Source organism: Pinus tabuliformis, chromosome 8 (assembly GCF_031772625.1).
Source record: "Pinus tabuliformis cultivar Carrire ecotype Pingquan chromosome 8, CPIR1, whole genome shotgun sequence".
Lineage (NCBI taxonomy): Eukaryota > Viridiplantae > Streptophyta > Pinopsida > Pinales > Pinaceae > Pinus > Pinus tabuliformis.
The window spans coordinates 616,431,367-616,503,455 of record NC_142294.1 but is presented as its reverse complement, the minus strand read 5'-3'; positions in this window follow the sequence as shown (position 1 = coordinate 616,503,455).

The following is a 72,089-nucleotide window of genomic DNA, read 5'->3' as shown; positions in this document are numbered from 1 at the left end:
AAGAAGTCCCGAGCCAGCTTGAAGGCTTGAAAGTCCTCGTAACTCCTAGGGGTAGTAAAGTTGGGTCACCTGAGGAAGGAGAGTCTTCATTGGTTGTACATCCTGATTACCAAACTCTAGTAACAGGCTATAATCCTGAAGCTATTTCGGTTTCCGAACTTGCTGGTAGCTTTTCATCTACTAGTGATATAGGTGAAGAACCTGAGATATCTGAACCTGTTACTCCAACATCGGGGTTTGTCTCTCCAACTTCTAGTGCTCCTAATTCACCTAGGGTAGAAAGAGTAATCACCAAAAATCTTCCTTCTGGTTTGATAGCTATTGAAGAGCTTGCTCCGGAAGAAGAAGTAAGCATCCCTATCCCTGAAAATCAACCTGTTATTAATCTAAGGGAGCATGAATCAATTTTTTACAGTCCACCTAGAAGTACTACTTGGTATCTTTCTTTGACTAATTATTTGGAAAACCCAGCGTTAAGTTTTTCACCACCTCGTGCTCCTTATCATCCTAGAGGTTTTTATACTCCCGTAAATATGTCAGGTCAGTCGTCCATGTTTACTCAATCGCCTGAATCTTTTTTGTACGGCGGTCCTTTTGTTTCCTCTGGGTATCAGTCACTTTCTGGTACTTTTTCGGGAGCATCTCCTCAACCCATTGAACAAGGGTTATTCACTGGAAGCAATGGTGCAAAGCCATTGAGCGTAGAAGACATTCTTATGATGTCAGGTTCTATTCCCAATTCTCAACCTCAAGGTGGCCAGTTACTGCCTGGGGGGCAGCCTCAATTAACGCTTGGGGGCCAACCTCAAGGTACACAATTTGCATCTGGGGGGCAACCTCAAGGACAGTACGTACCTACGGTACAATACGTTCCTCAAGGTCAACCCCAGACTCAATATGTACCCCAAGGTCAACCCCAGTATCAATTTATACCTCAAGGTCAACCCCAGTATCAGTACGTGCCTCAGGGGTATCTAACCCAAGGTCAGTACTCGCACCAAGGTTTCCAACCACCCCAAGGTCAATCTTATGTTCAAGGAACGGGAAATGTACCTTTCAATTATCAATCCTACCCTCAACCTGGTTATGGTCCTCAATATTCTCAAGCTGTTATGGGTCAGTACCCCGAAATGAACATAGTGTGGGATCCATCGCAAACTCAGCAGGTGTTGTAGCCAAATGTACAGTTGTCATCTCAAACTGGACAACCCTTACTTTCTGGTTCACCCTAGCAACCAGTCTAGTCCAATATTCAAACTTCTGTACCTTCGGTAGTTTCTCGATCTGGGCCTACTACGCCTCGTACTCCATCTCAAATGACTGCTGCAACTGCCGCAACATCTGTTCAATCTACCCCACCTACTTTTGGAGTATCGACAGCCCCGGTTTCTACTGTTCCTGTATCTACTCCTCAGACATCTTTACCACCGTCTCGATCCACGATTCAAACTATGGTTCAGATGCCTATAGGACAACTTGGTTTAAGTACGGTTGTCACAAGTCAACCAAAATTCACCTATCAACCGTACCAGGGATAGTACCAATTCGGTCCTGCTGTCCAACAGCCAGTTTATCAGTATCAACCGTATCCTGGGTACACTTATCAACAACCTCAACAACCCTAGTACGATCCACTTAATCCTAGTTTTCCGGGAGGATACAATATCCGGGATGCGATTCCTATTTCTAGTTATCTTGGATATCCTCTTCCTGGGGCTGGTCTCATGACCCAGAGTTTTAGGGATCCTAATCAGCAGTGACCATTTATCGTAACTTTGGACTTACTTGATTTGTCGCGCCTAATGAACGATCCGATTAATTATCTTCCGTTTTGGCCGCCAATGTTGAATAAGTTGCCCAGTGACATTCCCAAGTTCGAAGGTAAATCTGGAGAGGACCCGTCGAGCCATGTGATGACTTACCACCTCTGGTGTGCGTCTAACTCCATCACAGATGATTCGATCCGTCTTAGACTTTTTCAGTGCACTCTAATTGGTCTCGCAGCCAAGTGGTACATTGAGTTACTGCGAGGAACTTTTTATAATTTTAGTCAGTTATCTACCTCGTTTTTAACTCATTTCCAGTTGCCAGTCTGATATGACAATGGCACGAAATTGTTAACTTCGCTAAAATAATCGACATCCACATATATTTCAGATCATATTCATGAGTGGAGACGTCGACGACGTTTAGTGAAGGTATTTATTCCGGATCAAATCTTGGCTGAGTGGTTTGTAAATTCTTTGTTGCCAAGGATCACTGAAGATGTTGCTAAAGCCGGAGTTGTTACTGAGGAGCAAGTGATTGCCCAAGCACAGTACCTTGACTTGGTATATACTCAGTCAGGTACGTTACACGAAAAGATCCCCGATCTTCCCAAGTCAAATCAAATCACTGCAGCTCCTTCGGGATCTCATGCCGCTGACGGTATGATTGGTACGGTTAACACTAAAAGTAAGAAGAAGTCTTCCAAGAATTCTTCTCCTATCATAACCTTGCCTGATTACCCGACAGGAGATTCTTCTACAGAGGTTTCCACCGATATTCACGTTGTAGAGTCATCTACGGCTAAATCAAAATCCGGTGGGAAGAAGAAAGGAAAGAAGAAGAATAAAACGGACAAAAGTTCAAAGGAGAAACCTGAAAAGGCATAATCCAATGATGAAAAGCGCAAACCTCATTATCCATGTCTCATTTGTGACGAAGAACATTTTACAAGAGACTGCCCTCATCGAGCAGAGGTTGCGAAGATCATCAAAGGTTCCCAAACTCCTGCTGTCTTGAAGGATCCATTTCCAAGTCAAGACAGTAAGATGATAGGTTCTTCCTCGAGTGCCAATGAAGAACTCATATTGATGATGTCCCATGTAAGGATTGCGACTCGATCACAAGATTATGGTAGTAAAAGTCTTGTTGATGGCAAAGAAGCAAAATCTTCTCATTCTAATCCATCAACCTCAGCTCCCGGTTCCGATCCACTACAGATCGAGAAACCTAATCCAGACTTAGTAATCAAACAGCCCGCCAAGGGTATACTTCAAAAGTCAGCTTTCAATCCACATGCAAGAGCGGCTCAGAATTATAACATTGTTGAGGATTTAGCTGTTTCACCCTCAGCAATGTCGGCTTTGGAAGTGCTGCAATCATGCCCAGCATATCGTAAATTACTTTTGTCGGCTATAGGAGCTATTGGTGTTCAGGACCCGAACCTAATAATCTTTGATCTATAAAATAGTACACCGCGTTTGCCTCATCAAATGGCTTTCTAGATCCCAGTGATAGTAAAAAATAGGCCTATTCATCGGACTGTAATAGATGAGGGAGCCTCAACGTGTATTATGTCGATACAGTGTTGGAGATCGCTTGGTTCTCCTTCACTAAATCAATCCCCAACAATTCTTAAGGCCTTTGATGGCCGTGGGTTTCATCCTTTTGGCATTCTACAGGATTTACCTATAGGGGTTGAAGGAAAACCCGTTAGTTTAGATGTGGAGGTGGTTGATGCCCCTCTAGACCACAACCTTCTCTTGGGTCGAAGTTGGTCTTACGCTATGACAACGGTCATTTCATCAGTCTTTAGAGTCATAAAGTTTCCACATAATGGAAAGATCGTAACAATAGACCAGCTGGCTTACTTTTCATCCGACCCAGCCTCTTCGGAGAGTATTCAGCATGTCGGTAAAACGACTATCCTATATAAGGATGTTGGAGTAGGATTAGTTAAAGATGCCGGTTTACTGGGAAATTTTCCTTTTCCTCCAATCAATGCATCATCTTCATTTGCAACCATTCATATGATTACATCAGACACTATTTTTTATGATGATCCTTGGATCGTTCCTCCTGAATCTAAAATAGAGTCATTTGGTAATTCCATGCCTTTGAGTCCATATGAAATTGCCTATGAAGCTGTGCAGTCTTTTGCCGACCCGTGTTCAACCGAAAATGACTTAATGAATGTGGTCCGTGAGGAATCACTTTTCACATCAACCTCGGATTTAACTTCGTTTTCTGAATTTGTTCACTCTGATGAGCAAATTCGTGAAATCCTATGTGTAGATGATTTACCATGGGAAGATCTCCATCACAGATCTTCGTTTTTACCTGAGGATGATCGTTTTGAAAATGATTTCTCATCAATCTTTATGACTGAATATGTCAAGGAACCTTAGAATCCAATGAAACATCCTGATTCAGAGTTAAATTTGGGAAACATCTCTCGAACTATTCCCATTGACATTTCGGTTAAACCCGAAATTGTTGAGAACATTCATATAGGTGCCTCGTGTACAGATGACGAAATTCAATTATATAATGCCCTATTTCAAGAATTCCGCGACGTGTTTGCCTGGTCCTATGAGAAAATGCCAGGAATTGATCCTGCGATTATTGTTCATGAGATCAAGACTTACCCGGACGCTAAACCCGTCCGCCAACGTTTGCGTCAGATTCACCCACGAAAAGCTGTTGCAATTAAAGCAGAAGTTGAAAAACTGTTGAAAACAGGTTTCATTTATCCGATCCCGTTAACGGATTGGGTATCGAATATTGTTCCGGTTAACAAAAAACAGGGGACAATAAGAATATTCATCGATTATAGGGACATTAATCGAGCCTGTCCAAAGGACAGCTACCCAACTCCCTATATCGATCAAATCATTGATGATTGTGCTGGCAGCGAAATATTTTCCTTTATGGACGGTTTTTCCGGATACAATCAAATCAATATTCTACTTGCCGATCAACCAAAAACGGCTTTCATTTGTCCATGGGGGACATTTGCTTATTGCAAATTACCTTTTTGGCTTAAGAATGCCGAAGCAACTTTCCAAAGGGCGATGTCTTATGCGTTTCATGACATCAAACACATTGTACAACCCTATCTCGATGACTTTCCTGCTCATTCATTACATTGAGCTGATCACCTCGTCCATTTACGAGCAATATTTATGAGGTGTAGGCATTATCGTATTCGGTTGAACCCACACAAATGTGTCTTATGTATAGAAACGGGTCGATTGCTGGCATTTGTAGTTTCGAAAGCCGGCATTCGCGTTGATCCCTCGAAGGTCGAAGCTATTATCAATTTGCCTCCTCCTTCAAGTCTTCGCCAACTCCAAAGTTTGCAAGGGAAAGCAAACTTTTTACGACAATTCATTCCTAACTACGCTGAGGTTACAAAGGGTTTTACACGGTTGTTGAAACAGAACACTCAATTCTCTTGGGATGAGATAGCTCAGAAATCTTTTGATGCACTCAAACACGCGTTGACCCATGCACCGTTGTTGCATCCTCCCAACTACAACCAGGATTACTTTTTGTATCTCGCCGCCTCCCATTCCACTATTGGAATGATCTTAGTTCAGGAAGATGAATTTGGAACGGAACATGTGATATATTACCTTAGTCACACGTTAAATCCAACTGAGCTAAAATACTCACATGTGGAGAAGTTGGCATTGGTAGCCGTTCAAGCTGTCCAACGTTTTTGTCACTACATTTTACTACGTAAAACTACGATAATTTCGGATTGCAACCCTATGATCTACATTTTGACCAAAAAATTGCTAGGGGGCAAGTACTCTAAATGGATCGTTATCCTGCAGGAGTTCGACTTGGAGTTTGAGAAATCTAAGTCTAAGAAATCTTTAGTTTTTGCAGAGTTAATGTGTGACTTCCCGCGTGCTGACACAGAAACTGTGGCAGAGGAGCCCATTGCGGACGAATCTTTGTTTCTAATCAGCACTTTAGATCCGTGGTATGGGGATATCTTCGTCTATCTCCAGACCCAATCCTTTCGACCAGAAATTTCAAGGTCAGAACATCGAAAAATTCGCTTCCAGTCCCAACAATTCAAAATTATTGGAGATACTCTTTATCGTCGAGGGGCGGACTCTATTTTTCGACGTTGCTTAACTCACGAAGAAGCTGAAAGGGTTCTAAATGACTGTCACTCTGGAGCATGTGGCGGTCATATGTCTGGGTATGCCACAACCCAAAAGATATTGCGTGCTGGCTATTTCTGGCCGTCCTTGTTTAAAGATTGTATTACGGCGGTCCAAAAATGCCACAACTGCCAGATTTTTGATCGTAAGATGTGCGCTCCACCTGCTCCTCTCCACCCTATAATTGTTGTTGGTCCTTTTGCCAAATGGGGTATCGATTTTATTACATGTAACCTTCACTCGGCTGGGGGGCATGCGTATATCATCCTTGTGGTAGATTATTTTACTAAGTGGGCCGAGGTGATGCCTACATTCGAGGCAGACGGTAAGGCAACTACAATTTTCGTGTTCAATCATATAATTGCTAGGTTTAGTGTCCCACAAGCAATAATCACTGATCATGGGCATCATTTTTGAAACGTTATGATGACCGAACTTACAGGCCAGCTTGGTTTACGTCACGATAGTTCAACTCCTTATTATCCACAAGCAAATGGTCTGGTTGAGTCCATCAACAAAGTTTTAGTTATCATGATCCGACGAATCATTGGGATTCATCGGTCAAATTGGCACAACATGCTATTTTCAGCGCTTTGGGCGTACCGAACTTCAGTAAAAACATCAACAGGGTTCACTCCTTTCCAACTAGTCTATGGTTTGGAAGCTATGTTACCCATTGAGTGCGAAATATCGTCACTGAAAATGGCCATCGAGTTACTTCCAGCTACATCCGAAGAGGAAAAGCGTTTGTTATACTTGGCTCAATTAGATGAGAATTGACGTGATGTTGCATTGGCGATCGAGACTCATGCAAAACGTATGAAAGCTCAGTATGATTGGAATGTGACCCCTCGAAATTTTTCAGAAGGAGACCTAGTGTTATTGTATGATCAAGCTAATGACAAATTAGGCGCTGGGAAATTCATTCCTATGTGGCATGGTCCCTATATTTTTAAGCGAAAGCTAGCAAAAGGGGCCTATGAATTGGTAGACTTTGATGGGGACTCTTTGGGTAAACCCAGAAATGGCCTTTACTTGAAGAGGTACTATGCTTAAAAGAATGGTGTATGGAGATTTTTAGTTAGGATAGTTTTTCTTTCTAGCTGGTGTGTTTTAGTTCACAAAGTGTGCTTAGTTTAGAGAGTGTTTTTCCATCATTATTCCTGCTTATCTTGGTTTTACTCTTGATATTGCAGATGTCGATGCCTCTCCAAACATACATTGGATTTGTTGATGCTGCTTGTCGTAATACAGGGAACATCTCTTCCACAGCTTGGGTTATCTATTCGCCCTCTGACGAGTTAGTTTCTATGCATGGGGTAAGCCTCGGTCAAACAACAAACAACATTGCAGAGTATAGTGCAGTGATTGAGTTATTATCTGAATCTATTTCATTTGGGATTTGGAGTTTGATAGTGAGGTTGGATTCTGAACTCGTTGTATTATAGCTTAATAGAGTGTATGCCATTAGAAATCCAGTGTTATTAAGATTATTTTTGAGAGTGCGTCTCTTGGAACGTGAGTTTGATTACATTGAATATCAGCATATTCCAAGGTCTTTAAATACATTAGCAGATGCAATTGCTTCTCGAATGTTAAATAGACATTTGCAATAATCATACATGTAAATTTAAAACCATTCCATAACATGATTTACAAGATAAACCGGTAATAGTGATATATATATATATATATATATATATAGGAGTGTGTCAAAAAATACATCATCTTCGATCATAGGTTGAAAAACACCTTATGATCGGCAAAAATGATAAGTACAAAAAACAAAAATGTCACATGTGCCCACAAAAGGCGATCATCCTATCACTAGTGATGATCTCTATAAGAAACCACTGCCCGGGCCACCTTGCAAAGGAACCTCCTAAAAGGTCCCGGGACTCCAATCACATAGCACTGAAGTCGACGAGGGATGTCGTCTATAGTGGTCTCAGGAATATCCCCTGTCAAGCGCTCAAGATGACCCTCCAACTCGGCCAAAACCTCTGCTGATTCGTCCTGTGGGGCTGGCGCGGGTGTAACTGGTTGCCTCCTCTCGAAAGGTCGGAGAGTGGCAGGTCGCTGTGGACCCACATCTGCATTTGAAATTTTTACTATCAGTTTTGGGACGATGAAAAAATATAAAAAGATTAAAATAGGAAAAGTTGAAAAGGATTTTACCTGACTCGTCCCACTGCTCTCCTGGTGGAAGAGCCATGTCTGGGTCACCACGGAAATCTATCCCAGCGTACGGGAAATCCTGAATGGAAAAGAACTTGCTTTCCAACCATTGGAAGTACTCAGGTTTGAACCGAGCAACTTCTGTCCTCTCGTCCGGGTGACGGGCCATGACTTCGACCCATCGCATCAGTTTGGGCTCTCAAGGAAGCCCACCTCCAACAATAAGGTGCTGTGGGATCAGTATAGGAACCCTCTCCAGGCCAAAACTCACGACCAAAGCCCCATAACCAAAGGTCTTTAGTCGTCCGCTCTTGGCCCTTGTCAGTTGGCCTTTCACATTGGCTAGCATAACATTGTACTAGTTGAAGATGGTGCCTCGAAAGCAATCAACTGCCATACGCATCTGGGATCCGGTGGCAACATGTAATGCGGTAGCTCCACAAAGTCTGGTGATGATAAATGCAATCACCATGAGCTCAGGACGGGATATGGTCTTTATGTCTATCCCTTTGTCTTTAGCCTGGCTGTTGCAGTACTCTAACCGGAGGCTATCGACAGACTGGCCACCTGGCCTAGTCCCGAATAGAGTCAAGTCTTCACCTCTCTTAGGCAAACCAGTCAAGAAATAAATGTCCTCCGACTCGATTTCGAGCCGGTGCCCGCCAATGAAGAAACACTGGTCCTGTATGCTCCATCTATCAACCAGCCACTGTAAGAAATCCACCTGAGCCCTCATGCCAGGAATGGTCCAGAATTTGTACAGTCCACATACCCTCAAAGCATCAAGTGAAGGCTGATGATTCCATGCGGCAGTATCCACGTCCTCATGCTCTCGTTCACGCCAATCTAGCATGATATACTCTCTGCATCAAGTATAAAGATTAATTAAATTTCTAGAAAACTTTTTGATTGGTCCATTTTTGAGAAATTTTGGGTTCAAAACCCTTGCGGCGGGGTACGCACCCTCCGAGTTAGACACAGTGCGTGGGTACCTTCTTTGTCTACATGGAAGGTGCAGACCCCGAGCTTTTTCCCAATGGAGAAAAATTCGGGGTCCGTGGGTCTACAATGGTAAACCTGCGGACCCCCGCGCGCAGGTTTTGCACCTAAAAACCCTCCCAAAAAATGAAATGAAGGACTAAATCAAAAAACTAAACGGTTAAAAATGAAGAGTAGGATGATGTGGATTACCTGGAGAAGACGGCGCTCGATTCCGATGGTTGGATTTTCCACAATCTTCACGGGAAGCTTTCTAAGCAAAATCACTATTTTCTCACCCAAACTCGAATGGTAAAAATGAATTGACAAAGGCCCTTTTTATAAGTTTTTTGAGTAAATAAATCGCAAATTTGTTTATGTTTCACTTTGAAAAGATATTTTGCAATGCTTTTATTCATTTCAAACAGGTATGAGTTATGTTTGTGTTTCTGTGCAGAATAAAGGATTATTCAGGTGAAATCTATCATTTTCAACGAAAAAACAAGTAGAGTCATCTTTAAGCCCTTTTTTGACTCCTAAAATATGAAAAGATTGCTGAGCGTTTCTTTTACACTCGTTAAAACGGAATTAAAAGACGGTCCACTTACAACTCTTTTCCGACCGTAAAAACATGAAAAGGTTGCCGGATTTTTGTTGTTTCGAATTCGATATTGGTTATAAAACGACGTGTCATTGATCACTTTTTTACTTTTTCGGATCAGTGACACTAATAACGAAAAGTACTCCTTGGTCGTAAAAGATCAAGCGGTTCTCTCAAGTATTATTTTATACTTTTTCGGACTTGGGAGACACAAATTTACGGAAAAGATCAACCCTGGAGTCTTCTTAAGTTTTTTCAGACTCGCTAAAATTGAAAAATGTCGAGTTTCTCCTATACTGGACTCATTAAAATTTCACAGTAAAGGACCTGTTCAATTACAAATAGGAATGAACCACTCCTTCTTAGGGTTCGAATCTAAACTAAGTTGGACTCATCCGAAGGATGAGCTTATAATCAAGCAAATGTTATCCTCCTTAAGCTTGTCAAAAATAAAGAGGTACTTGCCAGAAATGGTGGGGGAAAAGAGAGGAAAATGAGTATGTTTGTCATACCTTGTAACCACTCTTGAGCACGACACTTTTATTCACCTGGGTTGGGAAATCCTTTGCCTAATAGTTGATCAAACCACATTGAAAGTCTTCAGCCAGTTTCTGGGTATTAACTTTGGGTCAATTGTCACCAAGCCATCTGTCGTGTCATTATGTGTTCAAGAGGTCACTGCTAATAAGCCATTCATCTGCAAAATATCTGTCATCCATCTTGACCATCCCTGAGTCAGTCCTTGCAACTAAATTTCTTCAACTTGATCTATGATTTCGTGTTGTGAGATTGCCTACGACGGATCGCTTTCTATCGACATCAGCTCATTATCTAGAAAGATGATCTAGAAATCGTCAGTACCTTGAGATCTGCATGCCTCAAAGGCAGGTTTCTTGCCTTTGATGACAGTTTACATCATTGTCTTTCGATCGAAGGATTCCGTGATATGTTCGACATCAACACATTTACTCACATCTCATGGATTATACTAGGTACTTTGAGAGCCATTGACATCACTGGTGGTTTCTCTCACACTTGTTAACAGTTTACATCATTGACTGCTAATCAAGTGGTTTCTACCATGTTCGACATCAACACATTTATTCGCATGGATAGAATCGTACTATTTCGGGAAGTAGAAATGAAGACCCTAGATCTAGTTTCCACCATCGAGGCTGCGAGGAATTTTGTATTCATTATGTTGTGGAATATTCATAAACAGATGGATGTGTCCATACTGTGTTCACACGAGTCTATACTTATGATGTTACAAGATCATTCCTATATCAGAGCAGTAGATAGTTTTCTAGTTAGTTTTGATCTGAGTATGGGAATGCCTACCTCAGCGATGATATGATCTCATATATATATCTTGCATTGAATGTTTTTACAGGTTCCGACCGGGCTCTCCACAAGATGATCCTTGAAATGATAAAGTACTTCACTCTTCCTATATGATAAATGAAATCCTCATCTACTACAGACTTCGCACTTTAGGGGGCAATCTGTTACACAAAAATATCATCGACATGATTATTTGCAGTCAGTATGGGTCTATCATCACTTCTACTGTCCTCCTAAGCAAGTCTAAGATCTCAGCTCTTCAAATCAAGCTTTAGAAGTGGGAGAAAGACATTAAATATCAATGTAACTTTGGTTTTGCACTTTCTCTCATGGTCACCCTCGGTCCCGCACCTTTTGTGTACAAAAGTTGCGTACCTACCCGCTCTGTTCCTAACGGTGTAGGTGCGGACCCCTGTAAAAGTCAAAAGGCGCAAGTTTTATCTTAAAAAACTCACTTTGGGTTAATTCTAGAGTTTTCTAGAAGGGATTTTGACGTGGATTGTTCGCTCTGAGGTGGTTCATGCATCCCAAAAGAGAAGGAGCTAATCCCTTGACTAAAGGAGCTATCCCTTTGAAGGAGGGCTTTATCCCTTTGAAGGAGGACCTAGTAACTTCCCTCCATTGCACTATAAATACAGGCATTGGGGTGAGGACTAGAGAGGTTAGAAGCTGAACATTTTGAGGGTAAATGCTGGTGAAATTAAGACTCTTTGGTTGAGCTTGAGAGGAGAGATCACATACCTCTTGGTTCTATTGGAGAGTGAGTGAAATTTGTCAAAGTAGAGAAGACATCTTGTTGGACCCTGGGAGGAGCTTGTACAGCATCAAGGCAAAGGTTGTAAGGTTCTTCTTCTTTTGAATTAATACAATCAAACTCATTTTTCTCAACAAGTATCTTATGTTATTTGTTTCATGGACTCCTTGACTTTCATGTTAAATATGTTTTATGCAATTGGTTTTTCAGGTGCTATTTAATTTGTTTGCCTTGTTTGTGTTTGCAGATTCGCGAAAAGGAGCTCATTTGGATCAAAGGAGCGAGGGCATCCACAAGCTTGCGTTGGACCAAAGGTAGGCCCTAAAAACACTTGTTTGCTATTGTTTATTGAAGCATATTTAGAGAAAGATAATGTCTGGTTGGTTTGCTTGTCGTTAGCTCTTCTTTACATTCTAGGAAGGTCTATTTTGTTCGCAAGATCTACTCATTCCATGTGACAATGCCCTTGGGCTAACACCCATTAATCCTCAAGCTGACTAGCGGTTGTGTGTGGGCGTTCCCCTCCGTTCACGTGACTTAGCATGCATAGAACGCAACACCCCTTTGGTTACCCAGACACCTCGCCATCATGAGGGTACATGTGCAAGACATGAGCATTCACAACTTCAAATGTTATCCCTACCACTTGCTTCATTTCATTTCATTCTTCGAACTTTCCCCTCAGGCACACACAACTTCATGACTCGTTTAATTAACTCACCCTTTATATACCATGCGCCCGAGAATTTTTCCTTCGATTATTTCATACATCATCCATGACCTACCATGACACCCATTGCGTGCATGTCACTAAAGACCTCCACCTAACTCGCCTGTGTTTCTCGTCATGGGGTCATGTCGCCTGATGCCCATTCTTCCCCATCTCACCCTCTCATCTTTATAACCTGTATGCTAATTTTCCTATGGGTGTCCAGGAACACCATCTTCCTGTCAATGCTCCTGTGGTGTGTGTCTTTGTGTCGTGAACTCTACACAACATCCCATGCACTGCTCATCTACCCAACTTTCCTAACAATTGACTCATGCATCCAAAATGTCATGTGCCTGTTCCACACCCATTGCATTGCATGACATGGGCGTGCATGACCTATAAATTTTCAAGGAACCTCATGGTTGCGTGCTTGCCCATGGTGCCAACTTAGGGTCCTGATAGTTATTAATACAATAATTCACAATATATACACAAATACATGTTCAAATATATACATACATTCATTACCTTTTATCATAGTGATCCAGTTTGCTTGGGTTGCAATTCATCATGAGTTGTTTTACATCTTTACTATGATTTAAAAAAATGAGTTTGCAACATAATAACATGCAACTATATATATATCTATATATATATATATATATATATATATATATATATATATATATATATATATATATATATATATATATATTCATTCATTCCCATTAGTTTCCAAGGGGAATTGACATCCTCAATGCCCATAGGTCGAGAAACAATGGATCAATAAATTTGATATTAACAAATAACCTTGTTTAAATTATCCAATAGTACTTGAAAATACAAATTTGTAGCTTGATCTATGTTAATTATTCAGTAGTATGGTCATGTGCAGGTAATATTAATCACATATATGGTATTGATTCATTCGGAAGGGGATTATGGCCCTAGAATATACTTAATAGAAAGAAACCTAGGTGACTTGTTTTTTCATCTACAATTGTAGAATAATCATCATTCAAGACAATCCAATATCTATAAATATCATAAATGTGAAGGTCATTCCTAAATTGTAATTTTCAATACAAAAAAATGTACATATAATTTCGAAATGCTATAGTCACGACAAGCACTAGTGGCATGAAAACTAACATCAAGCACCAACGATTTTTTGTACATGTGGTTTCACAACAGGAGACAAGCATTGGTGGTTTTATAACCACAACAAGCACCAATTGTTTTATGGTCTCAATAAGCACTTGATGTTTCTAACTCGATCACTCTTTATAGAAAATAGTAATCCCAGATAAAAATTGAAGATAGATTTTCTGTCGTGAATAGGTCAAATTACCTTCTTTAGTTTTGTACCCACACTATCTCTCCACGAAAATCCTCCAAAATCCCATCAAAACCCATATACAAAATCTCTGACATATTTGTGGTCATCATGTTGTCTCTTAGGCATGAAAAAGAGTGCACCCCTTTCCCAAATGTTTCTTTCCTTCGCATGTTATGCTTTCAATTCGTGAGAGTGGGAGGTCATTGTGGCATTACCCAACCTATCTACCCGTTCACTTTCATAGCCCCTATGATCTCCCAACTACCCAAAATTTTTGTCTAGTCACATTAATTGTAGAATTTTGTTTAGGATAACTTTTCTTAACCACAAAGGATTTGAAATTAAATGCAATGGTATGGATAACGTGATTCACATCAACTGAGTGAACCAAAATACCCCAAGACTTTATACCATTATCCTTCTGCAATAGACTTAAATTTGATTAACAATAACTTAATCAAAAAATTATTATCAATAATTTTTATTATTAATTGAAGAAATTATATAATTAACAATTTTAAAATATAATTAATGCCTTAACCCATGGTTAATAGATTTTAATATTGAATAAAATATTCATGCATCTTCGTACCACTTCTATTGAGAAATGACGATAAGAGAGTCCAGTTTAATTTTTCCTTGAATTAAACTACAAATTAAATTCGAATTCTATTCTCATAGCAACTTAAAATAGCTAAATTAAGTATATTAAACTTACTTAACTTATGAAATTAGAGTTGGAAGTCTTTTTGTCGTCATGTGTATGTTATCGCTACTTTGTAGGAGTCCAATGTAAGTTAATTGTGAGTTGTAAAATAGAAGACTCAGTTTAATGAGTCAGTTCAGTTAAATTCATTCTCAAACTGATTGAGAGAACTAATAGTGAGTTAACAGTGAGTGGTGTCAATAATGAACTCCACCAGTGCTACTCTAGTTAACTGAATATTTATTCATTAGAAGCTCATGCATGTTGAATTAGAGAAAGACCCAGTTGAGAGTAGAGTGCAAGCACAGTGTGCAATTTTTTTAGATTTTTCTAAGTCTCATTGACAATGCATGCATTCAGGAACTAATCCTTAAGGGATTGCACAATTTTTAGAGACTTTATTTCCCTTTAAATACAATCTATCCTCCATGGGAATTACGCATTGGAATAGGGACTTGGAGAGATTGTGAAGAGGCTAATATTTGGCCTTGATCTTGCTTATGAGTTGGAGATTGAATTTGTTCAGTGCTGGGATTGTTCCACAGAGAAAAAGAATTGTAATTTCATTTGATTTTGCAAATTAATACAAAACATATAGTGGGGTTTTGAGCTGTGGCTTTCCCTGGATATTTATTGTGTTATGTGCTTTTGATTCTCTTCCTCTATTGATTATTGTTTGCTCAATGTTTATGGGCTTCCATTATAAAGAGTAAAAGTATATTCTTTTCTCTTGCCTTAGAAATTACATTAGCTTGTGAATCTAGAGGACTTTATACATGGTATCAAAGCTAAGAACAATATACTAGGGAGATTTCAAAGTTTTGAGTTTCTAGGTTATAGGTGAAAATCGAATTTTCAATACATACTTTAGGATTGGCAGATGGCATTCCATGGGTTGGGGCTTGAGTATGCCTTGGAAGGTAGCTTGAATTTCATAGCCTGGAGGGACAGGATAGAGGCTATGCTAGATGAAAATGGCTTGAAGGAATTTGTTGAACAGGCAATTCCTAAGCCAGTAGTTACTGATGCACAAACTTGGCCGAGTGGAAGAAGTGTGTGGCAAAGGCAAGGCAGATAATCCTTGATGGAGTTTGAGATCATATTGTCTCGAGTTTCCATGGAAAGGAAACCCCTCATTCTATGTGGAAAACATTGACGAACTTCTATCAGAATAACAGTGATCAAAAGAAGTTGGCACTGAAGGATAAACTTCATAGCATCAAGATGGAGAAAGGAGAGATGATTCCAAAGTACTTGACCAAGTTCACTCAATGTTGGGATGAACTGGGAAGTGTTGGAATCATGGTTGCCGAGGAGGATATGGTGAGCTTACTCTTCTTGGACCCCTAAAGAGTTGGCATACTTCTCAAGATGATTTCAATGGTTGGGAGAAGCTGCCAGATTGGGAATGAATATGGTCAGATTTGATGTAGGATGAGATCATGAGGAACACCAAGGATGGCTCTTCATCAAAGACTGATGATGAAGAGAATTGTGCCTTAGTGATTAAGGCAAGGAAGGGGAAAGGTAAAATTTCCCATTCCAAATAAGATTCTTATCATGGAGGTAAGAATAAGGAGATGGCGAAAGTTAAATGCTTTCATTGACACAAGATGGGACACTTTGCTACAAATTTTCCATTGAATAAGTCCAAGGAGAAGTACTCAGGAGGAGCGGAGGGTGAGGTTTTGGCCTCCCAATTCGAGTTGGACTTTTTCCGTCATTGCATGCATGTTGTCCTCAATGATGGGAAGTGTCTGGTACTTAGACATTAGAGCTTCTTTCCACATGACTGGGGACAAAGAGTTATTTAGTGAACTGGAGGAGAAAGATCTCAAGATGCATATTGATATGGGTGATGACGGTAAGTATAGTGTTAATGGTGTGTGCACTATTACTTTTTAGAGGGAGTATGTGGCTCCAATCACCTTGAAGAATGTTATGCATGTACCCAGACTAAAAAAGATCTTGGTATCATTTTCCATGCTTGAGGAAAGACGCTATGATGTGATCTTCTCAAAAGGAAATGTGTTCCTTTGTCACATAGCCACGAGTCAAGTAAAGAAGAGAGGGGTTCGAGTTCAGAATCTCTATAAGATAGAGGTAGAGGATTATGCTTCTTTGAGTTCAGAAGAAGAAAAGGTGTTGATCCAAGATGTCAACGAGTTGTGGCACAAGCGAGTGGGCCACTTGCATCATTGCACTTTGAATATGTTCCAATAAATCTCTACCAGTCTTCCCAAAGGTACGCTTGAGCAAGTTGATACATGTAAGGGTTGTACTTTGGGAAAATAAACAAAGTCTTCCTTTGGGGATAGAGATAGTCCAACAGAGTCTATTCTATGGAGAGTCCATTCAGATGTGTTTGGACCATTCTTGACAACATCCAAGGCCAAACATAGGTATTATGTTATATTTGTTGATGACTGTTCTCATAAATGTTGGGTAATTTTTATGCAGAAAAAGGATCACTCCGCAAAGTTTTGTGAGTTAAAAGCATTGTTAGAGAAAGATCCCGACAAGAAGGTTAAAGCTATATGGAGTGATAATGGTGGTGAGTATGTCTCCAATGAGTTTAAGAACTTATGTATAGAAGAAGGGATTAAAAGAGAGTTGATGGCACCCCATAACCCTCAACAGAATGGGCTTGCCGACAGGAAGAATAGGAGCATAGTAGGGGTAGTAGGGGTGATGTTGCATAATCAGGGCCTATCACTACACTTGTGGGCTGAGGCCTGCAACACAATGGTTTATGTTCAGAACCATATCCCACATCAGATACTTGAGATGAAGACACCAGAGGAGGCTTTTTCTGGTAAGAAGCCAGATGTTGGTCACTTCAGGATTTTTGGGTCATTGGTTTATTTCCATGTGACCAAAGATGCATGGAAGAAGCTTGAGCCAATAATAGAGTTTGGGATCTTTGTGGGGTACACTGATACACCCCAAAACTATCAGGTGTACATGCTGACTAATCGGATGAGAGTGGTCTGTAGGGATATCAAGTTCGATGAGGAGAAGGCCGTGCGAGTATCCCTTGAGAGGGATCTTGAGCTACATGCTGATGACGAGCCTTTAGCTCCTAGGGTTGGGGGGCCTCAAATTGATGTGGAGCAGCCACATGTAGAGGTTCAGGGAGTGGAGAAATCCATTTAGGCAGAGTCTTCGAGAGAGGGAAGAAATCACACTGGAGAGGTTGAAAAATTGTTGGATGTTGCACGGGAGAATGTGGGAGCACCCTCTTCCCAGTGTAGGTAGAGGAGGTCACCTGAGAGGAAACTGGTTACATGCCACTTATGGGTGCATGTGTTGTGACAGATCCATCTTCCTTTTAGGAAGCAGTGCAATAACTGGTTTGGGTTGATACAATGGTGGAGGATTATGACTCCATAGTTTGAAAAAGTGTTTGGGATGTGGTCTCGGTACCGGAGTACAAGTCAGTTGTGAGCTCTCGTTAGCTTTACAAGGTAAAGAAAGTTGTAGATTGTAGTGTGGAGAAGTAGAAGGCTATATTTGTGGCCCATGGATTTTCATAGGTAGATGGGATTGACTATGATGAGAACTTTTCTCCTGTTGAAAGGTACTCGTCATCAAATCTATTTTGGCACTATCAGCATAGATGGGTTGGAAGATCCTTTAGATGGATGTTAAGACTTCCTTCCTCAATGCCATGATTGAGGAAGAGGTGTACATAGAGAAGCCCAAAGGTTTTGATACCTTGGACCACGAGTCACATTTGTGCTAACTCAAGAGAGCTTTGTATGGGCTGAAGAAAGCACCCTGTACTTGGTACACTAGGATAGATAGCTACTTCATTGGGTTGGGCTTCATGAAGAGTGAAGAAGATGTGAACCTGTATCACATAATGGTGGAAGGTAAGCTATTGATCATTGTAGTTTATGTAGATGATCTTATACTCACAAGTGATGAGAAGCCCCTCAAACCTTGCAAGGAGGACCTTGCAAGAGAGTTTGAGATGAAGGACATGGGGCTTATACATTACTTTCTTGGCATGGAGGTATGACACAGAGATGGGGAGTTGTTTGTATCTCATGGAAGGTATGCCAATGAGATACTCAGGAGATTCTACATGGAGAGCAGTAAACCCATGAAGACTCGTCTAGCTTGTATCTAGAGGACGGAGGATGCTACCTCAGGGGAAGTAGTGGATGCTACTATTTACAGGAAGATTTTGGGTTCACTCATGTACTTAGTGAACACACGACTGGATATGTGCTATGCATTTAACCAACTTAGTCAAGCGATGGTTAGGCTTACCAAGTTGTATTGGAAGGCAACAAAGCATATATTGAGATACCTCGAAGGCACTAATTGGTTTGGGTTATGGTACAGATGGACAAATGGAGTGAATCCTCAAGGCTTCGCCAATGCATATTGGGCAGGGAGTCCATCTGATAGGAAGATGACCTCACAAGGGATCTGGAGTATTGGGTGAGCAACAATTTCTTAGTACAAACGGAAATGAGGATAGATTGCACTGAGTTCGGCAGAGGCAGAGTACATGGCTGCAAGTCAGGCAGCATGTGAGTTTATCTGGATGAGGAAGATCCTGGTTGGTTTATTTGGTCAGGATATGTATCCGACAGTGATTTAATGTGATAATCAAAGTTGTATGAACCTCTCTGAAAATCTAGTTTTTCATGATCAATCCAAGCATATTGATATCTGATATCATCATCTCAAAGATTATGTATTGAGGTGGATCATGTTGTTAGATTATATTCCCATGGAGGAGAAAGATGCTGACATATTGACAGAGGCATTGTCAAGATATAAATTCAAGTTTTTATAGAGACAAGATCGGGGTAGTTGATAATCCCTTTCCTGTTGAGAGGGAGTGTTGAGAAATGGAAACAAGAGAGTCTAGCTTAATTTTCCATTGAATTAAACTACAAATTAAATTTGAATTCTATTCTCATAGCAACTTAAAATAGTTAAATTAAGTTTATTAAGCTTACTTAGGAAATTCGAGTTGGAATTCCTTTTGTCATCATGTGTATGTTCTCCTTACTTTGTAGGAGTCCAGTGTGAGTTGTAAAATAGAACACTCACTTTAATGAGTCAATTCAGTTAAATTAGTTTTCAAATTGATTTAGAGAACTAATAGTGAGTTAATAGCCAGTGATGTCACTATTCAACTCCAACAATGCTACTCTAGTTAACTAAATATTTACTCATCAGAAACTCATGCATGTCGAATAAGAGAAAGACCCAGTTGAGACTAGAGTGTAGGGATAGTGTGCTATTTGCTTTATATTTTTTTTGAGTTGCACTAATAGTGCATGCATTTAGGAAATGACCCTTAATGGATTGCGCAGTTTTTAGAGGCTTTATTTCCCTTTAAATACAATCTATCCTCCATAAGAATTACGCATTGGAATAGAGACTTTGAGAGCTTGTGAAGAGGCTAAGATTTGGCCTTGAGCTTTCTTATGAGTTTGATATTGAATTTTCTCAGTGCTGGGATTGTTCTAGAGAGAACAAGCATTGTAATTTCATCTTGATTTTCCAGATTAATACAAAACAGATAGTGGGGTTTTGAGTTGTGGCCTTCCCCATATATTTATTTTGTTATGTGCCTTTGATTCTCTTCCTCTATTGATTATTGTTTTCCAACCGTTTATGGGCTTCTGTTGTAAAGAGTAGAAGTAGATTCTTGTCTCTTGCTTTAAAAAACTGCATTACCTTGTGAATCTACAAGATTTTCTACAACTTCAAGGGCATAAGAAGTTCCATTATGTTTATGATCGAAATCTCTTTGGGGGGGAGGTTGGCCCAAGATCTGAAAACTTAAAATACCAGAAGAAAAAAAGGAGAACACAGTAAATAAAACCACCAAGATAATTTTTATTAAAATAGAGAATAATTTAACAAGCTACATTATGGTGGAAAATATGTCCTTTTATAAAATGTGACTTGTTACTTATAGTCTTTTTTAGTTACAATACCATAGGTAAATTCCATGGCTAGGTAAATACAAAAGTGGCCATGGGCATTGTAGATTTTCCTATCCAATGAGATGTTTTAAAGACTTATTTCACGTTATAGACCTCTTGCTACAAATTTGCTGATAAATTCTGCTACAAGTGATGAAATCAAATTCCTTCAAAGACCCATTGAGGTATTGAAGAGATATTTCATTGATATAGGACACTTTAAATTTCATGAACTTTGGAATGAGAAAATGGTTCGAGAAACTCATGGTATGCGCAGCAATGCAACATTCAAGACATGTGTCACTTAAATTGCTCATATCTCTCAAACCATGAAACAAAATCAAATTCGGTAAAAAGAATATTGATATAACATAAAATACTTTCAAATTAGATATTCCACACCTTCTAAAATTCTAAATGGAGGCCCTAGTACTTGCATGAAGTTTTTTTAATATTGTTGCAAAACTTTGAAACTAAAATATGCTTCAAACCCTCATTCCCATTGATTCATACCCTGAATCTAATACCAATGATCTAGATCTTGGGGGAGGTCCCCATGATCTAAAAAGTTAAAATTTCAGAAGAAAAAGAGGAGATCACACAGTAAACAAAACCACCAACCAATTTTTTATTAAAATAAAGAATAATTGTAACAGCTACATTGTGGTGGAAAATATTTCCTTTTACAAAATGTGACTTGTTACTTATAGTCTTTTTTAGTTACAATACCACGGGTAAATTCCATGAGTGGGTAAATATCATGGGTGAATGAATACCATGAGTAGATGCCACTTATAATACCATGGGTGGATGAATACCATGGTGGATGCCACTTACAATACCATGGGTAGATTCCATTGGTGGATGAATACCATGGGTGGATAAATACCATGTGTGAATGAAAACCATTGGTAGATGCCACCTTCCATTTAGATCAATTTAAACACAATTTATGCTAGCAACTCTTATAAAGTTGGAATACACAATTACATAAAAATTTCCATAGATTAATGATAATTAACATAAGGGATGTTACATATTTACTTTTTATATCCCAAGTGATTTAAATTAATATTGAATTGTAATTCCTCGCGAGTGGTAACACTACTTTTCGAATTGTCATTATTTTCTTGTTTGTTATCTTTAAAATGTTCATGAATGTTTTCCTTTCTAACTACATTTAAATGTGTTCAATGTCATTTGGATTTTATTAATCTTTTGTATAACTCTTTTCTTTCACATCTTACTATTTTTATCAGTTATTTGATTTCTTTGAACTACATGATGGGGAGGATTAATAGCATACAATGGTGATCCTGGAAAAACACTACTTTGTAACTCTTAACAAGACCTTATTTCTAAGAATTCTTAACTGAACATTCAAGAGTTCGGATTGCATTTTTATTAATTTATCCTTTTTTTTGCATGATCAATAAACACGAAAGAACATTTTTTAATGTCCTATTGTGAATTTGGATTGAATTTATTTTCATTGTTTCAAGCAATGTTCCCAATATGGAAAACATTTCTATGATTTTAGCCATCACACATGTTTATACCTCTTTTCATGCTTATTTTCGCTCATTGTTCTTATGTCACACTCACCTTACTTTGTGCATGCTTAGTATGTCATGTACTATTGATCATGCACAATAGATTGTGTTTTGATAATGAATTCTCTTTGACAATGACCTACTTATTTAAATTTCAAACAAATCATTTCTTTATAACAAGGCTTCTTGTAACTCCAATATTTTCATAATATGATCAGATGTTTCAATCTTTTATTTCAATTTTACAATTCAATGAATTTCTACGCAAAGGAACAATTCAACTGAACCATATATATCACATAACTCATGGAAAAAAACTTGACATGGATCACATGTTTACATAGTGCAATTTTCCAAATTTATGAGTTTCGAGCATTCAAATTTGGTAGATTTTATGAAACTTATTCACTTGACATGGCTCACATGTTTACATAGTGAAATTATCCAAATTTTGAGTTTCAAGCATTCAAATTTTGTAGATTTTATAAAAGTAATTCGTTGAGGCTTAGCATAGAAATTTCAAAAATGAAAAACTGAAGATGATAGTAGTTTATACATCAATTATTTTGAAATTGATGGTATAATTTCCCTGCATTATGATTAAAATATAATGATTTTAGCTTGTAACTCCCTAAATAGTCATGAAGTCTTTAAGTATGTTTTTTTTCTAGGATCAATTACGAATGTAAATTTTTGGAACCTCTTTTATCGCTTAGATCTTTTCTAAGCCTTTAACTATTTTACAAAACTTTTTTCATTTACATAAAGTTAACATATAAATGAATGCTATGTAAACTTTTTATAACTTTCAAATTGTCCTTGTAACTTATTTAAAACAAATATTCACTTTTGATAATTATATCTAGAATGACATACCATAATCATACACTTCTTTTCTTACATGGTGAGAAAACCTATCATAATTTAGTTGTCAAACCAACAGTGAGGAAAACCATCTCTGGCTGCTATCCGCGAATACAGGCTGACTCATCACCATTATCCATGGAAAACCATGCCACCTAGAATAACTCACTGGTGGTCCGTAAGGGGGTAGGCTTTAACTCCTTCCAGATGTCTTTGTGTCTTGGGTTGTTAACCTATTTCCTTACATTCGAGAAGAATTAGCTCTTATCCAAACATAAGTAGTTTTAGAGCATATTCCAGACCCATAATCATACACTATTTCCGAAATTTTCCTTCTTTATAACAATATTTTAGATTTTGAGAAAGAATATAATTGATACAAAATATCCTCACAAAATTAGAAGACTTTAGAAATTAAAATTTTAAGTTTCCATTAATATTTTATTAAAAAATAGTTTACTTTTCCTTCAAACAAATTTTATAATTTTACATTGATTCTTTTAGTCGATGACCAAAGTTAAAATATTATAAATGTCCATTCACAAATTACTTCAAGCCATAGTACCCAAATATTTTTTAAAGATTCTTTAATAATGTTTATAAAGAAAGGCATTAAACCAATACCTTGAATGATGCAACATTGATTACAGACATGTGTGCCCTCTCTTGAAAGTTATGGGGGTATTTTTTACCATGGGAGGTAGTTGCTGGGTGTGCTTTAACTATGAAAAGCCTCAAAGGAATCAATCAAATCATCATTTATGGTATTATCATCAAATCTGAGCTTATATATGTGTGTGTGTGTGGCAATGGAGGTTGTCGAGAAGGGTCCACAAACATCATAGTGGAATCTCTCCAAGATTGTATTTTATTTATTTTCTAAATCATGGAATATGGGTTTTAAATACTTCTCTAAGTTACAACACTTGCATACATGTTGTTGCTCAAGTGATCCTTAAGGGATGCCAATATTTATTTGATGCATAATTTTAAGGGCACCATGGTGCAAATGACCAAGTATTTTGTGCCAGAGTTCACCAACATCTTGACTCTGTACATTCTCTACCTTACTGCTTAATATAGTGTAATCTTCCACATCAAATTTGTATAGGTTCTTCACATGACCCTAGTCTGCTTCACCTACCTAGTAGCTATGTGTCTCAGAAAGGATTTCCCTTTACTGAAAATAACATCATAGCCACAATATTTCAAAATTGCTACAAAAATGAGGTTCTTCTTTAGGCTTGGTACAAACATGATATCTTGGAGGTGAAGAGGGGATCTTGACTCTGTTTAAAATGTTACTATACCAATCTTGGTAGCATCGTACCTTCTGTCATCCCAAACCTCAATATGTATCTGGAGATATTTCTCTTGTATGTCGCTGAAAAACTATCTACACCCTGTCATGTGCAACGAGGCACTTGAGTCCGAGTACCACACACTCCCCATCACAATGCTGGCCATGCATGTGATCAGGGTGAAGTCTAACTCGAATTTTGAATCCAATGATTCACTTTTTGCTCCTCTTAAGTTATTCTTGCTAGAACTTTTGTGTGGACACTTTGTAGCATAGTGCCTGAATTCATGACAATTGAAGCATTTTCTTTTGGACAAGTATTTATTCTTTCCCCCTTGGTTGGAACCTAGTTTGGTTTGAGATTTCTTCCCTTTTCCCTTCTTTCACTTCCCAACCAATGAAAAATTCTCTTCATCCTCTCCCTTGGATGAATCTCCATCTCTGGTATTTCACCTGATTTCTTGTTCTACCAAATTGGACCATAAAAGTTCTCAATTCGGTAACTTTTCCCTTCCATTCACAAAGTCTTGGTAGTTTTGCTAGGATTTTTGAAGGGCTAGAAGAGCTAGGTTGACCAGGTCACCTTCTACAACATTGAAATGAACCCCTCCAAGCTCATCCTGAACTTTTGTAGTTCTAGTGAGATACTGCGGAATAGTATCATTTTTCTGCATCTTAATTATTCGAATTTTGCCTTTCAGGGCCAATTTTCTATTGTCACTACTATTTTATAATAATTCAGTCAGTGCCTTTCACATGTAAAATGGTGTCTCTTTTCCATGGATATTTGAGACAATGTGGTCTCTCAGTCCCTCCAGGATTATTCTCCTTGCCTTGACTACATATTTCTTCCATTGGGCTAGGTTTTGGGCATCGGTTGATCCTAGTTTTGGCATATTTGTCTTGATATAATCTAGAAATCCATTGTCATATAGCATTGCCTCCATGCGATCCTTCCAGGAAATGAAATTCAAGCTTCCTTCCAAGGCATACTCTAATATCAATCCATTGAAGTCCATTTTCCCAATTTTGAGGAAATCCTGCTACATTGAGGCTGAAAATGCCAACCTCTTGAGGAAAAACTTTGAATTTTTTTTTCTAATGTGAATCTTGCTCTCATACCATGTAGAAATTTTATAGAGTTGCAACTGCTCAAGAAATTTAATCTAAAATCAAGAGACACAATTCTACTCTACTGATCTGCGGAATGAAATTCACAATTTAGAATAACATGCATAGACATGAAATAAGAAAAACCACAAACACACGGTGATATAGGGGAAGAAAACTAGAAAAAAACCCCTCAAGCCTATTTACATTAATCAATGAATTGAGAAACTATTACGATTTCTAGCTTTAGCTCTAAGTTCAACCGATAAAAGAGTAATTGTTCTCCTACTCAATGAACAATCTGTAGCCAACACTTAGGAAAATATTTTCTCACCAATGCCACTATTTCCTTGTGGAAATGTTGTGGAAATTATCCCCTATTCTTTAGGAACTTCCTCCAAAATGATTGTGTAATTCCCAATGATTGATCATTGATTGCATGCAACACATGTACACTCAACACTAGTTTACAACTGATGTTGCACTGCCTTAGAATATCCACCATAGCTGATCAATTTGAATTCCTTGAATGCATGAGATATTTTTCGTTGATTGATCGGGAAACTAGTTGATCTTTTAGTTAGACCATTGTCCCACTCCACAACTGACCTCTAACTAGTTATATGAAGTATTATAACTAGTTTGACTGAGTATAACTAGAAATAATGATCAAGATTGATATAAATTAGAAATCACACATGCATAACTGAACTACATTCCCTCTAAGCTGAATTTAATAAGCTAATTAAGTGAAAATATCCATGTCACCTCAGTTAACTACCTCCAAGTTGTCTTCTGATGTGGAAATTTTGAATTTTCGCAATTTGCCAAGGCTAAGCCAAATCGAGCCTTTCTCGATACACTTCTGAACAAAAAACTGCACCAATAATTTGGATATCAAAAGTTGTTGTAATAGTAACATAATTTTTTATTTAAAACTCTTACGCATTTAGCTATGTATAATAATAGGTGTATGCAATTGGTGATGTGTGCATAGGAAAGAATGTGCAAAACACAGGGTATGTGTAGGAGAACAAGTGTATAAAGGTAGCGCATGTGTGGAATAAGAATATAAACATTTTTCCACATATATGAAATTATGTTAACTTTATGCAGAAACTTTAAAATAAAAAAAACTGCACAAATAATTAGGAAATCAAAAGTTGTTGCAACAATTAACATATTTTTTCATTTTTAACTTTTACACATTTGACTATGTGGATAACATGTGTATGGAGTTGGGGATGTGTGCAAAGAAAAGGATGTGAAAAAAAGTGGTATGTGAGGGAGAACATGTGTGCAAAGGGAGTGCATGTGCAGAGAAAGAACAAAAACTTTTTTCCATTTGCATGAAATTATTTTAAGTTTAAGTGGAAACATTAAATAAAAAATTTCACAAATAAATGGGAAATCAAATGCTATTACAACAATTAACATCTCCTTCTCATTTTAAACTTTTACATATTGAGCTATGCATAACGATAGGTGTATGGAATGGGGATGTGTGCATAACATGGGTTATGTGCGTGGGAGTGAGTGTGTAAAGGGAATGCATAAACAAAACAAGAATAAAAACTTTTTCCCATACACATGAAATTATTATGAAAAAAATCTAAAATAAAAATGCTGTAAAAATAATTAAAAAATCAGAAGTTGTTGTAACATTTAACATATTTTTTCATTTTAAACTTTTATACATTCAACTATATGGAAGAATAGATGTATGGATCCCATGATGTGTATGGAGTAAATGATGTGCGAAAGAAGGGGTATGTGTGGGAGAATGGGTCTACAGAGGGAATGCATGTGTGAAGCATGAAAAAAAGTTGTTTCCACACACATGAAATTATTTTATCATTATGAAAAAACTTTAAAATAAAAAAATGTACAAAAAGTTGGGAAACCAAAAGTTGTTGTAACAATTGTCCCCGCCACCTTCCATATGCATCCAACACTTGGAAAGGTGGTGGCGAGCATGCAGGAGGTAATGCATTTGAAAGGGGAAGAGTTAAGGAAAGTGGGAGTGAGAAGAGGGTCATTTCAAGTGTGGAGGAGCTGAGCATGAGAGAGGAAGGTGCTGCGGAGGTGGAGCGAGGTCTGGGTGCTAGCAACTCTAGGAGTTCTGCACTAACAGGGGATGACATCCGCTGTAAAGGGGAGCACTCTCTCGTATGTTTTCCTTCTGTTTCCTGTAAATCATATTACTATGGAGGTGAATTTTCTGGCCCCTCTCAATATTCTGGTGTCGGGTCGGGGGGGTACCGATTTGGAGGAATGCCAGAGTCTTGGCCTCATGTGGAACATGGGTGGACTAGTTGTAATTATTATGTTTGTTCCAATGTCTGTGAAGTTTGGAATTTATCTATTGAAGATGATGGTCTCTAAGGTAGAAGAGGAGGAAGGGAGGGTGACTGAAAGGGGGACCCTAATGGGTTTGGCTGAGTGGGCTGAGGGAAAAAACCATAGATTGGATATGAGCCTTTGGCATCAGACTGCCCAGGCTAGGATTCTAGGTGCGAGGGAAATTCACCTCAGAGATAGGGAGAGGTTGTGTGTCCTTGGGCGGGAGTTCCATCTGACTTGGCCCAAACCTAAGCCAATTTCTTATGCCAAAGCCGATGGTAAAGAGGCACTTCACAGCGTGTTCAAGGGGAGTGGGGCTCAAACCCAAGCGATACCTATAACGTTGTCCAACCATAAAAATTTTGCTTGGCCAATTCGCTTGAATTTTTTTGAAAACTAGAATTCTATTATAGAGGATATGAGGTATACGAGAACGAAACCTTACTGCCTGGTCAAACTCTACATGAAGTAGGGTAAGGTTGGTCATCATGAATTCATAACCATATCAAGTTTCTTTCAATCAATGATAAGCAGTGGGAGGAGGCTCTTACGTGGTTGGCATCTTGTGAGTGTGTAGCAGGTTTGCTGGAGGGATGAGACCACTGGTTGTGTTGAGTTCCCATCCCGCAGCCCAATATTACAATAGAGTGGAAAGGCTAGGGAAGAGAGGAGAATTTGAAGGTGTGAGAAAGCATAGCACAACAAAGGGGCCTTGAAATAGTGCAGTCAGGAATAGAGGCCACTAAAGACACAGGAAGACCACTCAGGCTCAAGGCAGTAGACCTAGTCTATCCAACGAGGTGATAGGGAGGGGTCGTGGGCATAAGGTGATAATGAGCATCATTAAGAAGGTCACTCAGGCATACCATGCCAGCATCTCGAACTTAGTAAAAAATATAAATGTACAGTCGAAGGAGGAAATTCACCAGGCCGGGGAAGAATTTGAGATGGAACTGGATGAGTGGCAGGAGGTTGCACTGGACCCAAAGTATACCAAGGGGAGAGTAACTTAATATCAAAAATTTTTTTGTCTATTTTATATGATGAAAATTATTTTGGAAAATGCCATTGATTGGTCTCCCTCTAACCAACATGCACAGGCTGATTTAGAGCAACGTGAAGGCACCCAGGGCAACTCAGAGAAACCAGATCTCATGAGGGTTTTGGAAAAAAATCAGTTTTAGCTATAGCAGTAGAGCAGAATGCTTGTCCAGATTGAACATCATATCTCCTGCATCCCTCACTCAAAGCTTCCTGGCTCCAATGTGAAGGATCCTGCCCCAGTTGACTTGGATGACGATGATCAGTGACAACAAACTCTAGTTATCTTTTTTGAACACTTTTATATAGATATAAACTTATTTATAGTTATTTTTATAGTTATCTAGTGCATAAGAAGTACAAAGACACTCCGGTGTATATGGCATGGTTGTACATACTTACAATTTTGTGTTTATGGATGGCTTATTTTGCAGATAGGTGGCCAACATACCTAGTTTCCCACTAGGTAGGTTGAGGCCACCTAACTCGTGGTTATATTGATGTAATCTGTCCTATTTACAAAAATTAATAAAAGGAACCAGTAAGCTTACAAAAAAAAGTTGTTGAAATAGTTAACATATTTTTTTTTATTTTAAACTTGTACACATTCATTTATGTGGAATAATAGGTGTATGGAGTTCGGGATGTTTGTAGAGTAAAGGATGTGTGGAACAGGGGAATTTGTGGGAAAATATGTGTGTAGAGTAAGAACAAAAGTTGTTTCCCGTACACATAAAATTATATTGACTTTAAGTATAAACTTTAAAATAAAAAATACACAAATAATTTAGAAATTGAAAGTTGTTGCAATAGTTAAGATATTTTTCCATTTTAAACTTATACACATTCAGCTATATGGAACAATAGATGTATAGAGTCAGTGATGTGTGTGGAGTAAAGGGTGTGCAGAAAAGGGGGTATGTGCATGAGAACGAGTGTGTAGAGAGAGTGTTTGTGTGGAGCATGAATAGAAGCATTTTCCCGCATACGGGAAATAATTTTAAATTTAAGAAGGAACTTTCGATCATGGGTGCTCACAGCTATTCAAAAATGGTTGTTAAGATAAATAGTACCTACCTCTATTATGAACTATAGCAATCATCTCATGGTCAATACTCCCTTGAATGTGGATTACTTTGTTGAGATTTTATGAATTTTTTCTTTTTAGAAAGACATTAGTTTAAAATTTGACCCATGATTTTTGAGTGATCTGTCATGGATTGGAATTATTTCAGTATATGATGTTTTATGATTTCATTGTCTTTTTTCTTGAAATACATATAGATTCTAGCAACAAAAGACATGAGTGTACTGTATCTAGAAGGTATGGGACTTTTAGAACCAGGAGGAAAGTATAATTATGATTGTTATACATGTTAGTTAGAATGCACTGCATATCATGAATAACAAATTTTTGAAAATAACATATCATGAATAAAATATTTTCATTAGTTGGTATCTAAAACATATCATGAAATTTCAAAAAGTAATGTGAGGATTCTAACCACTAATTATTTTTATTATGTCTGCATGTGCATTGGATATGTGTTCAAAATAAGATATCATGAATAATGTATCATCATTAGTCAATGTGTAATAGATATGTTGAAATCTTAAAAGCTAATGTGATAATTGTAACCACTAGTTCTAGTTATTCTGTATGTATGTGCATTTTGCAAGTGTTTATCATGCATTGTTTAGCATGCATGTTGCCAACATATGTTTGATTATTTTTTGGGGGATCTCATTACAAAATGGTTTTGTTCATATTGTGGTATTGGGTGATCATTTTTCTATTTCCATCATGTCAATGACTTGTTCTTGAGGTTGTAATCTCATTGTTCTAGTAGTTGTTGGGCAATTTAATTGCTTAAATTGCTTTCATTAAATATCAACTAGGGAAACTCGTAAGCTTGTGATGATGCCAACAAAATATATGCAGGAGTAGGCAACTAACTCTATGTCTAACTAAATGATTTATGATTCAATATAATATGCAAGGTAAGGGGCTCCTAATTGAGGAGGTTTTGGTTGTCCTTCCCTACAATATTATAGATTGAAAAGAAATCATTAATTACATAAAACTAGAAACTTGAAATAAAGACAAGAGAATGAATTTAATTGTTGTTCAGATTCAAATAGAGAGAGAGACTAACTTAGTCCCTTGATTGTCCCCTCATATACTGATCCAAACTAAACTAAGATTCATTCATAATCATAAGAAATGAAATAACTTGAAACTTAAAAGCAAAAGAACGAATTTCAATTATCATGCAAATCAAATAGAGAGAGAGCCTAACTTAGACCCTTGGTTGTTCCCTCATATGCTGATAAGATTTTAATTTAAAACTCATTCATCAATCACAAACAAATCCTCAAACATCTAAGCAATGAAATAAGATCTATCATGAAATAAAATGTTTCTTTGATCCTTTTAGATTGAGCTCAATTCTCTTAAGAACAAAGTGACAAACTATTCCATAAATTCATATACTACATTAAGACAATTTATATCTAAAACTATAGTATGAAAATTTATGTAAAATGAAGCGTTATTCTATTCCATCATAAGTTGGATACATGCTCCAAGAGTCCTCCCTTTGGAATGGAGGAGGTACTCCTATTTATACAAAAACTATGATAACAGACTCATAAATGTAGACCCACTATTCCCTCCTTTGACCCACATATTTCTCAACCAATGGTGACACATAACCCTATCCTCCATGATCTCCTCCATAAGGTCCATGAGATTCATGATCTTCTCAAATTCGAATTTGAACATAGAGTGCCACATAAGGATGCCTTGGAAGCTTCCTTTGTACCTACACATGTCAACAAACTCATTCTAATTGTTAGGTATAAGTATAAGCATATTATTTTCTAAGTTTTAACCATAAATCCACTTTAAAATGTTAAGAATTAATAAACTTTGGAAAAGCATAGATATAACCCAATGATGAGGTAAATGTAATGATGTGGAGGTGGAATGGAGGTGACATGAAGGTAATATGTGAAGGTATTGGTGAATAATGGAGTGAGAATAAGGACTATTTTGAGGCCCAACAGTAGTCACACAACATGAGGGAGTTTCTTTCGAAGCTATATGGTTGCTTATTATGCAGTTCATTCATGGTGTGGTAGGAAAGCTCATTTCACACGTAGAAACAAAACATGCAATATTTTTGGAAAGCGTATGTCCTTTTTATATGCACGTACTTAAATCATTCACACAATATAAATTACAACTCTGTAGAAATGAGGGTTGTGTTGGAAATACTACTGGGGTGAATCAAGATTTCATTCCTAATTCAAATTTACTTAGTTTATATATTCATTCCTAAATTTTTCTTTTTTAGTTATTTCATTAGCAAATCATAATGTTATTGAATATAGCTTATTCAAATAACCATGCGCAACATAAAGCATAAGAGCATGTAAACCATAAAACACATAAACACATCAATCACATAAGGACACCTAGATTTTAGGTGGAAACACAATACGGGATAAAACCACCGTTGTTGTCATTTTGTCTTCTTATTTTGTTATAAAGAAAAATTTTCTTACATTTTGTACTAGTGCGGACTCTTGTTAGCATATAGGCTCCTACCTATAGGAGGATACAACTTCCACTTGTTCTCCAATGCCTACTAGAAGTGAGCTACTACCCCCTAATCAGGTTTACCAGTTGTTACCAGAAGGAAACACATACTCCCTCACTGAAGGCTACAACCCTCAACACCTTCATCGACCATGTTTTAAAATTTTCATATTGGATCCACCTGTCAATCAAACACCAAGAACATGTAGGCCACCAACCACACTAACCATATAATAAGACATCAAACACTGAAACAGTGTGTCACTGAATAACTAAATACTGAATCATTGAATAACTTAACGTTGAATTAGTGAATCAAACCAGAAAACAATCACAACAACACTATTAGTACCAAGTCAATCAAACCATAATACTGTCAGATCATACCAAGTCAATTCCTATCAACAATTATATCAAACCCTAAGTGATCATATTGTAAAATGTCAAGCCATATATCATATGAATCATTCATCATATCCACTATCATAAGAAACTAAGTCGCAGCTTTGTCAAGCCAATCAAATCCCTTGCTCAACACAAGACATTACCCATCATATTAATTGTCATAAAGAAATATATCATAGACCTTATCACATTCAATGTATCATAATCATACCAAACCTTGTCTATTGTAATCTTTGAATGCGCAGAGGTAAGAATCCAAGACTCTCTCAACAAGATTTGCAACAAACCATTTAACTCTTCAATAATGAAATCATCATAACAATATCATTGTCAATTCATTATTTACATAACACTAGCAACAAATATTCATAATTCATAACATTAATAATCATGCAATACTTTTCCATAAGGAAATATCTATTTAATTCCAAGCCAAAAACAAATCATTAACATATTCATCAAACTCTACACAACTAAATATCCCATACATATTCACTATCAATCCTTTCTCTGCATAGATAATTATCAGCATGAACATATCTACTTCATGAACCATGAAGGTAAAAGGATCATAATGAATGCAACAAGCATGTTGAAATTCTTCATCAAATCCTAATTCAAAAATAAAACTTCAAATCATCTATATCAAACTGATCTCTATCAACAAGTCATAATACATGTGTCACTGTAGCATAACTGATTCTATGTCTTCCAACATCTAAAAGACTAGCACCATTATGCACCGTAGTCTCTGTTCTTTGCCCTTGCAACCTATGTCAATAATACCCTATCACTCATTCATCAATCAAGTTAAGACATCCAACCTCACCGACAAAATAAGTTAAAGTCAATTACTTATGATAATCACAATACAAGTCTTCCAACATTAAGATATGCATACTTTAGTTCACACATAAAATACTTGAGGACAAGAAGTCATTCAAAGCTTTTTTTGATCTTATAAAGTAATGCCAAATATTAATCTAAGATCTTTGCGTTTAACTCTCAACATACAACATCTATGTCAAAAAAAACTGTGTCTTTTGTATTTACTATCAAAATAATCATCGTCTCTGAAGATCACAAAAAAAAAGTTGTTATAGCCATACAATCATATGAATGCATAAAATTATTCTTCTCATACAAGGTCATTGATCAAAACATTATCAAGAAGATATCTTTGAAAATATTAGTCATGATGCACACCACAAGGCTTTGACCCTACATACACAATATTTAGTCAAAAAAAATCTTATAGTCATCCTCTCTACAACATACAAGTCTCACATGAATCTTCAGAAAACACCTCTGCCCAATATTTCTCCTCCATAACGCAGAGCATATCGATATATATATAGATAGATATACAGATATATATATATATATATATATATATATATATATATCTGTGTGTGTGTGTGTGTATGTATATATAGATATATATACATATAGATATAGATATATATATGAAGCAATACATCATAAGATGTTGAACAATGCGCTCATTCATAGGAATATGTAACAAAACCAAGTTTATTCAGATACAGAAATAGAATGATACATACATAAGAGCTAATATTTACGAAATAGAGAGAACATGATCATTGATCCATACTCTTCACACTTTATATGTCAAACATTTCTCACCATATAAATAAATTGAGATACTTGATCCTCCATTCACCCTTGTAGAGTCATGTGGGAAACAATAATCATGAAAACCCGTAGAATGCATACTCACAATGCCTTCATTCACTCCTCTATTTATTGTTTCTAGATCTCATTAATACTTCACGTAAAAAATATTTATTTCAAATACCACAGGCAAGAAAACTATTGTATTTGTTGGATCGTGTCAAAACAACCCTGCATGGACAAATCTATGAGCAAAACCTTGGTTTCATTCTTGGTTTTTTATTTTTACCACCTACAGGTGTGGCCGCATGCACGATTCATGGATATCTCAGCTAGAAACACCATGATGAACCTTCCCTGATGTGACTGAAGGCTTCTAGCCACCCTAATGGGCCTTCCTCCTTGTGGATGGGGCTTAATGTAACGCACAACCTTCTCTGTCCAGTGTAAAACTTTTAAACATAAATCCTTATCACCTCTACCACTTGTTTAAGATATATATCATCCTACAAACCTCATTCAAACCTATGCAACTCAGCCATTCAAACACTACTCCTACACTTGCCACATCAATCCAGCATTAGGCACATGAATCCTACATTAGGCACATGAATCCTACATTAGGCACATGAATCCTACGTTAGGCACAATCCTTCACTTGACACATCAATATGGCATTAAGCACACCAAAACATCTTGTAGACACCATGGTGAACAAACCATCCATTCAACAAACTGTGTGGAGATTGACATCAAGGACAACACATCAGATGTAATACCAATAGTTTGAAGCTCAAATGTGGACAAAATGTGAGTGCTTAAAATGTTCATACAATATACTTTACCACCATCTAACAGTTAGCTCTGAGGCTAAGAATGTGAATATTGAACTAGAAACTTTGGGATTTCATTTCAGTGAGCTAATTTTATTGGAAATTATTTATGTACTATGATTTTAGAACTTTTTCTATGACATTCTAATTAACTTAAGAGAAGTAAAACACTTTTGAAGGGGGGGCGTGGGGGGCACCTTGTCACAAAAAATGTCCTTGGGAATTATTTCTTGGGTTATCATTGTGCTAAATTTATAAGGTGAATAATTTATTCACTATACTATATGGTGGTCATTATGCTAGTTACATTTTGAGAGTGATTTGTTCTCTAAGTTGTGTTGTGATGTTTAGCGTGAAAGTGCTTATCGAGACAATGCGCATTGTTTCCTGTGTGCTAGTTTCTAGAGAAAGGAGTACATAGACTAGCTAATCTTAGAGGTAGGGAAAAATATTGATTTATCTTTATCAAGTAAGTGGTGCCTTCATTCTGTATACATGTTCTTAAAGTGTTTATAAAATATATGTTATAGTTATGTAGTAGTGGGGTTTGAAGATCAAGATGTCCCAGTAATTCCATGGTTTGGCTCCAGAATATAGTTTTATTCCTTTTATTAATTTTTACTTTAAAACCCATGAAAGAAAGAAAAGTAATTTTCATTTTCATTGTATTGATTCTCATTATAGTCAAGGTTAAATCCCAAGTTTGATATAGTTGTGCACACTAGTTTTCAAAACAAGATATCAGATACTTTATAAGATGATTTTGGTGTAGATCCTTTCAGACCTGATATCAAATAACATGACACCAATTTAACATAATGATAGGGACCAATCCTGTCAGTAGCATGGTGTTGGAATTGATGGCAACCCTATGAGACAATTATGGTTGATATTGGTTATGCAATGGCTATGTTTGAATTGGTCTCTAAATATGTGTGAATACCTTGATTGCTAAGTGATCATTGTTAGTGGATCGATATTATGTTCTATTGGTCGTGGAATGCATTTACTTTCAGTTGATAATTAGTGGCATTGATCTAGTCCTCAAGTTTTGAATTAGACTTCAACATTTAGAATGACTTAGTCCTGGCCAGTATGGTGTTAAGGAAGGTGTGAACGCTTTATTGGTGTGATCATCGTGCTAGTGGCATTGATCTATTCTTCCCCACGCATTCATCTCATCACTTTTTTATATGGTCTTTAAATTTAAGTGTAAATTCATTTACGAATTTATTATGGTGTTAGTGGTAGTGATGGTCCTAATGAATTAATTTTCTTGTTAAAGTGATCAATTTGGTCAAATATAACATGGGAAATGTTGTTTAAATATATTAATTATGGATATAACTGAATCAATGAACTAATCTAGTCCACAAATGTTGAATTTTTCAATAGAGACATCATTGGACATTGTGTTTAAAATGTGAATGCATTAAAACTACACGCCATTGATTTGGTGGTTGATATGGTTGAGAAATTAGTCATTGGATTGAGCCTAATGTGTGTAGATTTGGTCAAAGGGAATATGGATAGTTGTCTCAATGGATTGAATAAAACACAAATTGATATGGTCATGGGGCTATTGTAATAATGATCTATTTGATCATTCAATGAGATGTTGGGAAATGAGATTAAATAATCATGCAAAAAGTCATGGGAAAGGTTAGAGAGTTCAATAACCTGTGCATAATATGTCTTTGATAAGAGAGAGATCTGAATGGAAAATTTTAGGGGCTAATATTCGCAAGTGGGCTGATTTTCCATTACTTTTCTAAAAAAATGAATCGCCAATTTCCACTTTTAGTTAAAATTGATTCACCCAAATTTTATAGTATAAAATTCATTTACCTTAAAAATTGCCAAAATTAAACAAAGGCTATATATAAAAATATTGGAAATTTGCATGTTTTTACAAATATATCAACAAAGATTTTATAATTTTCAATTTTGGGACCAGTAAGATTTGCCAAGGATTCTAAAATTTAAGAAAAAAATCATCCTTAAAATTTTCCCTGGACATCTCATGTGTGCATTTATAGAGAAAGATTGATTGATTGGATATGTGATGTAGTGTTGTGTATAGGCTATATACACATACAAACCAATGGATATTAGAACCTACAGAGTGTTAATGATACTAAGTTTATGTTATGCACTTCACGTGCAAGAAAAATAGAATACCAAAAATACGAAATAATATAACCCAGAACATAGAAATATCAAATGAAATTAGAGAAGCTACAAAGATATCTTATTATTCAAAAGCAGAATAAAATGTTCACATGCTTCTTTGAGAGCGAAACCTCCAATAAAGAAGAGCTCAATCACAATAATACTAGATGATTCTTCTGTTACCATCTACGACTATTTATAGCTTAATGGCATCCAAAACCATAACTACTAGTGGTCCCTTTGCATAACACCAGTTAACCACTTTATTTATTAACTACAAGCCATTTATAACTAATTGTGGTTCCTTTCCTATAATATGGGTCAACCACATACGATTATTATTAATGCAGATAACCGCTTACGAGATTTATTGACTCAACTAACTAACTATGACTCTTACTAGGCCCCTTGGGCTTATTACATAAATAAAGGCTTAGGTTCAAACCCTAACATGGCATTCCCCCATCAAAAGAAACCTTGTACTCAAGGCTCTAGCCACAGAAACTACAGAGGAATACTCGGTGGTTCCCATGTCACATCTTCTACAGAGGTGTATTTCCACTTGATGAGGACTTCCTTGATCATGCAGATGTGAAGATTTCTTTCACGAGTATTGACAACTTGTTCTAGTCAGAGCCAAAGTGAGCCTTCATCATCCAATTATGCCATGCTTGTTTGCACCCTGCAATTATTCCCCACAACTTTCTTAAGGCATGATACATGGAAGACTGGGTGGATTTTCAAAGTAATTGGCAAGACCAATTTGTAAGCGACTACTCCTATAATTTGAAGTACCTAATAAGGCCCATAGAATTTTTTTGCTAGTTTATGGAAACCCTTTTCTTTAAACTAGCTCAAGAAAAGATAGATCAACGCCTTAGAATTCAGCCTCTTCGAGGGGGAAACCTCCTTTACATTACATAAATGAACAATTCTTTTATGATTCAAATGACAAAACCTCCTTTCTATATATAGGAGTCTAAGGAGTCACAATATAATCCAGACGACCTAACAATAATAATATAAAGCCACAAAAATAACAATAGAGGGGTTCTATGGGGCACAATAATAACAATATGGGGGCAATAGGGGCACAACAATATTAATAAGGGGTATAACTACAATAGTAATGGGGTAATCACTAGTATTATAGGGACCCAACATGCCCCTTTCCTTCAATAAAGTATTTTCCTCAACGCTTGAGTAGTTCTGGATACTTCTGCATAAAATTCTCATCCTCCCATGTGGAATCTTTAGCGGATAAGTTCTTCCACTTGATAAGATACTCTGAAATTGATCGATTTCGTAGCTGTCGAGTTCTTGTTTCTGTGACTGCTTCTAGTTCCAATATAATTTTTCCTTCCTCGTCAAGTTCTGGCAATATTGTTTGAACTGGGAGCTTGTCGCCTATAACCTTCTTTAAACATGAAACATGGAAAACTGGGTGCAATCGAGAAGCTGCAGGAAGCTCCAATTTGTATGCCATAGTACCAATCTTTTGCAACACCTTGTACAGACCATAATACTTTGGTGATAATTTATTATCCTTCTTAGCTTGCTTGAGGGACATTTGCTTATATGGTTGTAGTAGTAGGAATACCCAATCACCTACATCAAAACTTCTTTCACTGCGATGTTGATCTGCCTGTTGTTTCATTCTATTCTGTGCCAACACGAGGTTATCCTTTAAGAGTTGGAGGACTTGTTGTTGATGTTCGATGTGATGTTCCACTGCCTGAACCTTAGAATTTTCTCTTAAATATGATGTGATGGATGGTGTTGATACCCATAAAGTGCCATAAATGGGGTCATTTTTGTTGTTGTATGGAAGGAAGTGTTATACCACCATTCAGCCAGAGGCAACCATTTGACCCATTGTGTCTGTTTATCAGATACAAAGCAACGAAGATATCCTTCCAAACATTTGTTTACTATCTCAGTTTTCCCATCAGATTGAGGATGATAAGATGAGCTATGAGCTAACTGAGTACCAAGACAAGAAAATAATTCTGTCCAAAAATTTCCAGTGAAAATGGGATCTCTGTCACTTACAATAATCTTTGGGTTTCCATGTAGCTTTTGAATTGTTTCCATAAATGCAGTAGAAACTGTACTGGCTTTAAATGGATGTGATAATGCACAAAAGTGTGCATACTTGGTAAGTCTGTCAACTACCACCATGATGACACTCTTTCCCTCAGACTTGGGTAAACCTGTGATAAAATCCATTGAAACCTCCTCCCAACGTTGGCTTGGAATGGATAAAGGTTGTAATAGACCCGGTGTCTTAATTGTTTCAACTTTATTTTGTTGGCAAACCAAACATTCCACCACAAACTTTTGAATATCTGATTTAAGGCCATCCCAAAAAAATTCCTTCTTAACCCTGTGGTAAGTTTTTAAAAATCCTGAGTGCCCTCCTAAGGGAGAAGTGTGCAATTCCATAAGAATCTTTTGTTTTAGCTGGGAATTCTTACAGAGGTATAAGCGATCTTTGTACCATAAAGAATCATTTTTCCAGCTAAATGTATCAGACATACTGGAATCTTGTTGTAGCTTTCGAATAAGTGCCCACACTTCTTCGTCATTCTTCCATTCCTCCCTTGCTTCGTTTATCCAATCTGGTTGGATAATAGAAATGGTGCACAACAATGCTTCCACATCCTCATCCTTTCTTGAGAGTGCATCTCCGCCACATTTTGTTCCCTTTTTTGTAGATGATTTCAAAGTCATAACCCAACATCTTTGTGACCCACTTTTGTTGCTCTTCAGAGGATAATCTTTGTTCTAAAAAGTATTTAAGGCTATCATGATCCATTTTTACCTTGAAGTGTCTTCCCATTAGGTAGGGTCGCCATTTCTTAAGTGCATGGAGTATTGCCAACATTTCCTTCTCATAAATAGCTTTGCTTAAAAACTTTCCCTTGATTGGACGACTTTCAAAAGCAATGGGTCTTTCATCTTGCATTAGAACAACACCAATTCCATTTCCTGAAGCATCACATTCCACAATAAAGGTTTTTGTGAAGTCTGGTGTAGCTAAGACCGGTGCTTGGCACATTGCCTCTTTAAGATGTTCAAAGGCCTTTGTTGCTTCCGAAGTCCATGAAAATGCATCTTTCTTCAATAATGTTGTTAGAGGTGCTGCTATTTTCCCATAATTCTTAACAAACTTGCGATAATACCCTGTCAACCCAAGAAATCCTCGCAGATGCTTTATGGATGTGGGGATTTTCCATTCCTTAATGGCTTTAATTTTGCTAGGGTCTACCTTAACTCCTTCATGAGATACAATATGACCCAGATATTCCACCTCCTGGACTCCAAAGAAACATTTGGATCTTTTTGCATATAATTGTTTCTCCTCCAATAGTTGTAGCACCTTGTCAACATGTTCAACATGATCCTTCCAAGACTTGCTGTAGATTAGTATATCATCAAAAAATACTAACACAAATTTTCTAAGGAATGGTTTGAAAATTGAATTCATCAAACCTTGAAATGTTGAAGGTGCATTGGTAAGGCCAAAAGGCATGACCAAAAATTCATAATGACCCTCATGAGTTCTAAATGATGTTTTTGGAATGTCTTCAGTCTTCATTCTGATTTGATGATATCCTGAACGAAGATCCAACTTGGTGAAGTAAATTGATCCATGCAATTCATCCAGTAATTCATCAATGACAGGAATGGGGAACTTATCTTTAATAGTGAGCTTGTTGAGCTCCCTATAATCCGAACACATGCACCATGATCCATCCTTCTTGTGCACCAATACTACTGGAGCAGAGAAAGAACTTTGACTCGGTTGAATTATACCAGCCTCTAGCATTTCTGCAACCATACGTTCAATTTCACTCTTTTGGACATAGGGATATCTGTACGGCCTGATGTTTGGAGGAACACTTCCTGGAATCAGATGAATAGCATGATCATGATCACGCATAGGTGGGAGACCTTTGGGAGTCTCAAATACCTTGGAATGATTGTCCAGGACTTTTTGGAGATCTGGAGAAATAGATGATTCTGATGTGGAAACATCTAGCGAACATAATTGTGCAATTACACCTCTTTGCTCCTTTTTTAGAAGCTTTGTCATACCATTAGAGCTGATTATCTTTCCTGGTTTCCCTGCAATACCCCTTAATTCAACTTCCTTTCCTTCCGTAAAAAATTTGATGAAAAGTTCTTGAAAATTAAAAGCTATTGTACCCAAGGATTGTAGCCATTGGACTCCTAGTACAACATCAACACCTCCCATTGGAATGGAAAGCATTGGGCTAGTCAATACATATTCTCCCATGGATAGCTTGATATTATGGCACTTTCCAGAGCAATTTATTGTTCCTCCATTTGCAATCATCACTTGACACTCTGGTGCTGGATATAGGAAGCAATTCAATTCTTTTGCTACCTTACAATGAATAAAATTGTGGGTGCTTCCTGAATCAATCAACACTATTACCTTTTTCTTCTTGATTTGTCCTTCTATCTTGATGGTTTGAGGAGTGGTAATTCCTGCCAATGCATTACAAGATATGGTCAGATTTTTTGTTCTTCATATAGGCTTTGTTCCTGGAGTATATCCTCTTCTTTTGACCTTTCTTGCTCCTTTTCTTCTTCCTCTTCACAATCTATGTAGAATAATTTCTTCTCAGCACACTTATGACCTTTAGTGTATTTGCTATCACAACTGTAACAAAGCCCTTTTGCTCTTTTTTCTTCCAATTTTTGTGGTGTCAACCTTATAGGTTGTGGAAGACTAGGGGCAACAACACTTCCGTCTTTATAGTTGTGAGTGGTATGCTTCCTGGTTGCCATAATTTTGCTTTCCATTTTTCTTGCTAACCTGAATGCCTTCTCTAATGAATCAGGTTCCCAAAGGTGAACATCATGTTGGATATTATCCTTTAAAGACCCTATGAACACATCAATCCTATGCTCCTCTGGAATATCTTTTACCCTTATGTTCAATTTTTGGAACTCCTCAATGTGCTCCATTATTGAACCCTTTTGTTTGAGACTTATCAATTGGCTAAAAAAAGTGTTGCTTTTTGTATCCTCATAATGTGCTATCAATTCTTCCATAAAAATTGCCCAAGTGATAATTTTTTTACGAGAGCAAAGCCATTGATACCATACAAAATGATTTGGTTCCAAATATAAAGTTGCCATACATACCTTTTGTGTGTTTTTCACATTATTGAGATCGAAGAATTGCTCCATCTGTAATATCCATGTGGTGGGATCCTTGCCATCAAACTTCCTCATATCGATTTTTGGAACATGGTGAGTCTTCGATCCAACATTAGAGTCTATGGAATCATGATTAACATTTCTTTTGTTCTCATCATGAGTTTCCTTTAGTACCCTTTCACCCTTAGTGACCATTTCTTGTAGCAACTTATTCATATTTATATTCAATTCTTCCATCTTATCATCCATGCCATCAATTTTAGCGTCCATGCCATTCACCTTAGCTTCCATGCCATCCATATTAACTTCTATGCCTTTCTTTAAAACATCCATATTAGCTTCTGCATCTTTCCGTAAACCATCCATCTTGGATTCTGTTGCTTTTTGTGCAAGTGACACTTGTTGCACTTGTTCCTGTAATTTTGATATATCATATGGCATTTCTTCTTCTTCTTCATGAGTCATGCTAGAGATTTCAGGTTCCTTACTAGATGCTTGCATTTTCTCTCCTCAGGGCATCAGTTACTGATAATAATTCTCTATTATGCCCTTTGAATTCCTTCAAAATAAATTTCCAAACCAAGCTTAAGCAAAAATTTAAGAAAATCTACACACCTTTTTTCACTTTGTAGGAGCTCCATATTGCCTCTGATGTATCTCTGTACTTTTCAATCATCTAGTTCTAAATTTGTGACTTGCAGTAGCCCTCTGTGTCCTCCTTCCAATTCCACAAGTCTGACCCAAATTGGATTCTTCAAGGAAGAGTTATGCGAAATCTCCCACAATGACTTGATTATAGACTAGTTCAATAGAGCGAACTTGTACGACGTACCATGAGTCACTGTTTTGACCTTTGGATCTGGAAAATGCATACAAGAAACTAAAGCCTGTCTTCTTTCTATACCTTCTTACGAAATTTCAATCTGATCCCCAGAGAGAAAGTTATGTCGATTTTCCCCAGGTCACCTGTTTGGAATTTAATTTAGGAGTCTGCAAAAGGACCAACTTCCTCAGATCATATATCCGCAAATATAGCGTGAAAAGCTCTGAAATTAGGACTCGAGGTTCAACGTGATTTCTTCTCAAATGGGTTTTTTTTTCAACTTCTGAAACATCGCAGAAAACAAGTTATAGAAAAAATGCCACGATGACCTGTTTGGAATAGCGAAACCCTAGAATCCAAAGCTCTGATACCAAATGTTATGAAACCAACTCAAGAAAAGATAGAAAAGATAGATCAACGCCTTAGAATTCAGCCTCTTCGAGGGGGCAACCTCCTTCAAATTACATAAATGAACAATTCTTTTATGATTCAAATGACAAAACCTCCTTTCTATATATAGGAGTCTAAGGAGTCACAATGTAATCCAGCCGACCTAACAATAATAATATAAAGCCACAAAAATAACAATAGAGGGATTTTATGGGGCACAGTAATAACAATATGGGGGCAATAGGGGCACAAAAATATTAATAATGGGTATAAATACAACAGTAATGGGGTAATCACTAGTATTATAGGGACCCAACAACTACAAAGGAATATTCGGTGGTTCCCATGTCACATCTTCTACAGAGGTGTATTTCCACTTGATAAGGACTTCCTTGATCATGCGGATGTGAATATTTCTTTCACGAGTATTGAAAACTTGTTCTAGTTAGAGCTAAAGTGAGCCTTCATCATCCAATTATGCCATACTTGTTTGGACCCTGCAATTATTCCCCACAACTTTCTTAAGGCATGATACATGGAAGACCGGGTGGATTTTCAAAGTAATTGGCAAGAACAATTTGTAAGCGACTACTCCTATAATTTGAAGTACCTGATAAGGCCCATAGAATTTTGGTGCTAGTTTATGGAAACCCTTTCCTTTGAGAGTGATTTTCTTATATGGTTGGAGACATAGGAACACCTGACCACCTACTTGAAATGACTGCTCATAATGATGTTGGTCAACATGTGCTTCATTCTTTTATGAGCTTGATGTAGATTATCTTTGAGATGAGTGATCATAGTGGCACAGTTTTGTAGGAGCTAATCAACAACATATATTTTGTATCATCCAGGGATATAAAAAGTTGGTGAAGGTAGGAGCTGGCCACACACTACCTCATATGGTGTCATCTTGGTGGCTTCATGATAGTTAGTATTATACCACCACGTAGTTAAAGGAAGACATTGTACCTATTGATGTTGCTTGTATAAATTGAAGCACCACAAATAGGTCTCCAAACATTTGTTGATTGCTTCTATTTGACAATCTATTTCAAGGATGATAAGATGTAATCAGTTGGAGATTTGTGCCTTGGAGCTTGAAAAATTCCTGCCAAAATTTGCTGGCGAAAGTTGGGTCTCAATTGGACACAATGGAAGTTACCATGCTATGCAATTTGAAGATATTGTCCATGAAAACTTGAGCCACCAATGTCGGGGTAAATGAGTGTGGTAGAACGAAAAAATGAGCATATTTGGAATGTATTTCAACTACCACCATGATGACTAATTTTTTGTTGGATTTCGGGAGACCTGTAATGAAATCCATGGAAACATTCATCCAGATGGAAGTAGGGAGTGGGAACGTTTGTAAGGTTCATAGTATCTTGATCGTTTCCCCTTTCTTGCACTGGAATACGTCACATTTTGCTACAAAAGTAATAATTTTGCTCTTCATGTCAGTACAAAAGAAAGAAAGGTGCACTTGTGTATAAGTCTTTTGAAAGCCTGAATGTCCTGTCATCGGAGAGGAGTGCAACTCTTCCAAGATGCAGTTTTTGAGGGTGGAGGTTAGGGATAGCACTACCCGATACTTGTAGCAAAGAACCTCATCCTTCGAAGAGTATTTTTCTGAGGCATTAGGATATGCTCTTAAGATATTAATGAGATAGGAAAAAGAGGGGTGGGAGAACCATTCATGGCTGGCCTCTTCAATTCAATATGGTATGGGTAGAGAAAGTGATAAAAGGGTAAACTCATCCTGAAATTGGTGCGATAAGGCATCAATAACTACATTGTCATGCTCCTTCTTGTAAATTATTTCATAATCATATCCCAACATTTTTACAAGCCATTTATTTTTTTGTGGTGACAATAAACATTGCTATAGAGAATATTTTAGGCAATGATGGTCAGTGCGGATTTGGGAACATCGCCCCAATAAGTATGGTTTCCAAGTGTCTACTACATGTAAAATGGCCATCATTTCTTTCTCATATTTAGGTTTACCTAAATGGTTTCCACTGAGTTGTTGACTGGTTAAATCCAATGGTCTACCTTCCTACATTAATATTGCACTAATGCCCATACCTCAAGCATCAGATTCAATCACAAAATATTTGGTGAAGTCTACTAAAGCCAATACTGGAGTGGGTCACATTGCATGTTTGAGAGCTAAGAAGGCCTGTTGAGCTACATCAGTCCAGAGAAATGAATTTTCTAAAGAAGATTAGTTAGGGGTCTAGAAACGCATCCATAATTGTGGATAAATTTACGATAGTAGCCTATGAGACCAAAGAATTCTTGAAAACTCTTCAAGGTTTTCAGTTGGGGCCAATCTTGCATTTCCTAAATCATTTTCAGAACAAACCTCACTTTGTCATGACCCACAATGTGTCCCAAATACTCTACTTCTTCCATGCCAAAGGAGCACTTGGGTAATTTCACAAATAATTTGTGATATTGGAGAAATTGCAATATCTGGTCAACATGATGAAGGTGTTTGTCCCATGTTTTGTTGTATATGAGAATGTCATAAAAAAAGATGAGGAAATTTTTTCTAAGATATGGTTTCATAAGGTGGTTCACGAGGCTCTAAAAAGTGGATGGAGCATTACATAGACCAAATGGAATGACCAAGAATTCATAATGGCCTTCATGAGTTTTGAAAGTTGTCTTGGGATTGTCAACTTCATTCATGCGTATTTGGTGATAGCTCGAGCAGAGGTCTAGCTTAGTAAAAAAATTAGCACCCTATAGTTCGTCAAGTAGATCATAAACTACTAGAATAGGAAATTTGTCCTTGATAGTGATCTTTTTAAGGGCCCTAAAGTCAGGATACATGCACCATTCTCCATCTTTCTTTAGAACCATGATCACTTGAGATTAATAAGGGTTGGTGTTGGGACAAATAACACTGGCTTCAAGGAGTTCCTTGATGATTTTTTAAATTTAATTCTTTTGTGAAAAAGGATATCGATATGTGTGGAAATTTGGTGATTGGGCACTCTAAACCAAAGGAATGTGATAATCTTGTTCACCCCTAGAGGGTGGGAGCTCCTTAGGTTTATCAAAGACCCACTGGCGGTGATGTAATACTTGTTACATATTAGGATGAATATGAAGAGGAGTCGATTCAATGGCTTGGATGGAATTAAGTTGGGATACTACCCCATGATGGACCTTTTTTTAAAACGTCTCCATTAAATTTGAGCTGATGATAGTAGGAACATCTATCTAGAGTCCCCTAAATATATGAGTATGTACATTCTTCTTAAATCTCATATATAACTCCTAGAAATCCATTGTGATAGGGACCATTGTGTTGATCCATTAAGCACCAAGGACAATGTCACAACCACCCATTTCAATTGCAAACATGTGGGTTTTGAGGTGATAATCCCCCATTTGAAGCTTAATATTTTCACAACATCCTTCACATTTCATGGTCCCCCCATTAGTGATAAGGACTTTGAAATTAGATATCACATGTACAAAATAATGAAAATGTTCTTCTACTCTCTTATTAAAAAGGTTATGAGTGCTTCCATTATTAATCAACACCACTGCTAGATGATTCTTAATAAAACCTCAGATGTTAAGAGGAGCGAAAACATTCCAACCAAGGCATGTAGTCATATAACCGGTTCATCTGGCATCACTATGACATCATTGTCTCAGTCAATTTAGCGTTCACCCACTTCTTCCTTAGGCACTGCAGTGGATGGATCTTCATTAGTTGAGATTTTTTGAGTAGCACAAATTTGAAAAAAATTGGTTCCTTGCAATGTCCTGTGGAGTACTTGTCATCACAGTAATAGCAAAGTATTTGTTTCCTTCTTTCGTTCATTTCTGCTGGTGCCAACTTTTGAAACTTAAGTGTTTGGTTGGGGCCTGTAGCCTTTGTGAGACATACCTTTGTGATGATATTTGGACCATTGGACTAGGAATTTAAGGCAACTTCTACATCTAAGGCCTTGTGGCATGCATCCAACCAAGTAGTTGGGTGATGCATTCAAACATGGGCTTAGATGGCTTCCTTTAGGAAACTAATGAAACATTCCAAGTAAAATTTGCTCTCTTATTCCATCATTTCTGATGGTCAATTTTTCAAAAGATGCAATGCAGTCCCTTACTATACCTATTTTCTTGAGCTTAGTGAGATGACCTAAAATGTGATATTCTAGATCAAAGAGGTCACAAATGGATTTTGGGAACATGTTAAAAGTTAGCTTCCCTAAATAAAATTTATGATGCGACTGCCACCACTACCATCTATATTAGTCCAAGTAAAGGGCACCCAAATGTAGTTTAGTTCCATCCTCCCAGATATTATTAAGGAATAAATATTGTTCCATCTATACCACCCATGCTCTGAGAATAGAGAAATAAATTTTGTACATGTCCAACTTGCGTGTTTGGTGGCTTCAATATTGATGTTCACCATGGAAATGAATGTGATGGTTAGATTCTCTCTCTATGTGTGCATCAACACTATGTTCTTCCCTCATGGTTTCGCAAGGTGTAATTATAACAACTAATACTTTTGCGAGCTGGGAGGTAATGGTCTCTTGGAAATCAGTGAATTTTTTCTCAAGGTTGTCGACCTTCTCAGCAGCCCTTTCAGTAGCTGTAACTTGAGATCTGGTACTAAGCATACACTAACCTCAGTAAAAATTTTAGTTTTCTTAAGAGTAGTATGATTGGAAAGAGGGCAAGCACATGAGTGTAGTGACGTGGGTCACTTGAAGTCGCTTCAGGAAAAATTTGGGACCACATGAAAATTGGTGGCTTACAAATGAATGGTACCACTGTGACCAACTCGTCATCCTAAATATTATGGGTTAGGTCTCTTGCAAGCATCCCGAGATGGCCCTAGACTTTTTTTTTTACTCCCAAGTGATCAATACTGCAGTGACCAACTTCTAGAAATCTTGATACTACCAGATATCCTACTAAAATGGGGCCTAGATTGTAGTAATAAAAACCCCAAGGTATTGGTGCTATAGAATGTGCTCCAACAATCTGATCTAGATAATCATGGCCAAAACCCTCACTGCACAAAGAGTCAGATCTGCAATGCGAAAACCCCAACTGTTGAATCTGATCTATATGGCGATGGTCAAATCCCAACTACTGGATCTGATATGGACAACGATAGTTGAAAATCAATAATTTGTTCTAATCTGGAAGAAAAGGTAGGAGGTGATATTTAGATTGTTGAGGTAACTATGGTCTCCAAGGAGTGTTCGGTGTTGTAGATCGCAATATATGCAGGGGTCCAACAATAATACTTGGCCCAATGTTTCAAGGTGCTAACTAAGGAGGATCGACCACACCCTTAGTCGTACTAGCTGACTACCTTATTGTATGTGCAAGTAATCTCGCTGAGTGTTGTTCTTAGTGTATTGTAGTAGAAATATGATTGATGGATTATCTAAGGTTAGGTGTCAAGTTACCTTAGGGGGATTTTGATATACTAAATGGTACGTGGAAGTGTAGTTTGTGCGCAGTTCTGTCTGATGTGATACTACTCGAAGGGGTACCCATAGGGGTTACAAGGCAATCCAACAAGCATGACCACCTCTTGTATTTCCTTCATGCATTCCTCCCAAAATACGGATATTTATGTGCTAAATGACAAATCTCATGGTTTAAAGGCACTAAAACATGTCTCTAGCCTAAAAACATTTCTGCAAAAATTGGAGGTATAGATGACACTGGAAAGTGATCTAATACCACTTTTTATGCACTTGACCTATAAGTAAACAAGAATAGCTAAAATAGAAAACAATATAGCTTGAAACACATAAAAATCACATGAAATTAGAAAATATGTAAATATATTTTATTGTTTAGAAGCAGAATACAATATTCACTTGCTTCTTCAAGGGGGTGACCTCCAACAGACCAGAGCTCAATTACGATAAGACTCAATTATCCTTCAGTTACTATCTAATACTATTTATATCTTCATGACATCCAAAATCCTAACTACTAGTGGTCCCCTGCATAACACAAGTTAACCACTTTATTTATTAACTATGACCTATTTATAACTAATTGTGGTCCCTTTTCTATAATGCAGGTCAACCACTTACAATTATTATTAATGTGGATAACTGCTTACGGGATTTATTGACTCAACTAGCTAACTATTACTCTCACTAGGCCCCTTGGGATTATTACATAAATAAGGGGTTAGGGTTGGACCCCAACAGGTTATGTGCTTTTGTAGTTTATTATATGTGCTGTGATCTACTAGTCATGATATTATGCAAATAGCATAGCATTTGGATGTGTGTTTGTTGGTGTAAATGTTTAGATTGAATGTTGTTCATATGAAGGTATTATTTCTTGTGACATAGAAGAGGCATAATAGTTTATGGAGAGTGCATAAAGTAGAAATGGAATACATATTCAAAGGATAAAATGATTAGTACATTACTGTTTTGGGAAGAGACTGAATGTTAAACAATGTATCAAAACATAATTGAAGGAGTGTGCATGAAGAAAGAAATGATAGAGCATTGGCGCCAGTGGGTTTATAGTGATTAGAGATATCTATAGCAAAGTTGAGATCTACGTTATCAATAGAAAAAAATACTAGTGCATCTGGATGAGGCAGATGATGAGCAAAGGATGTTAGCTAAGTTTTGATTATGCTAATTATTGTGCTTGGTGTTGTTTATCTTATATTTTGTATTTCTAATATGTTTTTGATACAAGGGCAAAGCATTGTATAATGAAATTGCTACTTATTATGTCAAAGTGTGTGATGGATGTTGGGTTGAGTTTGACTTTAGAGAGGTGTAAATATGTTGTTCTGTGTTATTATATATACGCCCTATAATGTTTATTTATTGTTGGGTAGAGTATTGAGTCGGGGTTTTGTATTGAGGGATGAGTGGTAGTTTATGTGTTTGATGAAGAGGTGGCTATAATTTTTTTGATGAGTGACAGAGAGTATAGGTAAGACTTGTGTTGCATAGATGATGTATGTGTTAGGTTTTTAGTCTGAGTTGTTGAGTCAATTTGTATTCAGTTGCATGCATTATAGAGTCAGTGTGGGTCCAGTTTGAAAACCAGATGAAACATGGCCCACGGTATTTGTATTGAGTTAGGTGAAACTAGTATGAGAATTGTGAAATGAGGTCCACAAGGAGAGATTGAAGGTTGAGTCCTTTTGTGAGGTGAGTGGTGGCTTGAAAATTCATGGTGTAGTGGCATCCTTTAGATAGTGGCCCGAGAATTTGGAATTGGTAGCTTCCATCTAGTGGTGGTTGGATAGACTATTTAGTGTTGGGTCATCTACTAAGAGGTGTCCTACAGAGTCATGGGAGTAAAGATGTCTAGTATATGTAGGTATGAAAATTTCAAATAGGTACTGGCCCGGAGTGAATGTTTCTCACATGAAGAGAAAGTTCTCGCTTACACATTGGTGGAGGTTCGTGCATGAATATGTAAAAAAAATATTTTAATAATAAGAAGAAGATATTAAAGGCAACAACTAATGGTGGTTTTTCCCAATTTGGTTTTCCAACTAATATACATTTTCATCATGTGTGATGGTGGCCTTATGTGTTTTTGATCTCATGTTTATCTGTGTTGATCTATTTTTTATGGTTCATGTTTATCAATAGATCTTCTCATGTGTCATGTTGTTAATTGGTTGATGAATCGGTGTTTCTTTAAGAAAGGGAAAAAGTGAAAAAATATTAATCCATTAGTACACTACTAATTCACCACCCTTCTCAATAGTCTCAAGCTCTCAACAATTGGTATCAAAGTAGTGCCTTCAAGTGTTGCATAACTATGACCCGAGCATGTCGATGTGAAATATTTGATTTTTTGTTTTCAATATGAATCCTTGAGAAGTATTTGTCCTCATTGTTGCAAAGTAGCAGGTATTTTCTTATGGATTTGAAATTTAGAAACTAGTATGTGAAGGTGGTGAAAATTATCCTATAATAGCCAAAGTGTTGCAACTAATGCTCAAGAAAAGTGCATGATCTATGAGAATCTCCACAATGCAGATCCCAAGAAGATAAGAGGTCTGAAATATGCGAAGGAAAGTTGGGACAAATTGCAGTTGTTTTATGAAGGAGACAATAAATATCAACAAAAATGGAGCGAAGAAGACAAAGCAGAAATGAAGAAGGATTTGTAGAATAAGGAGTTTGATCCCCCTAGTGTGAATGATTTATATGATCATGAAGACAAATTAGAAAATGAAGCCTTAGAAGAACCTAGTGTGCTCCAATGCAGGATATTTGAAGGTATAAACAAATATGAGTTGTTTTTAGTTATGGTTTAGATAGATCTAATGTTAGCCTTGCTAAGTCAAGTAGTCCAGTTGATTAATTTGATAAATTGATGCTTCTTTATGTTGAATATGGCCCGACTATGGATGAAATAGTGAGATTATATATTGAGTTTAGTAGCCTAAAAACTGTATGCAAAGATCAGAAATATATTTTGCAGATCTGTGATGACAAGAGTCTAAGCTCAAAGAAGAAGCTATCAGTTTGGAGATCCATCTGGAAGAATCTGAGAGAGTTGAATATGTGAAGGCCAATCAATTAAAAGAAGGTGAAAGTTAAATTGAAAAGCTTCAGGATGAGGTTGTCTTATTGAGGAAGCAAATTAAACAAAAAGAAACTTGGCTCAAGATGGCGGATAGTATTAAGGAATTCAAGGACATTTTTCTTTATAGCCAAATATCTCTCTTGATTAGATTTAGTATTGGCCTTCAAAAGGGAAAGTCTATGTCACATGCAAGGAAGAACAATAATATTGTATCTAAGAAGCCTATAGTGGGAAATAAAAACAATAAGAAAAAACAAGGGAGAAAGAACCAATGCATTCATCGGCCCAGAAGAGGACCTAAAGGATCCCCATTTCAAGAAGATCTCTTTCTCCTGTAGTTGACGTTGGTAGATTTAGGAGAAGTCAAAATTCCTTTTCTCCTTTCATGGATAATGTGGAGTGTCATGTCTACCACAACATCATACGTGTTTCATTTAGATATATATGTAGAACGCAAATATCTAATCAATAGTATGGGAAGTATAGGATATCAACTTTCAGGTATATTGGTGATTTTAATAGTTTTTGTTTTACTTGTAACTTGTTTGGTCACAAGGAGATTTGTTGAAGATATAATGCATGGATTTATGAGTAGAGTCACATTTCATGTAAGGGATAGATCTAGCATGAACAATAGAATATTTGACCCTCTAAACACATATATCGGTCATGTGAGATGCAATGCATGTTAGAAGTTTGGTCAAATGACTAGATATTGCACGCTATTCAGTTCCTCAAGGAAGATTCGTCAAAAGCAACAACAAAAATAGAATAGGTCTAATAGAAAACAAGAGGGGAATGTGCATGCAAAGAAGAAACCTACTACAATGTGGAGGAGGAAGGAGGAGCAAAAAGTCGAGTGTGGGATATCCCTATGCACGTTTGATCATGATGATTGATGGTATATAGATAGTGTTTGTTCCCATCACATGTTACGAGCAAGATAATTTTTCTCTCCTTAAGGAAGACTAACTATGTCCATGTTTAATCAGAAGCAATGCATCTACTAAGGTGTTGGGAAAAGGAAAGGCTAGTATTAGTGATGAGAGGAAAAATGTAGTTGATTTTTATTTAATACAAGGATTGAAGTATAAAATCCTCAGTATGAGTCATATGGTTGATGGATTCAAGCAAGCAATCTCAAACTCCAAGGATTTCTACATAAGGACAAAGAATTCAAAGAGAGTGTTTGCAAAATTATTCAAGACCCTAGACAATGTGTACCTATCGAAGGGATGAGTGAGAAAATGAAAGAGAACAAGGATATTCTCTTCCTCTTGAGATTTTGAGTTCATTCCTCTCTGCAGTCCATGGATCACCTTATGTATATTATTGAAATAATGTAGTAGTACATGAGAAGTGCATAGCCTTAGGGGGAGCATATATCATCATAGTATGAAACCTCACTCATTCACAAGCTCTTGGAGTCTACAATTGCCTTGGTGTAGTTCTTCTTCAAATAAGATATTCTTCTTCAATTTCTTAAGGAAAGTGTCGAAGTCCTTCTACATGCTCATTATATTTACTTTGGTGTAGTTCAAGTTCACCAAGACATGCATAAGTTCATCATAGTGCTATTATCTTCTCGCTTCCCACGAATAATCCATCTTAATGGTCTATTGAGTAGCCCTTATATCTTCCTTCAATATGAATTTACCCAACAAGTGTTGATTTTTTTTTTTTTGTGGTAGTAACCATCTTGCCACTATCCTTACATCAACCAAACATTATTCCAAGCTTTGACTTGGAGCCTCTTTGAATTCTCACAAACTGCATTATCTTGTCACAACCTACAACTTTCACTTCAACCAAATGTGCTCTAATACCATCTATCATGACCCCACATTGGTCACACCACTTGGATCGCATTGGTCGTGCGGCACATGTGATATTTCACTTCGAGTCGCTTAACTACATTCTCTAGAAATATGTCTCTAGCCTATGAGCCTTGAAGAAATCACCTATCAACTTTGTAGAATTAAATATTATAAGCAATTCCTACACAATAGACAAACTCTCGTATTTTAGCTCTTAGTCAATTCATCAATTAAAAATTCCATTTGTGATATGAAAAAAATCATCAACGAAAATAATAAATAAATATAGGACAAAGGACATCGACAACATATTTCAATAAGGCATGAACAAGTACAAAATAACATACATGGCAGGGGGAAATCCCAACAGAAAATCTCTACTTTATATGGACTTAAACTTCAAAATATAATGTACAATAATTTTACAACGATTTGGAAGTCATTGGCCAACCAAACACATTTTCCAAAACTTAAAAAATAAATAGGTTTTGCATAACCGAAGGCTTGCACCCTAACCAAACCAGAAACTCCAAAGCAGTGCACTAGTCAAATTCAGAAACCAACCCTTAACAAGATCCATAACTCCTACACATCCAAGCTTGTTTAGGTGAGGCTTGATTAGGTGAGCCTTACCTGTCTGCCTACAACTTCCTTTTAGCTTTGTTTTACCTTAGGGACATGTGCCCTTACTCCATCGCTTTGTTCCTTCTTGTCTTGTGTGAAATTCCTTGTTCGATCATCATCTTCATTGTGCGCCTATCCTTCATTTATATGCACCTCAACACAAAGGTTGGGTGGTTACACCCTTGGGCCAATGCCCTTTCATTCTCAAGTTGACTAGTCGTTGTGTCTAGGCATGCCCCTCTATTCAAGTGACTTGGAATGCATAACACTCAACGTCCCTTGGTTGCCCAGGGACCCTGTCATCATGTGGGCACATGCGCAAGGCTTACACGTCTGTAACTTTTCATGTTATCCCTGCCACTTTCTTCGCTTAATTTAGTTCTTCAAACTCTTCCCTCGTGCACACATAACTCTGTGACTTGCTTAATCAACTCACCATTTTTATCCCATGAGCCCAACCATTTTTCCTTCAATTATTTCATACATCATGCATGACCTACCTGACACCTATTGTGTGTATGTCATTGAAGCCCTCCGCCCAACTTGCTTGTGCCACCTATCATGAGGCCGTGGCACCTGATGCCCATTCTTCCCAAGCTCACCCTCCCGTTTCCATACTATTCATGCTACTTTGCCTACGGGTTCCCAGGCACCTCGCCTTCCTGTGGGCAAACCCATGTGGTGCGTCTCCGTGTTCTGAACTCTATGTAAAATCCCATGGACCGCTCACCTATCCAACTTTCCTAGCACTTGACCCATGCATCCAACATGTCGTGTTCTTTCTCCGTGCCCATTGCATTGCATGACATGGGCATGCACAACTTATAAAGCATCATGGAACCTCATGGTTACGCGCTTGGCCATGATGCCAAGTCGAGGACCTGATAGTTATTAATCCAATAATGCACAATCACATGTTTATCAAATCATTAGTGCAAAAATACATGTTTAAATATATACATAAATACATTACATTCTATCATAGTGATCTAGTTTTCTTGGGTTGCAATTCATCATGAGTTGTTTTATCTCTTAACTATGATTTAAAATCTTGATTTTTCATCATAATGACATGCAACTATATATATCTATCTATATATATATATATATATATATATATATATATATATATATATATATATATATATATATATATATATATATATATATATATATATATATATATATATATATATATATATAGATATATATATATATATAGATATATATATATATATATAGATATATATATTCCCATTAGTTACCAAGGGAATTTCAAATCCTCAATGCCCATAGGTCGAGAAATGATGGATCAAACAATTTGATATTAATAAATACCCTTGTTTAAATTATCTAATAGTACTGGAAAATACGAAATTGCAGCTTGACCTATGTTAATTATTCAGCACTACGGTCATGTGTGGGTAATATTAATCACCCATATGGTATTGATGTAGTCGGAAGTGGATTATGGCCCCTAGAAAACGCTTAAAAAAAAAGAAACCTAGGTGAGTTTTTATGCTATCTACAATTGTAGAATACTCATCATTTAGGATAGTCCAATATCTATAAATTTCATAAATATCAAGGTCATTCTTAAATCACAATTTTTAATAAAAACAAATTTAGTTCATATAATTTCCAAAAGTTATAGCCACAAAAATCATTAGTGGATTCACAACTAACTGTAAGCACCAATGATTTTTTGTATGGGTTGTTCCACAACAGGGGATAGGCATTGATGGTTTTATATTTGCAACAAGCACCAATTGTTTTACAGTCTCCACAAGCACTTGATGTTTCCAAATCAATATCTCTATGTCCAAAATAATAATCCTAGCTAAAAATTGAAGATAAATTTGTGGTCCAGCATAGGCTGAATTCTCTTCATGAGTTTAACACCCACACTATCTCTCCATGAAAATCATCCAAAATCCCATCAAAACCCCTATATGAAATTTCCAACATATTTGTAGTCATCATGTTGTGTCTTAGGTATGTCAAAGAGAGAACCCCTTTCCCCTATGTTTCCTTCCTTCACATTTTCAATTCATGAGAGTGGGAGGTTATTATGGCACTACTGAGCCTATCTACCCCTTCGTGTTCATAGCCCCTATGTTCTCCCAACTCCCCAACATTTTTGTCTGGTCAAATTAATTATAGAATTTTGTTCACGATGACTTTTATTAGCCATAAAGGATTTGACATTAAATGCATTAATATAGATAAGGCGATTCACATCGAGTGAACCAAAAGCCCCCATAATTTAAACCATTATCCTTCTCCACTAGATTTAAATTGGATTAACAATAAATTAACTAAAAAGTTATTATCAATGATTTTTATTATTAATTGAAGAAATTATATAATTAACAATTTTTAAATATAATTAATGAATTAACCCATGGTTAATAGCTTTTAATATTGAATAAAATATTCATACATCTTCGTACCACTTCAAGGGGATCAAAAGTTTCATTATGTTTATGATCCGGATCTTAGGGGAGTCCCCAAGGTTTGAAAAGTTAAAATGGCAGAAGAAGAAAAGGAGAAAGCACAATAAATCAAACCACCAGGATTTTTTTATTAAAATAGAGAATAATTGTAAAAGCTACATTGTGGTGGACAATATCTACTTTTACAAAATGTGACTTCTTACTTGTAGTCTTTTTAAGTTACAATACCATGGGTAAAGTCCATTGGTGGGTAAATACCATGGGTAGATGCCACTTACAAAACTGTGTGGATAAATACCATGGATTGATGAAGACCATGGGTGGATGCCACTTACAATACCATGGGTAGATAACATGGGTGGATGAATACCATAAGTGGATAAATACCATGGGTGGATACCACTTACAATACCATTGGTAGATGCCACTTTCCATTCAGATCATTCCTCCCTCCTTAAGAAGAAATGGTACCCATTGTATGAAGTTCCCTCCTAAGAATCCTTTGTTGAATATGAAGAGCCACTGAGGAGAAGGGTTTTGTGTGGTTAACCCATAACCATGATGAACAAAGATCTGAGGATAGAGACACCTTGCAATGCTTCTGATTAATTGTGATACTGGTAGTATGCAACTTAGAAAATGGATTTCAATGGATTTCAATGAAATGTGGATTTCTGGATGACCCATAACCATGACAAACGAACATCCGATGATACATATACCATGTAATTCTTGTGACCAACTGTGATACTTTTCGTACTCCTATACCAATAGGTGTCATATTTCATGATTGACTAATTGAGATCTGTAATATGTTCATCCTTTCCTTGATGTAAAGTTTTCCATATTATCAAAAAATCAAAAACTTAAAAAATGTAAAGAGGGTATGCCCTAAAAGAAAAATCAAAAGGTAAAAACAATAAAATGGTCAAAAGAAAAAAAAATGAGAAGAAATGAACCCCAAACAAAGAAAGACCAGGAAAGTGTGCAAGTCCAGAAAGCCACTACTTTTTCTGTAAATAAGCATTGTGTGCAGCTTGTTAAACTTTATGCCACAATTGATGAATGGCCAAACAACTTAATCTTGGCTAGTTCGTGTGTTAATTTCTTGTTTTAGATATAGAGAATAAAATTTGTCCAAACTGTTTAATCTTGGCAGATAAGTAGATATGTAGAGAAACAAAGGAGCTCAACAGTTTGATCTGAGCCCTTGGAAGTAATAAGTGCAGACTTAGGTAGGCTTACCATGAAAAGAAAAGAAAAGTTAAATGAGGGTTTGCTAGTCCAAGTGCACCCAAACAAAGATAAGAGAAAATGCTAGGCAAAGTAGGCAGGGTAGGTAGATTTATGTTACAGAAGGATACTTTTGATTGTTTTTGTCTCTAAAAAAATGTGTTAATCTTATCCCTATCACAAGTGCAAGGTAGATATTTTGATGTAGCTCAAGCGAGGCAGATTCATAACTAACTTCCCTTCAGGTTTTTTCCCTAAATCATTCACTAACTCCCCCCAAAGGTATTAAGATCTGCTTAATATACATGAACCACTCATTCCGTTCAAAGTGATTTCCTAAGTAAAAATATGTTTTACTTAGAGAATAGCCCTATTTCTCATATAAAACCACTTTTCCCTTTTAGCCTAAGTTTTCTAACCATATGACTTAGTGTTGTCACTTTCATTTATTCTTTCATATTAATTCTTAACACTATTACATAATTCCCATACTTTATTTCCCAATCTCGTATTATATATAAAAATACATTAAAAAGTCCCATATATTAGTATCCTCGCCCCGGTTAACTATAACCCTAGTCACTGTATAAAGCAAGGGATTAATAGGTTTATTTGGAACCTATTAATAACCTCCCCACTGTGTGTTCAAAAGGATTAATTAACCTCTGGTTAATTAATAACTAACCATCCCCCGAACAAATGAAACTACCCCCGATACCATCAAAAAATAGCTTAAATATACTGGGCCCGCATAGATTAAACTCTGCCATATTCCATATGCGTCCGCCCTCCGATCAACTGATCCACCATCTGACAATCCGCATCCATTTCGTGACCCCCTCCATCTCCAAACGTTAATGCAGGGAATTGGTGGTTTTGCCACCATACAAGTCCACGCATCGAGCTTCCACCATGTTTGCTAGCCCTCCACCCGAAACCACCCAGCCCCAAAAGTGGTGTACGCAAAATAGCTCACCACCCTCCCGTTGACCCTCTGCTGACGTCACTACCACATCACCCCCCACATCATCTGCCCCGTACCCCTGCTTACGTCACCCATCCGTCAAATCAAAAAATTCCCGCCAAAGCTTCATTTTTGTCAAATAAAAGGGAAAAGGTCGTTTTTTCTATGTTTTTCTGCATATAGCGCCCCGCACACTCCTGCAAGATAAAATCGACTGAAATCAAATGTTCCAGCTCCTAGACCACCTCTAGACCAGAAAAAGCTCCATCGACGAGCTCCACCGCATGTCAACTGACCCTCTAGTGTACAGTTTCCTCCTTTTTGATGCAAGTAACTATAAATTTTCTCCAACAATTGGCTATCAGTGCATCAACTACCAGGATTTCTCAGCCATCTCTGCAAAAAGTTAGCATACCAGCCACAGAAAAATCTCAATGTCATGGATTAAAAAGCACAAAACAACCTCCAATACCCCCAAAAAAGGTGTTCATCAGTAACTGTGCTGTTACCCTTGGAAAAAGGGAAATTTTGGGCCAAATATGAGACAGTGGTGAGCAGGGGTCAGTTCAACATTAAAGAGGATGAAAAAAAGTCAAAGAGTATCAGTTCAAGCATTAAAGTGTATCAAATCAGTATTAAAGAGTATCAGGTCGACATAGAAGAAAATCACATCAGAATTAATGCACAGTTAAGACAGATAGTCGATGCATAGCTACTACAAGACAGTTGTGAGTCGAATCCTAAAGCCCTGCCTCCAACACAACATGAGTTATCTTTCTCGAGCCGCTTCTATTTCACTTGTAACTATTTAGGTTAAAACTAGATATTATCTCACATATGTTATGAGATATAGGTTGTACATATTTTTTTGTATAAATACCCCCTCCATTAGAGTTTTCGGGTAGTCTGTAGTGTGTGGATTTCCTAGAATTTGTTGTAATACTGAATATTTTGGAATACAAAGCTATTGGAACCAACTGTTGTTTTGACCTACTCGATGAAGAATTGAAGCAGAGGACTTGTTATAGAATTCTTGAATCAAACTCCAGATCAATAAGTCCCTTATATCTTGTGTTTTATAGTTTTCTGGTTTATTATATCATCTCTGTTTCATAATCTGAATGATAAAGAAAATGGTTAATTCAGAATATTCTTGATTGCACTCTGTTTTCAGTCTTTATTATTCTCTATGTTTTCTTCAGAATTAGAATAAACAATGAACTCTTAATTGCTCCTGTTTCTTGATTCTCTCATGTTGTTTATTTGCTAAGGAATTCTTAACTACTCCTTGTTAGTAATCATCCATTTTCCCTCTTTCAATATGTTGAAGGATTCTTAACTACCCTTCACCCATTGGGCCCATTCCATCTGTTTCAATCCTTCATTTTCTCCCTATTTGACTACCTTGCTCTGTGAAGCCATCCTATGCTAAGAAACCAAATCTAGAAAGCCTTCTTCTTTGACTCCATCATGCCCAATGGACTAAACTATTTTGTCTTACCTCTCTGTTATATTGAATCTCACCACCCAAACCCAAAACAAGACCCTTGAAATTCATAACTAGCCTAGCACCTTTAAAAATAAAGTTCAATCATAAAGAGAGATCCCTCTCTACATACATATTGGATAGAATCTATATCTAAAATATTGGTCTGTGGTTACCTCGGCAATATTCCCTTTCTTACAACTTTTGGGAAAAACCTGAGTGATAACATCATTGGAGACTCCGCTGGGGACTGAATAATTGTTTGTCACTATTGTTTATTTCATAAGCTACAGACGGAGCCTGAAGTTAGCCAGGTAGCCTTGGAAACTGCTTTTGCTTTGCACTTGCAGAAGTAAATGAATGCTGCTTCAATCTATCTCCGGTCTAGTTTATGGATAGAATAGTTGGTTTCAAATACTTGATTAGTTTCTCTTTTCAAATAAGTCTTTAGGAAATTTCAAAACTCCCACATATTAAATTTCCTAGAAGAGACTGTTAACGTTGTATTGTCAAAACTATTTCAAAAAAAAAGAAAAAAAACCAAAAACATACCCAGAACACTAGCCTCAGAAAGGATTCATTACACCAAATCAAATCCTGATCCTAATCCCCCACCTGTGTTTCAAAATCCTAATATAATTTCTAGGATTCTCAGAAGCAAAGAGATCCAAGAAAATTCTGCTAGTTCACACCTTGACAGACATTTGCAGAAATCCATTTAATTTGAGCTTACCTCTGAAAGAACACCAAACCTTTCTATGATTACTACAACTTCTCCAAGTTCTCCATCAACACCTCCAACCACCCTTTTCACTCCTCCATCTACAACACACATTCCCATTGTCATCCCTACTCCTCTAGTTGTCACAGTTGTTTCTTCAACCATGGCAAACCGATATACTCTTCTAAACTTACCTGCCAATCCAGGGGCTATGCCCCAAGACTATCAAAGTAAAATCCCTTCTTTCAATAGTACTGCCACTTACACAACTCAACAGCATACTAAGAAAATGTTTGACTATTTTGAAAGTTATGTGATTGATGATGATGATGTTAGAATGAAAGTATTTGTTCACAGTTTAACTGGAGATGTTAGAACCTAGCTTAGAGCCCTCCCCGCAAACAGTAGCAATGACCCACAAGCTCTTTATCATACATTTTTGAATAGATGGGAAAAGAAGAAAGATCCTCTCCACATTTTATCAGAACATGAAAACCTAAGAAGAGGCCCACAAGACACTGTCCAAGATTACTGTACCATATTCAATAATATCTACAATGCTATTCCTCAAAATATTAGACCTCCTCTAGATTTTCCCTTAATCAAATTCCCTGATGCATTTGATTATAATATGGCATATCAACTAAGGGAAAGATCTTCTTGAAACTTAGAAGAGATGCAAAGTATAGCTGTCAGTGTTGAGGCCAACTTGATTTCCAAACGATCTAGAGACAAAGCTGAAAGGAGGACACCTTTCAAAGAAGAACCTTCTGCCTTTGAACAAAAATTAGATGCTATAATCAAAGGAATGGATAGACTAGGAGATAGAGTGGAAACAATTGAGAGAAAATCTCCTTGGGATGGTCAACCAAGCAACACTGGGAGAAATCCAAATTTCAAGAAGAACCAAAACCCAAACACCGGAAATACAGGGCCTGAACAAAATATTAGGCCCCCATTTCAAGAAAATTATGCTGAAGCCTCAACCTCTGATGAACCAATATAAGACACTCAAATTAATTTAATGGGACTAACCAATGAACAACAAGTTTTATTGACTCAAGAGGATCAAGAAGCTCACATTGTGAAAGAATTCCAAACTCAGTCAGGTGAATCATTTGACTTTAGGGAGGGATATGATACAACCATTTATGAAGTCCACAAACAATACAATCTAAGAAGCAGAAGAATAGATGTCCCTGAAATCAACAAACAAAAGGATACCAAGCAGCCCAAAGGTGAGATCAATAATCCCCCTGTACATATTCTTTCCAAAACAAATCCGAAACCTGATAATCCAATTTTTGAAAATATATCAGACAAATAGCCACCTAACAAACAGTGTTCCACTACTATTCCTGCTAAAGGAAAAGTAGAAGAGCCTCTAGAACTTGATTTGGAAGCAATTTCATCCCATAATCCTAGTCCTGAAGAGGAGAGAAACGCAGAAAATTCAGTTGTCTAAAATACAAAGACTCAGACCAAGAAACCTTTCAATCTTGAGACAAAAGTAGGCAAACTAAAGATAGTTGTTCCATTATCAGAATTAGCTAAACATGATGTCTATAGAAGTCAAATCAACAAATCACTCAAAATTTCTGTGAATGAAGATTCAGTAAACGTTTTTGATGACCAGCCGGAATTGATATTTGGCCCCAGAATAAATGGAAAAACAATAGAGGGAGAAGTTCCTCCTTTCTATGTAGGGTTAAACATACATGATAAAATACTTCGCAATGCCATGTTTGATTCAGGCGCTTCTCTTAACTTAATGCCTAAATTTGTAATGGAGAAACTTGACCTTGACATAACTAGGCCATATAAGGACCTTTTTTCCTTTGATTCAAGTCAGGTCAATTGTTTGGGTTTAATCAAATACTTATGTGTGTCACTAGTCCAATATCCTACCAAAACCATCTTAATGGACATAGTAGTAGCTGATATTCCTCCAAAGTATGGTATGTTATTGTCTAGATCTTAGGGTGCAAAGCTTCAAGGATATCTATAGTTAGACATGTCTTACGCTACTATTTCAGCATTTGGTCAACCAAAGAGACTATACAGAGAAACCTTAACGAAGTATGTAGTAAGTAGTCAAGAGAAACCTCAAAATTTCCCTATCTGCTCAGTGCATTCGGATATGGATTCTTTTATCCTATACAATGCTGAAATTGATCCCCCACACAAAATAAAAGTCCTAACAGCTGAAACGGAGAAAATTGCACATGAAAGGTTTAGTGTCCAAATTCAAGAAATGTCTGCAAATCATGAAAAATCGGATAAACCAGAAGAAACTGAAAAACCAGATCTCTCTATTGAACAGATCCCTGAAACACCAGATGCTAATTTTGAACATGAAATCCTTTGGTACTTAGAATTTGATGGTTCTGTGAACAAATTAGGAGCAGGAGCAGGAGTCTAGGTGCACAATCTGGAAAAAAATCATGCTGAAGGTTATGCCTACAAGTTAAACTTTAGATGCACTAATAATATGGCTGAATATGAACCTCTGTTGCTAGATCTTAAACTGCTAAAGAAATTGGGAGTAACTAGAGTATCAGTCCTAGGAGATTTTGATTTAACCATTCAATAGATAAAAGGGAAGTTTTTGACAAATGATCCTAGATTGAGAGAGTACAGAGGCATAGACATTGAGATCCTAAACACATTTCTAGAAACTCGGCTTGCCAAAATCCTGAGAAAACATAACTTGCAAGCTCATAACCTAGCAATGTTTGTCAGCACCTGTAAATTACCATTTGAACCAAATCATCAATTCACAACAGAAATTAGACACAGGCCAGCAATACCTGATAATGTGAAGAACTAGCAAGTGTTTGACAGTGATACTCAGATCAACAATTTTTTAACCTTAGAAGAGGAATTTTCCAACACTAACGCAGACAGAGATATGGTTAGTGAGTTTGATCAAACAAACCAGATAGAAACAAAAATTTCAGCAGAAAACGCAACTCAAACACTTCATCCAACGAAATTCACCAAAGAGGAGATATAAGATCTTAAAGAAACGGATGTTGATGATATTATTGAAGAAGAATCTGAAATTATCAATTTAAATGACAATAATTTGCCAAAAGGATTGACTCCTTTGGAAGATCTCTTTGATTTCAATGATATTCCAAAGAAACCTCAGATGGAACCTCCAAAAGCAAACATTGAAGACTACAACATAGGAACTGAACAGAACCCAAAAATGGTAAAATTGTCTAAAACTTTTCCCCCTGATAAAAAACATAAGTATGTCTAACTGATCAAAGAATTTAAGGATGTTTTTTCCTGGAGCTATGAAGATCTGAAATCTTATGACACCTCTGTAATTCAACATATAATACCCCTCAAGGAAAATAAAAAACCATTCAGACTGAAACTCAGAAGAGTCAACCCTGTACTTCTTCCATTAATTGAAAAAGAAATCAGACAAATGCATGATGCAGACATAATTGCTCCAATCAGATTTTCAGAGTGGGTGTCTAATTTAGTGCCTACCAGGAAGAAAACAACAGAAATCAGGTTATGCGTTGACTTAAGAAATGTAAACAAGGTTTCTTTGAAGGACAATTACCATTTACCTAAGATGGATCATATTTTACAAAGGGTAGTAGATGCTTCTAGGATTTCACTTTTAGATGGGTTTTCAGGTTTTAATCAGATACTAGTTCATCCTGATGACCAAGAAAAGACTACATTTACAACACCATGGGGTACATTCAAATATGTTAAAATTCCATTGGGACTTAAGAATGCAGGGGCAACCTTTCAATGAGAAATGGACATAGCTTTTGCCAAAGAAATTCATGATTTTCTGGTTGTATACATAGATGACCTCATTGTGTTTTCAAAATCAGACCAGCAACATTTAGATCATTTGAGACAAGTGTTTCTAAAATGCAAAAAATATGGTATTTTATTAAATCCTAAAAAGTTTGTGTTTCGTTTGGAAGAAGGAAAAGTATTAGGCTATATCATTTCCAAAGATGGCATCAGGATTGATCCTGCTAGAATAGAAGCCATTCTACAAATACCCCACCCCAGAAATGTCAAAGAACTTCAAGCTTTCCTAGGGAAGATCGACCTTTTAAGAATATTCATATATAATTTGGCTAAATTAATTAGATTGGTGAACAACATGTTGAAAAAGGATTCAAAAGTTAAATAGACAGTAGAAGCCAAACAAGCATTCAAAGAAACTGAAATGGCTTTAACTAGAACACCAGTCCTCATAAGTCCAAAGTTTGATAGAGACTTCATAATTTTCTCATTTGCATCAGAACACACCATAGCCGTTGTTTTACTCCAAAAATACGATCAAGGATGTGAAACACCCATAGCCTTTTTCAGTAAAGCACTTAGAGATGCACCTCTAAATTACAAAATCATGGAAAAACAAGCTTATGCTCTTGTGAAAGATATTCAAGACTTCAGAGTCTATATACTGTACTCACATGTAATAGCTTATGTGCCAAATGTTGTTGTCAAAGATATCCTGACTTAGGACGGAATTGAAGGCAAACGAGGTAAATGGATAGCTAAAATATTGGAGTATGACATTGAAATAAAACCTGCAAAGCTGATAAAAGGATAGGAGTTGGCTAAACTCATGACTGAAACAAATTTTCAAGCCCTGGATATTAATGAACTGGATAACGAATAGGAGATGGCGACTCCAAAAATCAGCTAGGCCTTCTTAGAATCACCTTGGTATGCTGACATAAGTCATGTATTATTAAACATGTAGGCTCCTATAGGGTTATCCAGAACAAAGAAAAGGTTTTTAAAGATGAAAGCTTCAAAATTCTGTGTTTTAGATAATGCTCTTTTTTGGAAAAATCATGAATGTATTTTATTGAATTGTTTGATAAAATAATAAGCTAACAAAGTTCTCAAAGAATTTTCTACAGGGAACTGCAGTGGACACCTCTACTGGAAATCAACTGCAGACAAAATTCTAAGGGCTGGATTTTACTGGCCAACCTTGTTCGTTGATGTAAAGAAGTTTGTCACTACTTGCCATAAATGCCAAATTTCTGAAGGCAAAATGAAATTGTTACCCTTGCACTTGAGACCAATTTCCACAGAAAAACCCTTTTAACAATGGGGTTTGGACTTCATTGGAGAAATCCATCCTCCCTCTTTTGGCCAACACAAATGGATTCTTATTGCCACAGAATATTTCACGGAATGGATAGAAGCCATTCCTTCTAGACAAGCCAATGATATAGTGATCATAGGATTTTTAGAAACCAACATCTTGTCTAGGTTTGGCTGTCCTGAAAAGATCATAATCGATAATGCTGTTGCCTCCAAGTCTAAGAAACTAATAAATTTTTGTAGCAAATACCATATCACTTTAGGCCATTCCACAACCTATTATGCTAAAGGTAATGGTCTAGCTGAGTCCTCCAATAAAAGCCTGATCAATATTGTTAAGAAACTGCTCGAAGAGAACAAGAAAAACTGGCATAAGAAGCTCACAAATGCATTATGGGCAGACAGACTAACTACAAAGAGATCTATTGGAACAAACCCTTATGAGTTAGTTTATGGCATGGAGGTTTTGTTTCCTTCATCTTTAGGAGTTCCGGTAATGAAATTACTGCAAGACGCTCAGGTGGAACCAAATGACATTCAAAGGAGAATAAATCAGACCACCCATTTGTAGCAAAATAGAGAAGAAGTGCACCAAAGATCCTAAGTATTACAAGAAAAACCCAAGAAAATATTTGATAAAAGGACCAAAGCAGAAGACTTCTACATTGGAGACAAAGTTCTAAGGTGGGATTCCAGGAGAGAAGACAAAGGAAAACATGGGAAGTTTGAATTCCTATGGAAAGGGCCATTTATCATCGAGGCATTGCAAGGGAGTAATACTTAAGTTCTGAAGAGCCTGGATGGTACGGAAACAGAAGATGGACTAGTGAATGGTCGAATGCTGAAACATTACTTTGATCCAATTTTTTGATGTATTCTGACTCTAACATGTACATATTATATCCTTGAAAACATCATAGTTTGGATCGGATAGTAACTTGTTGTAGTTGAAGCCCGAAGAGAAGGCCCTAAGCTTCACAAGTATGATGTCATACATACAAATAAAGAAACCAGCAAAGGAAGATTTCATAACACAGTAAAAGTTACTCAGAAGGCCATCAGACCTGTTGTTGTTGACTTTCCACCGAGGAAAGCCATCCCCAAGTGGAGCCACTATTGTACTCCTATAACAATAGGTGTCATATTTCATGATTGACTGATTGAGCTCTGTAATATGTTCATCCTTTCCTTGTTGTAAAGTTTTCCATATTATCAAAAAATAAAAAAGTTAAAAAATTTAAAGAGGGTATGCCCTAAAAGAAAAATCAAAGGGTAAAAACAATAAAATTTTCAAAAGAAAAAAAATGAGAAGAAATGAACCCCAAACAAAGAAAGACTAGGAAAGTGTGCAAATCCAAAAAGCCACTATTTTTCTACAAATAAGCATTGTTTGCAGCTTGTTAAACTTTATGCCACAATTGATGAATGGCTAAACAACTTAATCTTGGCTAGTTCATGTTTTAATTTCCTGTTTTAGAGATATAGAATAAAATTTTTCCAAACTATTTAATCTTGGTAAATAAGTATATAGGTAGAGAAGAAAAGGAGCACAATAGTTTAATCTAAGCCCTCGGAAGTAATAAGTGCAGACTTAGGTAGGCTTACCATGAAAAGGAAAGAAAAGTTAAATGAGGGCTTGCTAGTCCAAGTGCACCTAAAGAAAGAGAATAAAGAATGCTAGGCAAAGTAGGTAGGGTAGGTAGATTGATGCTTCAGAAGGATACTTGTGATTGATTTTGTATCTAAAAAAATGTGTTAATCTTATCCCTATCACAAGTGCAAGGCAGATATTTTGATGTAGCTCAAGCAAGGCAGATTCATAACTAACTTCCCTTCAGGATTTTTCCCTAAATCATTCACTAACTCGCCCGAAAGGTATTAAGATCTACTTAATATCCATGAACCACTCATTCCATTTCAAAGTGATTGCCTAAGTAAAAAATCTGTTTCACTTAGAGAATAACCCTATTTCTCATATAAAACCACTTTTCCCTTTTATCTTAAGTCTTTTAACCATATGAATTAGCATTGTCGCTTTCATTTATTCTTTCATATTAGCTCTTAACACTATTATATAATTCCCATACTTTACTTCCCAATCTCGTACTATATATAAAAACACATTAAAAATCCCCAAATATTAATATCCCTGCCCTGATTAACTATATCCCTAGTCACTGTATAAAGCAAGGGATTAATAGTTTTATTTGGAACCTATTAATAACCTCCCCACTGCGCATTCAAAAGGATTAATTAACCTCTGGTTAATTAATAACTAACCATCCCCCGAACAAATGAAATTACCCACGATACCATTGAAAAACATTTTAAATATACTGAGCTCGCATACATTAAACTCCGCCATATTCCATATGCGTCCGCCGTCAGATCAACCGATCCAACATTCAATGGTCTGCATCAATTTCGCAACCCCCTCCATCACCAAATGTTAACGCTTGGGGAATCGGTGGTTTTTCCGCCTGTACAAGTCCATGCGTCGAGCTCCGGCCATGTTTGCTAGCTCTCCACCCGAAATCGCCCAGCCCCAAAAGTGGTGCGGGAAAAATAGCTTAACACTATCCCGATAACCCTCTCCTAACATCCTCTGCCCTATACTGACGTCACTACCACATCACCCGCCACATCACCTGCCACATCATTTGCCCCATACTCCTGCTTACATCACATGTCCGTTAAATAAAAAAATTCCTGCCAAAGCTTCATTTTTGTCAAATAAAAGGGAAGAGGTCGTTTTTTCTATGTTTTTCTGCATATAGCACCCAACGTTCTCCTACAAGATAAAATCTACCAAATTCAAATGTTCTAGCTCCTAGACCACCTCCAGACAAGAAAAAGCTCCATCAACGAGCTCCGCCGCCTGTCAACCGACCCTCCAGGGTATGGTTTCATCCTTTTTGACGGAGGTACCTATAAATTTTCTCCAACAATCGACTATCAATGCATCAATTACTAGGATTTCTCAACAATCTCCCCAAAAAGTTAGCATACCAGCCACAGAAAAATCTCAATGTCATGGATTAAAAAGCACATACAACCTCCAGTACTCCCAAAAAAAGGTGTTCATCCGTAATTGTGTTACTACCCTTGGAAAAAGGGAAATTTTGGGCCAAATATCAAACAACGGTGAGCAGGGGTCAGTTCAGCATTAAAGAGGATGAAAACAAGTCAAAGAGTATCAGTTCAAGCATTAAAGTGTATCAGATTGGTATTAGAGAGTATTAGGTCGGCATAGAAGAGAATCCCATTAGAATTAATGCACAGTTAAGATGGACAGTCAGTGCATAGCTACTACAGGACAGCTGCAAGACGAACCCTAAAGGCCTGCCTCCAACACAACATCAGTTATGTTTCTCAAGCCGCTTCTATTTCACTTGTAACTATTTTGGTTAAAACTAGATATTATCTCACAACTGTTATGAGATATAGGTTGTACATATTTTTTTGTATAAATACCCTCTCCATTATAGTTTTGGGTTAGTCTATAGTGTGTGGATTTCCTAGACTCTGCTGTAATACTGAATATTTTGGAATACAAAGCTACTGGAACCAACTGTTGTTTGACCTACTGGATGAAGAATTGAAGTAGAGGACTTGTTACAGAATTCTTGAATCAAACTCTGGATCAATAAGTCCCTTATATCTTGTGTTTTATAGTTTTTTGGTTTGTTATATCATCTGTGTTTCATAATCTGAATGATAAAAAGAATTGTTAATTCAGAATATGCTTGATTGCACTATGTTTTCAGTCTTTATTATTCTCTGTGTTTTCTTCAGAATTAGAATAAACGGTGAACTCTTAATTGCTCCTGTTTCCTAATTCCATCATGTTGTTTATTTGCTAAGGAATTCTTAACTACTCCTTATCAGTAACCATCCATTTTCCCTCTTTCAATATGTTGAAGGATTCTTAACTTCCCTTCACCCTTTTGGGCCCATTCCATCTGTTTTAATCCTTCATTTTCTCCCTATTTGACTACCTTGCTCTGTGAAGCCATCCTATGCTAAGAAACCAAATCCAGAGAGCCTTCTTCTTTGACTCCATCATGCCCAATGGACTGAACTGTTCTGTCTTACCTCTCTGTTCTATCGAATCTCACCACCCAAACCTAAAACAAAACCTTTGAACTTCATAACTAGCCTAACACCTTTAAAAACAAATCTAAATCATAAAGAGAGAGCCCTCTCTGGATACATAGTGGCTAGAATCTGTATCTAAAAGATTGGTCTGTGGTTACCTCGGTAGTATTCCCTTTATTACAACTTTTGGGAAAAACCCGAGTGATAAGAATACTAATAGTGTGCAGCCTAGCAAATGGACTTCGATGACAAGGATTTTGTGCAATTGACTTATAATCATGATGATGACTATTAATGAAGTAGAAGGTGCCTAAATTGCCTAGGGTGGGAGGAAGCATCTCCAAAGAACCCAAACCAAGTGTTTTTATTCTAAAACTGATGAATGTGAAGGAGGTTCCTACTAAACCGTGGTGGGATGGCACATCTCCAAAGCAAACCTGGTCTGAATGTCACTCAAGATATAAAAACTCATGGATTCTGGGTGGGGTACAGAACCAGGGCACACTAGAGAAGTACCTAAACTAAAAATGTGTTGCAAAATTGTAACAAAAGTGCCCACAAGTGTTGTATATTCTCTTATCCAATGAGATGTTGTAAAGACTTTTTTCATATTATAGACCTCTTACTACAACTTTGATGATAAATTTTGCTATAAGTGATGAAATCAATTTCCGTAAAAGACCCATTTGAGGTATTAAAGAGATATTTCCATTGATATAAGACACTTTAACTTTCATGAATTGTGGGGCGATAAAATGATTTGGGAAACTCATGGTACGTGCCCCCACGCAACGTTCCATACATGTGTAACTTCAATTTCTCATATCACTCAAACCAGGAAACGAAATCAAATTTCATAAAAAATCCATTTGAGATAATAGAAAATAATTTCAAAGGAGTTCTTTTTCACATTCTAAAATGCTATGTGGAGGTCATAGTACTTGCATGAAGTTTTCTTAATATTGTTGCAAAACTTTGAATCTAAAATATGCTTCAAACCCTCATTCCCATGGATTCATAACCTGAATTTGATACCACTGGTCTAGATCATTGGGGGAAACCCCAAGATATGAAAATTTAAAATGCGTGAAGGAAAAAAAGAGAATACACTGTAATAAAAACCACCAAGATTTTTTTTATTAAAATAAAGAATAATTGTAAAATCTACATTGTGTCCTTTCACAAAATGTGGCTTGTTACTTATAGTAT